This window comes from Nicotiana tabacum, chromosome 9, assembly GCF_000715075.1.
Source record: "Nicotiana tabacum cultivar K326 chromosome 9, ASM71507v2, whole genome shotgun sequence".
NCBI classification, from domain to species: domain Eukaryota; kingdom Viridiplantae; phylum Streptophyta; class Magnoliopsida; order Solanales; family Solanaceae; genus Nicotiana; species Nicotiana tabacum.
The window spans coordinates 3782011-3854099 of record NC_134088.1 but is presented as its reverse complement, the minus strand read 5'-3'; the positions used below and the strand labels follow the sequence as shown (position 1 = coordinate 3854099).

Genomic DNA, 72089 nt, shown 5'->3' with positions numbered 1-72089 from the left:
AAAATATCGAAAATCACGAAGTTGGCAAAACCCGAGCCTCGGGCCCACTTCTCGAAAAATCAGAATATTGACATCACCGAATTTCTTATCTCGCCACGAGTCTATACATATCAAGTTTACCGAAATCCGAGTTCAAATGCTCCCTCAAACCCCCAAATTTCTATTTCATAAGTCAAGCCCTAATCCTTCCCTTTTTAATCAAATTTCCATGAATTTAGATATTGAATCTACAATTAAATGATGTTTTTAGGTCATAAGACTCACCTCCAATCAATCCCAGTTGAAACCCTCTTTAATCCTCGTCCAAAAGCTCTCAAGGATGTTCAAAAATGGTGGAAATATACTTAGGCTCGCGGATAAAATGCAATTAAAACCCTTCTGTCCAGCCCAGATTTCTTCTATGCGATCGCATCCAAACCTCTGCGATCGCACAACACAAAATTCAAACTCTCAAAATTCCCTCTATGCGATCGCACTAAAATCCCTGTGATCCCAATGCATTAGCTCCTGAACCTACGCGATCGCATACCTTCACCCGCGTTCGCATTGAACAAAATACCATCCTGGACCCCAGGTCCATTTAATACTACGCGATCGCAATCCACCAAACGTGATCGCAATGAGTAAACTCCTCAACTCATGCGATCGCAAGCCCTACTCTGTGATCGCAATGAGCAACAGAACAGCTTTCCCCAAACCTTCTATGTGATCGCAATGGCACTCCTGCGATCGCAGAGAACAAATGTCTGCAACACTTCAACTGAAAAATCTACAACTTCCAAAGGTTAGAATCGGTCCATTTGACCATCCGAAATCATCCAGAAGCCCCCGGGACCTCAACCAAAAGTGACAACCCATCCTAAAACATCACCCAAACTCGTTCCAATCATCAAAACACATCAAACAACACTAAAACCATCAAATTACAATGGATTCAAGCCTAAATTTCTTTAAAAACTTCCGAAATACGCATTTGATCAAAAACCCGACCAAAACACCTCCGAATGATCTGAAAGTTTGCACACACATCCAAAATCACCTAACAAAGCTACTGTAACTCTTAGAATTCCATTCCGACCCCTGTATCAAAATCTCACCTACCAACCGGAATTCGCCAAAATACTAACTTCGCCAATTCAAGCCTAATTCTACTCCGGACCTCCAAAATCAATTCCAATCATACTTCTAAGCCACATATCAACCCCCGAAGCTAACTGAATCACCGGAAATCACATCCGAGCCCTCTAACTCAATAGTCAACATCCGTTTGACTTTTCCAAAACAAGCCTCCCTTAAAGAGACTAAGTGTCTCATTTCCTACCAATCCGATTTAACTCTGACACACCGAATACCGATAACGAAACATGAAGAAGCATAAAATTGGGGAAACGGGGCAGTAACTCACGTGACGACGGTCCGGGTCGTCACATCCTCCCCGACTAATACAAGCGCTCGTCCTCGAGCGGGTCAAGAAACATACATGGAGCCTCAAATAGGTGAGGATATTTGCGCCGCATCTCCCGCTCGGTATCCCAAGTAGCCTCCTCCATGGGCCGACCTCTCCGCTGCACCTTCACCGAAGCGATATCCTTTGATCTCAATCTCCGAACCTGACGACCCAAAATAGCCATTGGCTCTACATCGTAGGTCAAATCATCATCCAACTGGACCATGCTGAAGTCTAAAACATGAGACGGGTCCCCAACATACTTCCGGAGCATAGAAACATGGAATATCGGATGCACACTCAACAGGCTGGGTGGCAAAGCAAGCTCATAAGCCACCTCCCCAATCCTCCGAAGCACTTCAAAAAGCCCAATGAACCGCGGACTCAACTTGCCTTTCTTCCCAAACCTCATAACACCCTTCATGGGTGAAACCTTCAGCAAGACCTCCTCACCAACCATATAGGACACATCTCGAACCTTCCGGTCCGCATAACTCTTCTGACGTGACTGAGCTGTACGAAGTCTTTTCTGAACCACCTTCACTTTCTCTAAGGCATCCTGAACCAAGTCTGTTCCCAACATCCTAGCCTCGCCAGGCTCGAACCAACCAACTAGAGATCTATACCGTCTCCCATACAAGGCCTCATATGGTGCCATCTGAATGCTGGACTGATAGCTGTTGTTGTAGGCAAACTCTGTAAGTGGCAGAAACTCATCCCAAGAACCTCCGAAATAAATAACACAGGCGTGCAACATGTCCTCCAGTATCTGAATGGTGTGCTCGGATTGTCCGTCCGTCTGAGGATGAAACACTGTGCTCAACTCTACTTGAGTACCCAACTCTCTCTGCACGGCTCCCCAAAACTGTGAAGTAAACTAAGTACCCCTATCTGAGATAATAGACACTGGAACCCCATGCAATCGGACAATCTCCCGGATAAAGATCCCTGCCAGCCGCTCCGAAGAATAGGTAGTACATACTGGAATGAAGTGCGCGAACTTGGTCAGCCTGTCCACAATCACCCAAATCGAATCAAACTTCTTCAAAGTTCGAGGAAGACCACTCACAAAATCCATGGTGACCCTCTCCCACTTCCACTCGGGAATAACCATCTACTGAAGCAAGCCACCCGGTCTCTGATGCTCATATTTCACCTGCTGACAATTGAAACACCGAGCTACAAATCCCACGATATCTTTCTTCATTCTTCTCCACCAATAGTGCTGCCTCAAATCCTGATACATTTTCGCGGCACCCGGATGAATGGAATACCGGGAGCTATGGGCCTCTTCCAGAATCAACGCTCTAAGCCCATCCACATTGGGCATACAAATCCGGCTCTGCATCCTCATCACACCATCATCACCGATGGTCACATCTCTGGCATCACCATGCTGAACTCTGTCCTTAAGGACAAACAAATGCGGATCATCATACTGGTGAACTTTGATGTGATCATATAAGGAAGACCAAGAAACCACACAAGCCAACACCCGACTGGGCTCCGAAATATCCAATCTCACAAACCGATTGGCCAAGGCCTGAATATCAACTACAAGGGGTCTCTCCCCAACTGGAATATATGCCAAACTCCCCATACTCACTGCCTTTTGGCTCAATGATCGGCCACCACGTTGGCCTTTCCCGGATGGTACAAAATAGTGATATCATAATCCTTAAGCAACTCCAACCATCTCCGCTGCCTCAAATTAAGATCTTTTTGCTTGAACAAATGCTGAAGACTGCGATGATCCGTGAACACCTCACAAGATACACCATACAAGTAATGCCTCCAAATCTTCAATGCATGAACTATGGAAGCCAACTCCAAATCATGAATGGGGTAGTTCTTCTCATGGGGCTTCAACTAACGAGAAGCATAAGCAATAACTCTACCCTCCTACATCAACACACAACCAATCCCAACTCTCAAAGCATCATAATACATAGTATATGAACCTGAAACTGATGGCAAAACCAACACTAGAGCTGTGGTCAAGGCTGTCTTGAGCTTCTGAAAGCTCTCCTCACACTCGTCCGACCATACAAATGGAGCACACTTCTGAGTCAACTTGGTCAAGGGCGATGCAATGGATGAAAATCCCTGAACAAACCGGCGATAATAGCCTGCCAACCCAAGAAAGCTACGAATCTCTTTGGCTGAGGACGGTCTGGGCCAACTCTGAACCGCCTCTATCTTCTTCGGATTAACCTGTATACCCTTACTGGACACCACGTGCCCCAAGAAAGCCACTGAACTGAGCCAAAACTCACACTTGGAGAATTTTGCATAAAGTTTCTCCTCCCTCAATCTCTGCAACACAACACTCAAATGCTCCGCGTGCTCCTCCTTACTACGCGAGTATACCAGAATATCATCAATGAATACTATAACGAATGAATCAAGATAAGGCTAGAACACGCTATTCATCAAATGCATGAATGTTGTTGGGGCATTGGTTAGCCCGAATGACATAACAAGAAACTCATAATGACCATATCTGGTCCTGAAAGCAGTCTTAAGAATATCTGAATCCCTGATCTTCAATTGGTGATAACCCGAACGAAGATCAATCTTGGAGAACACTCTCGCTCCCTGAAGCTGATCAAATAAATCATCAATGCGAGGCAAATGATACTTGTTCTTAATTGTTACTTTGTTTAATTGCCTATAATCAATGCACATTCTCATCATGCCATCCTTCTTCTTCAAAAATAAAACCGGTGCACCCCAAGGGGACACACTAGGCCGAATGAACCCCTTATCTAGGAGTTCCTGAAGCTGTTCTTTCAATTCTTTCAACTCTGCTGGTGCCATACGATATGGCGGAATAGAAATGGGCTGAGTGCCCGGCACCAGGTCAATACCAAAATCAATGTCCCTATACGGTGGCATGCCCGACAAGTCTGCAGGAAACACATCGGGAAAATCCTTCACAACTGGGACAGAATCGATACTAGGAGTCTCAACTCTTACATCCCTTACAAATGCTAGATATGAAAGGCAACCCTTCCCCACCATACGCTGGGCCTTCAAGAAAGAGATCACTCTACTAGGGATATAATTAGTCACACCACGCCACTCGATCCGCGGTACACCCGGCATAGCCAAAGTGACTATCTTAACATGACAGTCTAGAATAGCACGACATGGAGATAGCCAATCCATGCCCAAAATGACATCAAAATCCACCATGCTCAATAGCAATAGATCCACTCGGGTCTCCAAACCCCCAATAGTCACCACACATGACCGGTACACACGGTCTACACCAACAGTATCACCCACTGGGGTAGATACATGAACAGGTAAAACAAGAAACTCATGGGGCGTACCCAAATAATGAGCAAGGTATGATGACACATAAGAAAAGGTGGAACCGGGATCAAATAATGCAAAGGCATCTCTGTGGCAGACTAAAACAATACTTGTAATGACAGCATCCGAAACAATGGCGTCGGGTCTGCTTGGGAGTGCATAGAAATGGGCCTGACCACCCCCTGATCGACCTCCCCTCTAGGACGACCCCTGGCTGCCTGACCTCCCCCTAGCTGGCTGGGCGGGTGGTGAAGTAACTGGAGTAGAAGTCGAGGGCTGACCCCTCTGCTGAGATGAGCTAGCAACATAGCGAGGACACTCCCTCCGCATATGCCCGAACTCTCCACACTCATAGCAACTCTCGGGTGCTAGGAACTGGGACTAAAGGGAACCCCTCGTGCCAGAGTGGCTAGCTGATGCACTCGGCCTGGAAGAACCCTGAGCAGATGGAGCACGAGACAAACTCTGTGCCGGAAGAGCGCTGAGAGATGGCTGACTCAGCTGAGAACCCTGATAACCATGACCACAAGATCCACCTCGGTACTCATGTCAAGCTGACTGAGCGAGCCTGAAAGAACGACCCCGACCCTACTGGAACTGGCCCCTTGAAAGAGCGCCACTGAAATTGCCAGAACCTCGAGGCCTCTTGGCCTCCCTCTCCTGACGGCGAGCCGTCTCAATATCACGAGCAATATCAACTGCATCCTCGAAGGAAATACCCAGAACTCTCTCTCGAGTCATCAGAATACGAAGGTGATAATTAAGACCATCCACGAACCTCTTAATCCTCTCCGATCAATCGGAACTATCCATGAGGCATAACGAGCCAACTCAAAAAATCTTGCCTCATACTGAGACACAGTCATATCTCCCTGGCGAAGCCACTCAAACTGTCTACACAACTCCTCCCTCTGATACTGCGGTATCCACTTCTCCAAGAAGAGAGTGGAGAACTCCTGCCAAGTCAAAGGTGCTTCACCTGTTGGCCTACGCCGCTCATACGCCTCCCACCAAGTGAAGGCCGCTCCAGTAAACTGAAATGTAGTAAAAGCCACACCGCTGGACTCAAGAATCCCTGCTGTTTGAAGCATACACTGACACTTGTCGAGAAAACCCTGGGCATCCTCGCCCTGAGCACCACTGAAAGAAGGAGGCTGAAGTCTACTAAACCTCTCGAGATGATGCTGCTCATCGTCTGGCATAACTAGAACCCTGTACTCCTGAACGGGTACCACTAGCTGCACTGGAGGTGCCTCTGGAGTTTGTAATCCCTGCACTACCTGCTCAGGTGTGCGAGCAGCAGAGGTCTGATTGCCTCCCCCGGCCTGCGAAGTAGCTGCTGCTACTGTGGTGGCTGAAACCACCTGAGCCAGGCCCGTACAAACTATCAATATCTAGGCCAGTGTCTCCTGGAGACCCGGTATCACAATGGGCACAGCTGGTGCCTGCACTGGTGCTGCTGGAGCCTGGTCCTGAGCTGGGGAAACTAAAGGATCCAAAGGTGCTGCCCCTGCTGCTCTGCCTCTACCACGACCATGACCGCGTCCACGGCCTCTAGTAGCCTCAGTAGGTGGTACTGATGGTCGTCCGACACGTCCGGTAGCTTGAGTCCTCACCATCTGTGAGAGAATGGAATAAAGAGAAATTTAGTATTCGGATCTACAAGTTCGCACGAAAAGAATTTCAAGAATGTGGAATTTTCCTAACAGGTTCTGCAGCCTCCCGAGGATAAGTACAGACGTCTCCGTACCGATCCGCGAGACTCTACTAAACCGGCTCAAGACTCGCGAGACCTAGTAACCTAGGCTCTGATACCAACTTGTCACGACCCCAATCCCCGGTCGTGATGGCGCCCAACACGATGCTAAGCAAGCCCGACCAATTCGTCACTCACAATCCCTTATGTAGAATTTATTACCAATTAATAGTATTTAATGCCAAATTAACATGATTATGACTCTGTAGTAATAGGTAAACAATACGGAAAATCCATAAAATATCAAGATAAATCCCACTGATCTGGTGTCACAAGCCAAGAGTCTCTAATACAAGTCTGTGTAGCAACCTATACATAGAGTTTGTCTAGAATGCGGGAAATAAAGAGGATAAGGGGGAGAAATCGGGTCCTGCGGACGCCATGCAGCTACCTCGATGACTCCGGAATAAGCTGAACAGCAGCAGAAAGCTCAAACTATGCCTCTGGGATACCTGTATCTGCACACATGGTGCAGGGAGTAAAGTGAGTACTCCAACTCAATGAGTAATCGCAATAAATAATGACTGACGGAAAGAAAACTCGTAAAACACTATGCAGTTCTATATTAAAACAGTGAGAATATAAAAAATAGCAACTGAATGAAGAAGTCAGTTAAAAGTCCTTTAAGCCAATATTCATTTCATTTACTCCTTATGATAACCGAATCCATATTTGTATTGCTGTGGCGTGCAGCCCAATCCATATAGTATACTGCTGCGACGCGCAGCCCGATCCATATATATATATATATACTGTTGCGACGTGCAGCCCGATTCAAGAATAGTCGACCGCGCTCACTGGGGGTGTGTTGACTCCGTAGGGGCTCCTTCAGCCCAAGCGCTATACTACTGCGGCGTGCAGTCCGACCCATATAATATACTACTGCGGCGTGTAGTCCGATCCATATAATATACTTCTGCGGCATGCAGTTCGATCCGCATAAATATATATACTGCTGCGGCGTGCAGCCCGATCCATAGCATATCAAATACCCTCACCATGGGGTTCTCGACCACTCTCAGTCAATATAAACTTGGCCTCTCGGGCACACTAAGATAAGACGGGGTTCTCGACCCACACGTTACTCTTATTAGGATTTAACAATTTCTAAAGCTGGTTCATATTATGTTTATCAGTTAAGAACATGACTGAGGGTATGATTTCGACAAGAAAAGTGAGGTCAACCAATATAAATGCCCCCTAAGGGTTCTACAGATCGGCACAAGGCCCCAAACATGACAACTAGCCTATAATATAATGATATTAATTAAGTCTCAGTCAAAAGTACAGTAGAGTCATCAAACGGGATGGACCGAGTCCAAATCCCCAGTAGTAACAGACCCCACGCTCATCATACAGCATATGTCTCATCTCAACATAGCACCACGTTGTGCAAATCCGGGGTTTCAAAACTTCAAAACATCATTTATAACCATTACTCACCTCAAGCAGGCCGAAATCCTAGCTCGCTACTCCCTTGCCTCGCAAATCAACCTCCTCGAGCGTCGAATCTGTTCAAAACTACAAGTAATACATTACAATAGTCTAAGGGAATACAACCCAATCGAAAAGACTAAAACAATATCGAAAATCACGAAGTTGGCAAAACCCGAGCCCCGGGCCCACTTCTCGAAAAATCAGAAAATTGACATCACCGGATTTCTTATCTCGCCACGAGTCTATACATATCAAGTTTACCGAAATCCGAGCTTAAATGCTCCCTCAAACCCCCAAATTTCTATTTCATAAGTCAAGCCCTAATCCTTCCTTTTTTAATCAAATTTCCATGAATTTAGATGTTGAATCTACAATTAAATGATGTTTTTAGGTCATAAGACTCACCTCCAATCAATCCCAGTCGAAACCCTCTTTAATCCTCGTCCAAAAGCTCTCAAGGATGTTCAAAAATGGTGGAAATAGACTTAGGCTCGCGGATAAAATGCAATTAAAACCCTTCTGTCCAGCCCAGATTTCTTCTATGCGATCGCATCCAAACCTCTGCGATCGCACAACACAAAATTCAAACTCTCAAAATTCCCTCTATGCGATCGCACTAAAATCCCTGTGATCGCAATGCATTAGCTCCTGAATCTATGCGATCGCATACCTTCACCCGCGTTCGCATTGAACAAAATACCATCCTGGACCCCAAGTCCATTTAATACTACGCGATCGCAATCCACCAAACGCGATCGCAATGAGTAAACTCCTCAACTCATGCGATCGCAAGCCCTACTCTGCGATCGCAATGAGCAACAGAACAGCTTTCCCCAAACCTTCTATGTGATCGCAATTGCACTCCTGCGATCGCAGAGAACAAATGTCTGCAACACTTCAACTGAAAAATCTACAACTTCCAAAGGTTAGAATTGGTCCATTTGACCATCCGAAATCACCCCGAAGCCCCTGGGACCTCAACCAAAAGTGACAACCCATCCTAAAATATCACCCAAACTCGTTCCAATCATCAAAACACATCAAAAAACACTAAAACCATCAAATTACAATGGATTCAAGCCTAAATTTCTTTAAAAACTTCCGAAATACGCATTTGATCAAAAACCCGACCAAAACACCTCCGAATGATCTGAAAGTTTGCATACACGTCCAAAATCACCTAACAAAGCTAATGCAACTCTCAGAATTCCATTCCGACCCCTGTATCAAAATCTCACCTACCAACCGGAATTCGCCAAAATACTAACTTCGCCAATTCAAGCCTAATTCTACTCCGGACCTCCAAAATCAATTCCAATCACACTCCTAAGCCACATATCAACCCCCGAAGCTAACCGAATCACCGGAAATCACATCCGAGCCCTCTAACTCAATAGTCAACATCCGGTTGACTTTTCCAAAACAAGCCTCCCTTAAAGAGACTAAGTGTCTCATTTCCTATCAAAACCAATCCGATTTAACTCTGACACACCGAATATCGATAACGAAACATGAAGAAGCATAAAATTGGGGAAACGGGGCAGTAACTCACGTGACGACGGTCCGGGTCGTCACATCCTCCCCGACTAATACATATAAGCTATATATATATATATATATATATATATATATATATATATATATATATAGTGCCTTATATATAGCTTATATGTTTTAGATATATACTATATATACTATATCAAATTTAACACAAAATAAATTGCAAAGAAATATTCAAGGGAATGTCTTATAATTTTTATTATTACGACATTAACAAAAAATGACAATATCTTTCTTAGTCTTCCTCCGCCCAATAGAATGAGCACAACAAGGTACTAATACCACCATTAAAAGGAAAAAAAACTAAGGAAGATGTGCCAAAATACAAGTTACACATTAGTCTATGTATTATCTCTAACAAATCTCATAAATCCTTCAAGGTCCGGAGGAATTTTCGTTGGTGGTGGTGGAAAAGAAGCTTGTTCATCACCACTTCCGGGCGAAGCAACATCCTGCGCAAGTTCCGCTAGCATTTTTTCATAAGCTTCGTCTATCTCCGGTTATGATTCTTCAAGTCCAAAATTTCTTCTTACCGACGGATCCAATCTCTGAAGAGTACTGATTTTTCCAAGCTCTCCCTCATAGATGCTCTATGATCACCTATTTGAAGTCTCGCTTGACTGAAAGCGCTTTCCGATGCCATTGTTGAAGCTTGAACACTGAAAATATCTCGAGCCATCCTTGAAAGAACCGGATAGTATTTTTGTTTGTCCTTCCACCATTTCAAAACATCGAAGGAGCCGTCGGGATTCTCTGATTCAAGTCCCTGCGACAAATAAACTTGAAGCTCATTTAGTTGTGAACTATCACCAATATTATACCTTGAGAACCCCGGAACTCCGTCCAAGAACTAAGAGCTTTTAGGCCCGCAGTTCTTTTAGACGATTGCAAACTAGACGAAGTAGGAGTTGGAACATTTGGTCTAGCATGATATAAGGCAAGTTGATAAGCATTATAAATTGTTTGAGTATTTATTTTAATTGAGGCTTTTGCATCTCCAAGTGTAGCAAATTCCTCAGCTGAAAGTAATAAAGCGTTATAAATGTTTGAGTACCAAAAGTGAGGACCTCCTAATTTCATTGTAGGATTTAACACTGCAGCAACACCAAAAATAGGGGGGATAGGAAAAAAATATTTTTTAAACTTAGCTTTCATAGAATTAATAGCTTGTTCATAAATTACCCCACCCTCTGAAAATTGAGTAAATAAATCTGCAAGTGCTGTAATATAAACTAAATAGTTAGAAATAATAGGATAATATTGCCCAGATAATTCATTTGTAGCAACATGAAATTGTTCTAAAAAGTCTACAAATATTTTAACATTAGTCCAATCTTGATTTGTAAGGTGCTCATCATTATCATAATCATCATCATCATCATCATCATCATCATCATCATCATCATCAACTACACGAGCATTATATGTTGCGTTCTATATTCATATGCAACAACTAAACTTTCATACATGTAATTCCATCTAGTCGGACAAGGTTTAGAAACCTTTCTTTCTCTAAAGCCAAATTCATCACATTTTTTAAAATAATCTCTAAGTCTACTTCTACGGTTTGAATAAAAAAGCCAATTAAGAGTCATTTTAACCATTTTAATTTCTACATTTAAAACTTTCATACCATCACCGACGATTAAATGGTAAATATGACAAATACATCTAACATGAAAAATATTTCTAAATGCAGGATTTAGTGTAGTTGTAAGCAAACCTATAACATTAGTGTTACTAGAAGCATTATCCATTGAAACCGACATAATTTTATCTCTAATGCAAAAATATCTACAAATATCTGCAACTGTGTTAGCAATAAACTTACCTGTGTGGCGTGAATTAATTATTCTATAAGCAATAATGCGTTTTTGCATTATCCACTCCTCATCTATCCAATGACTTGTAACAGTTAGATAATCACAGTCATTACCACTTCTACCAATATCAGTAGTAATAGCAATGCGACAATCTATATGAGTAAATAAATAACGCAAATATTATTCATATTCATGTTTATATTTATAAATATCACTCTTTACGGTTGCGCGAGACCATCCTTTATAAGTAGGATTAAAAACTCTTCTAATATAATGCACAAAATGAGGGTTAGAAGAAAAACTATAGGGTAAGCACATAACAGTAACCATTTTTGCCAATTCTTCACGATCTTTATTTGGATCATAATATAAAATGCCACCGGTAACAGTGTTAATTCCCGGTTGAACTAGATTTGAACCTGTACTAGGGTTAACCGTAGTATCTACACTTGTCCTCTCTTGCGCAGCTTTCATTTGTAAATATATAGCTTTATCTCTAAGGTGTTTCAGTATGCGTCTAGTCAAACTACCCGTACCGCTATGGTCTCCAGTATATTTATGAGCCATCAAAGACCCACAAGTTTTACACTTAGCCTTATTTTGTTCTCTTAGTTGAGTAAAAAAGTGCCAAACAAGAGATGTTTCGGGCCGTTTGGAAGGTTTTCTATTAAAAGTAGGGGTTACTACAGGAGGGTCAGGCGCGACATCGGTTGGGTTATTAACAGGACTAATAGGTGTATCATCTAAATCCGGTTGTGTTTCATCTAAATCATCATTTTCCTCATCATTTTCAAAGATAGTTTGATTAGGATAAAGAGGATTCATAACTTCTTCATTTAATTGTTGACCTGGTGCAACATTATGGCAAAATTGACTATCGGAAAATTGAAAACAAGGGTTATCACTATCAAGAATAATAGGTGGAGGAGGACGGGTAACAAGTCTGGGTCGGGGAGCCGGGGGAAGAGTAGTAGCTTGGCGACTAGATTCACCAATTTTAGATTTTTCCTTACCACCAAATATTTTTTTCAAAGAAAAGTCCATATTAATTATAATTATACTAAATAAAACAAACAAAACTATAATATTAAAACTTAAGAGTTGGAACGAGTTTACCGAATTGACGAACAACTTCTTGAAAATTGAATATCGTTGAAGACTTGAATACTTCAATTCACCAACTTCACAATTTTTCACGAAATTGCAATAATAAAGTAAGCAATTATAGAAGAAAATTAGAGAGAGATTGAGAGAGATTGATGAATTTGTGAGTAAAAATAAAAGAATGAGGGGATTCTATAGTTGAGAATAGAGAAAAAGTGTAATAAAAAGTTTGGGGGCCAAATGACTATTTTTTAAAGTTCCAAACGGCTGAAAATTGAAGGCCAAAGGCTAGATTTTAAAAATCTGACCGTTGGCCATTTTTAATTTTTTTTTTTTAAAAATAGCTGTTGGGGCCCAGTTGAACCGGCCCAGGCCCGCCTGCCGGTCTCGGGCTAAACGATTCGGGGCTCACGGGCTATTTGGTCAGGGCCGGCCCGCTATGGGCTTTTGCACCACTAGAGAGCGGCCCATTTAAACCGACCCATTTGGACCCTTTGGCCCGTTTGGCACGTGAACCCAAGCCGGTCCCGGACTAGGCCCGACCCACAATACACCCTTAGTGATTTAACCCCATTTTGGAAAGCAATATGCACGTGAATAAGAGGATTCCTACTTTACTGCTTTTTTTTGCAGAGAATTTTATGATTCGTACATTTGTGAAGTGCGAAATACACGAAACGGCAATTCGGTGCATAAAGCATTCCATATTCTGTATTCACGTAGTATTCAGAAAAATTGTCACACTCCAATGATGTGACATAAATAGCCTATTCTAAGATAAGTATTAATATCTGCTTTCACGGCTTAGACGCATGACTTATAAATCACACGGAAACAATTTTATTATCGCGCCAAAGCTCCCTTAATTGATATTTTTGTGTATTTATGTAAGTCTGGACAGACAGATTTAATCGATATTTGTGTGAATTAGAGATAGTAAAAATAGGATGAAATAATCGCAAGGTGCGCAAGTTTATCGGGACACTACCATTTACTTTTTCCGGTCCACAATAAGTGATCAATTTACTTTTGGCACATCCATTAAGAAAATACTAAATTTTAGACGAAAATAGTTAGTGTGACTAAACTACCCTTCATTAAATGTTGCACCATAGTTATAGTAATACTTTTTTCTCTTCTCAAATGTGAGAAGTAAATGACGTTTTACGGATACGTACATAAGGGTAATTTTGAAAAAATAAATTGAATTTTTTCTTGATTAAATAAATGGACACTTATTTTGAATTAAAATAAAAAAGTAAATTGGTCGCTTATTGTGAACCGGAGCGACTATTAAATTAAGATATAAATTGACACATGTATAAATTTAGTAGTTGTAGTACTTATAGTTAGAAATTTCCAGAAAAAAGACCCATACAGACTACAGTGACGTTCAGCTGACTCAGCTTCCATAATGCACTTTCCCCAAATACGTGTCAGTTTAGCATCTCAAAATACCACAATTACCCTCAACTAATACACATATTTACACCTAAACCAAGTCATTTTCCTAGTCAACTAAGGATAATTTTGTCATCATATACAGAAATCCAAAACCTGTCAAGATTAGAAAACGAAACAAGCTCAAAAAGTATTGAAGAATCCCAACCCCCCCTCTTACCCCACCTACCTATCCCCACCCCCTAGTAAAAAGTCCCATACCCTGCTACCCTTTTTGAAGTTTCTCTTAATATTCTCTCTCTTTTTCGTTATTTTTCTTTTGTTGTTTTTCCCTAGGAATTTCCAGAAAAACAGGGTCTTGAAAATTGAAACTCTCTAATTTCTTGGTTTTTGAATAAAAACTTAAGACACCCATATTAGAAAAATTAAATCTTTTTCTTCTTCTTCTTCTTTATCCTATTCTATCTCTAGAAATTACACACACAGAATTGTGTGTGTGTGTGTGTTTTTGTTGCTGTTAATTGTTTCAAGATCAGATTTTTATTTAACTTTTTCTTGAAGATTCAGCTCTTTGCCAATTCTGGGGTTTTTGGCTCAATTAGCTTAGAAGGTAAATTCATTTAATCTTTTCTTGAAATTTTAATTTTTTTGTTCTTGCCCTGTTAACTGTTTAATGCAGAGTTATTGATTTTTGTCTAAGATTAGATCTTTATTTATTCTTTTGGGATTTCTATAGATGCTATGATCAAGTTAAGTGAATTCTTCTCTAGAATTTAAGACAATTGAGTTGTTAATAGTTGCTTGAGCCGAGGGTCTACCGAAAACAAACTCTCCCCTTTCTCAAGGCAGGGGTAAGGTGTGCGTACACATTACCCTCCTACTACGCTTGTTTTTGTAGTTGTTAATAGTTGCTTGAGCCGAGGGACTACCGGAAACAACTTCTCCACCTTCTCAAGGTAAGAGTAAGTTGTGCGTACACATTACCCTCCCGACTCCACTTGTGGGATTATAGTGCGCTTATTGTTGTAGTTGTTAATAGTTGCTTGAGCGGAGGATCTACCCGAAACAGTCTCTCTACCTTCTCAAGGTTGGACTAAGTTATGCGTACACACCCCCACTTGTGGGATTATGCCGGACTTGTTGTTGTAGTTGTTAATAGTTGGCCTTAATAAAATTCTTGGAATAAAGTCATACTGTACTTTGTCTACCTTGGGTTCTTTTATTGGTTGGTTTATTTACTTTTCCAACTGTGTTTTAGATTTAAATTAAGTGTCAAAAGGTATACTTTTTTCCAACTCATAAGTACGGATGTAAGGATTAAATTTTTATCAATGGTTCAAATTTTTATGGTGGGAGAATTGTTTGTCTTGTCTTGTTAGAAGTGGGTATATATTCCACTAATTATTTATTGCTACTTGCTTGTTTTTCAGAAACTGGTGTTTTTGATAGTGAACTTGTTGATAGGGAGGAATAAAGTTGCAGTTTTTCCTTTGGAATCAACATGAGGAAAGTTCTGCAGTCTGTGAGGCAAATTAGATCGGCTGTCCGGTATAGAAAAGATAATGTGTTTAACAGTCTTGTAAGAAGACATCATTTTTCGACTGATTTAAGTCGTGGGTGTTTATTTAAACTATCCTACAATGGCGGTATCACTAGACATAGTCAACCATATTACTTGTCGTCGAGAGCCATGTTTGCCGGTGTTGCTACAGTTACTAATGGAGGTATGCGGTCTAATGATGAGTTCTTTTTGTGTATTTTCTGTGTATGTTTCAAGCATAAGTTCTTACTGTTGTTGGTTTTTGTTTTGATTGATTCGATTATAGTGGAGACCAGAGGAGGGCCTCTAGTGGAATATGAACGACGAATTGCTGAGGGTGAGCTATTGGATGGAGATGCTTGCCAGGTAAGCAGCAACACTCTAGTCCTGAAATATAACTCTGTTTTCTGTGATTAGATAACGGTATGTTTGTCAATCCATCCTGTAATTTGGGGATGGTGGTGGTGATGGTGGTGAGGGTGGGGATGAATGGAAAGGAAGGGAGAGATAATGCATATTCCTCCTTACTTCCTACTCTGGTTGGAAATTCCGTATGGAAGAATGACTCTACTTCAAGCTTGAAATGAGTGGACGGGTGTAGGCTTAATCGTGAATGCAGACTCCCCCTGCGTATAGGTATGAGATCAATGATTTAAAAGAAAAAAGGACTGTTGAATCAATGTGCTCACATGATCACATATTAGCTCAATTTTATGAATGGCTAGGAGTGGAGGCCGCCTATTACTTAGGTCAAAGACTGCTACAACTTCATAAGTCCTTAAAAAAGAATTGTAGTAATTCTCGTTTTACACTTTGTGATGACTCGCTCATATTGAGAAATTCTGTCTAGTTGCATCAGTCACAAAATCTATTGGAGGTATTGAAGTGGTAATGTGTTAAAATTTGAAGAATTTCTTGTATCCTAATATCAGTAATTTACTGTTGGTAAATATGGTTCCCAATGATCTGATAATTGACGGGGCTTGAAACTTTACAAAACTCACTTTCAGTTATATCAGAATGAAGCTGATTTGTTGATTAGTAAAATTTGATATGAAGTTTTATCTCATTATTGCTTGTTGAAAATAGATTCTGACGATGATTTTGTAGGTAGGCACATTGCAAGAACTCCAAAGACTTTATGATCAGCTTATCGAAAAAGCTGAAGACTGCCGGTTAGACAAATATGCCTCTTCTGATAAAGCCGGGAGGTACACACCAACTGAGTTTCCACAATTTGAATTGTGCATTTATATCTTGAAATTGGCAAAATGTACATTTGACTAGGAGCGTGATTGTTTCTGTTGCATTGTATTGATACATCACATCACTCTGGTAAATTTGCAGGAGTAGATGGTTATGGTCTCGTCTCATGCCACAGTCAACATATGCCCCCGTCAAAGGATTATATCTTTATGGGGGAGTTGGGACAGGCAAAACTATGTTAATGGACCTGTTCTTCGACCAGTTGTAAGTATCAAACTTATCTTACTGTTAGACGAGATGATTCATCGTGCCACATACAGATGTTTGTATCTGCATTTATACGAGAACCGAAAAAACAAATGTATTATCTTAATCTATGGACATTTTATGTCAGGCCTGCCAGTTGGAGGAAAAAGAGAATCCATTTCCATGACTTCATGCTGAATGTTCACAGCCGATTGCAGGTATGAACCTAATCTTTACTTTGTTTAATTTCAATCTGTTTATTATGCTGGGGTCTGTGAAATGAGGAATTTTAATGTTGTGCCATCTATTTAATTGCAGAAGCACAAAGGTGTGTCGGATCCCCTAGAAGTTGTGGCAGGAGAGATATCGGACGAGTCCATATTGTTGTGTCTTGATGAATTCATGGTATGTCCGTATAGTATGGAACTCGGAACATTTCTTTCTTCTATTCACTGTGTTTGACTGTTTTCAGCTTCTATGAGAAGATTTCAGGTCCGTGAAAGTTTTCTCTTGTTAATATAGGTGACTGATGTGGCTGATGCACTGATACTGAACCGCTTATTTAGACAGTTATTTAACAACGGCGTTGTGAGTAATTCATTGTTCCGTACACTGTGTCTTTTAGTCCTATAACTCCTATGTATTATTTCTATTGATCCTTCATCGATATTAATGCAGATTCTTGTTGCTACTTCAAACCGTGCTCCCGATAACCTTTACGAAGGTGGACTGCAGAGGGACCTTTTCCTTCCTTTTATAGCTACTTTAAAGGTATTTAAACATTCTCAACTTCGATTCCCAGCCCATGTTGATTGGCTTAATGACTTGGGAAACTATATTGATGCAGGAAAGATGTGTAGCACGTGAAATTGGTTCAGCGGTGGACTACAGGAAGTTGACTTCGGTATAGTATTCAACTTTGTACAAGTTTATCTGGCAGTTATTTCTACTGTTCTTGCTAATCTATGCTCATGTTTTAATTCTATTTCCTATTTAATTTAATTTTAGGCCGAACAAGGCTTCTACTTTATTGGAAAAGATCTGTCGAGCCTTATTAAAAAGCATTTCCAAATGCTAGTTGGGGATGCTCAACCGGTTCCACAAGAGGTTGAAGTTGTCATGGGAAGGAAATTACAGGTTTGTTGACTAAAGTTAGCCGTGCATTTGATTTGACGATGTAAAAAGGTCTTACGACTTACTGGACTTAAATTGTGTGTTTTTTTCTCTAAGCTTAGGTTCCATTGGGTGCTAATGGATGTGCATATTTTTCATTTGAGGAACTCTGCGACCGGCCTCTTGGTGCAGCAGACTATTTTGGACTATGTAGTAAGTGATTTGTGGCTGTTTTTTGGTCTTGTCGTTTCTTGTTTGTTTGCTTTAATTTAGCTGCTCTTTGCAATATATGGTTACAATCATGAGTTTGGAGTTTCGTGATAGCACACTTCGGTTGAACACAGTTAACCATTTCTCAGACTTTTTTTTTTACTGATCTTTTGTTTTATGTGTAACCAGAAAACTTTCATACGCTGGCTCTAGAAGGCGTACCGATTGTTGGGCTTCACAATAAAACTGCAGCATACCGTTTTGTGACCTTGGTCGATGTGCGTTCTCTTCTTCTTGATTAGTTTGATCACTTCTTAAATTATATAATTATAAGTACATGTAGTGTTTCGGGATCACATCTCATCTTTATGGATAAGTGATTGTTCCCTCTTTGATTTTCTTATCAGGTAATATATGAAAATAGAGCTCGACTTTTATGCACAGCCGAGGGAACTCCAGTTGAACTTTTCGAAAGAATTGTGACAATATCCGATGCCCAACACATGGCACCTAGAACATCTTCAAGGTCAAGGAAGAACGACGACTTTGACCTTTGTGTGGACAATGAATTGGGTTTTGCAAAAGATCGTACCATTAGTAGGTAAATTGCTTCACCTTATTTTTTCGGCTAAATAATGATTTTGCAAGTCAGAGTGCTTTTCTAATCTACCCACTCAATCCAACTTTACTGTTATAGTAGGCGCAGTTTTGTGAATTTACTGTAGTAGTTGGGTAAAGTACAATTATCTTAATATAATGTTATAGTAGGTAAATTCTCGTGCCGAGGGTCTACTGGAAACAACCTCTCTACATTCACTATAGAGATAAGGTCTACATACTATCTACCGTCCCCAGACCCTAGGGACTATATTGGGCTTCTTGTTGTTGTAATGTTATAGTAGGTAATGTTCAATGACCATATGTGAAATTAACTCGTGGTTTCAGCTTTCGTTCGCATTCACTTGTTACTTTCTACTAAATTGTTCAATAACCTGAAACAATGTCAAATATTTCCATGTAATGCAGGTTGACTGAGATAAACAGCAAAGAATACTTAGAACAACACGCTGAAATGTTGGCCAAGAAGCAGCTTCAAGCCGGAAATCGTGCAGAAAATGCAATGGCGGCATAATTGATAGGAATCCATACATTTTTCCCAACTCAGGGATCCATTCTTGCCTGTAAAATTGTGCAATAGCATATCATAAAAGTGAAGTTGATTCAAGTTTTGAGTGGAAATGAGATGCATAAGTGTGATATATGGTAGTAATTCTTTAGTTGGACTAGAGAATAATCTTGATTATTTGTAATTACTTAGCTTATTGAGCCAACATCTTGAAATAAGAATGGCATCTGAAAAACATTTCTGCTGTTGAAAAACACTGATGTACTTGAACAATGTTACTTTTATATAAAGCCAGAGGTGGCTCACCAGGTGAAACATAAAAAGGACAATCCGGTGCACAAAACATCCTGCATTCATGCAGGATTCAGGTCCTACCCTAGTGCAAGTATTAGTAGCTGATTCTACGCTCAAAATATCACGAGTTAATCTATACTATAAAGGGATCGTTTGGTACAACGGTGGAATATCCCATGATATCCCATGGGGTGAATATTTCATGGGATTACCATTTTAGTGTAAAAATTGTCCTGGGATTAGATAATACCTAAATTTTATCTCGGAATTACTATCTTTGTGGACCTTAACCTATGTACCAAACGACCTCGAAGCGTTCAGTTTTTACATCAAATACCTAATGATTTTGTTGGAGATCCATGTCCTATTTTGGAGACCATTATGGTTTGTAGTTGTGATATTTTTTTTTTATTATTCCAATTTCAAATATTAATCTATTTAGCAAACTTGATTTGTTTCAGAATATTTTTGATATTTTAGAATAACAAAGAAGTAATTTTTCAGATTTACCCTTACTGTTCCAACTAGTTCAGTATTAATTAAGTGAAACACCTAATAAATGAGGCCTAATGGCCTATAGCATTGGCCAAATATACTGAAATGGTCGGAAGATTGGCATGAGACACGAGTAAGTAAGTTTGGCGAATGTGAATAATTATAGTGGATATGTCGTACTACCTTACTTTCTAAATTTAAAAAGAAATTTTCACCCTAGTGCAGTTTATATTTTATGTGTGATTTGCGAGCTATTATACAACGAATAAGTTATTCAGTACGCGCCTGAAGGGTAGTGACTGCGGACTAGAATTGGAAATAAAGTTATTCGGGACAAGTTGGGCGTGGCCCATATGGAGGACAAGATGCGGAGATGAGACTTAGATAGTTCGGGCATGTGATGAGGAGAGACATAAATGCTTCGATGAGGTGGTGCGAGAGGTTGGCCTTGGGGGTCCCAAGGAGAGGTGGAGGCAGACCGAAGAAGTATAGGGGAGAGGTGATTAGGCAAGAGATATGCATTGCTACACCAACTTACTGAGAACATGACCATGGATAGGACGGTATAGAGGTTGAGAATAAAGGTAAAGGATTAGAATAGGTAGCCGAGCGTTATCCTGTCTGTGTATTGTCGTATCCCTTGACTTCTGCTATTACTTGTTGCTTACGTTTTGGCTTTCTGATTACAGTACCTACTGTTAGTTTTGTATTTTTGCTTCGATTTTTCAATTGGTATGCTTGTTGTTGTCCTTTTACCTTTCCTGAGCTGAGGTATACTGGAAACAGTGTCTCTACCTTTATGAAGGCAGGGGTAAAGTCTGCGTATACTCTACCCTCCCCACCCAGACGTCACTAGTGGAAATACACTATGTTGTTGTTGTATTTAAGATTAAAAAAAATTCTTAAATTTCGTGCTCAATTAAATTATAATGTATAAACTGAAATAGAAGAAATAATAAAATAAAAGACACATAAGGATATACTCCAAAGTTGAGTTTACTCCAAAATGCCATTTATCCTAATTCTTTTGCTGACATTTTCGAGATCTCCTACGTTATTTTCAAGATTATTTATCATATCTATGTTGTACACGTTAACATTCTTAAATCATATTAAAATTTTGCCGCCTGCTTAACTCAACCATTAGTCCTACATTTCTATTTGAACAATTCCTTGAGTAAAAAGTCATTAAATGTCTTTCCAACACAATTTATACACAAAACCAAAAAAAAAAAAAAAATCATATATGCAGCTAAAGAAGGATCTTGTGTTTTTTTTCTCAAGTGGGGTTGAGAAAAGAAAGGATTTTTAAGCTTACCCAGATAAGTTTCTTGATTTATTTCTGTGAATAAAGTTATGATTTTCTATTCTTTAAATCAAAGTTATAAACTTTTCAGATTTTGGGTTTTTCTTAGACCCTTTTCTGTAATGTTAATTGTAGTTATAATGGTAGGATTATTACTAATGGTACAAACAAAAATGAAAGATTTGACACATAAAAATGGAATTTTTGTTCAGTTTAATGGTCAAGAGGAAGTATTAGTAAAGAATCTTGAACTAAAAAAGCTGCAAAATTGGTCTAGTGAAGGTGAAAATGTGTTAATAAGTAATAGTTCTATACATAAAAATGGAAATTTTGTTCAGTTTAATGGTCAAGAGGAAGTATTAGTGAAGAATCTTGAACCAAAAAAGCAAAAAAATTGGTCTAGTGAAGGTCAAAATGTGTTAATTAATAATAGTCCTTATTATAATTGGGAGTTATTTGCTGCTGATTATGAAGAAATGGTGAAAACCCTTAAGATATTTGTGTATCCTGATGCTTTTATGAGTAACAAATCTTCACCTTTTTCAAGCATTTTTTTGCCCCTTACAAATCCCTTTGATCCTAAATTGGGAAATTACTTTAGTGAGCACATGTTCAAGATTGCACTTTTGGGTAGTTCTTTAGTTAATCAGAATCCAAAAGAGGCTCATTTTTACTATATGCCTTTTTCTATTAACGTTATGCGAAATCATCCTCGCGTGCATTCTGCAGCCGCGATTGAAGATTTTGTTGCTGGTTATACTGATAGAGTTAGATCAGAGTTCAGATTTTGGAATGCGTCTGGTGGTGCTGATCATTTTTATGTGTACTGTCATTCTATTGGTCGAGCCGCTGCTTCTAAGCATCAAGAACTGCATCATAACGCAATTCAGGTTACTTGCTCGTCAAACTACTTTCAAAGGCTATACGTTGCCCACAAAGACATTGGGTTGCCCCAAGTTTGGCCTCGCCAACACGAGGAAGTGTTGAACCCTCCAGATGCGAGGTATGGTGTCACTTAACTGCATTGTCTTGTAATTTCTGTTGATAAGTGATTTTTATACTGCTTGTTGTTGGTGTAAAGCTCTTTTGTAGACTGCTTTTATTAAGGTCTGCATTGGACATTTTATCTTTCATTAGTCTTTACTGAATTTGAGGTGGAGCCTTGAAGCGATGGTAAAGTTATTTCTGTGAGACCTATAGGTCACGAGTTCAAGCCGTGGAAGCAGCCACTAATGTTTGCATTAGGGTAGGTTGACTACATCACACCCCTTGGGGTGCGACCCTTCCCGGACCCTGCTTGAAGCCTTGAACGCAGGATGCTTTGTGCACCGGGCTGCCTTTTTAGCATATACTCGATTTGTGTGCCCTTTTTAGCCTATACTCAATTTGTGTGCCTAGTGGATTGATTTTCTCTGATACATTATATTTGCTTGAGAAGTATAGGTGAAGTATAGTCTGTGAAGGCGATGCTGCGTGCTTTATGGTTAGTGGGATGTTGAATCACGTCATCTTGTTTCGACTGGTAACTGATTAATCTATTCCTTTTAGCTGAATTGGTGCTGCCATTGCCTACAAGAACAAAACTTTGGCATTAGAAAATCTTTGTCTGGCTTTTCCAACTGTGTCCCCTGTAGCTGTTGGTAGACAAACGCAGAAACTTTGCTAATTCTTGCTGATATCAAACTATTAGTGTTAGGAGTAAACTGCAACTGCTTTCAGTAAGGACCTTGACATATATGCAAGTTGAGCTTGGCTTGTTGGAATAGTGGCGGCTTTATTGAGAATCCACTTAACCTAAATGACAAGATTTGCCGTCTTTATTGAGAATCCACCTAATCTTTAAAAACTAGTTGATCAAAGACACATACATTCATGCTTCATTAGAGGTTCTTTTTATGCCCTTTGTACTCGTTGCTGCATTTTGGATAGGATAATTTGGTCCTCCAAAACGCTTGGATTCTTTATTTAAAGAATATGAAAAGCTAAATATACCAGGAGATGCCAGCACCTGTTCTTAGAAATGGAGCTTAAAAGATGAGGTAGATCACAGATATTATGGGTTAGTCCAACTCAGTTAACACGAAAAGGATAAAAGAAGCTGTTCTAAAATGTATATACACATTACCTTCCCCTAGCCAATACCGTTTCTCCCCTATCCTCGGATTCTTCCATAGAGTTCAATGGTTTAGCAACAAGTACTTTTTCCTTGTTTAGCAACAAGAATTCTCCGCATAGTGTACCATTAGTATTTGGTTTTGTTCTTGTTTTAAATTACATTTTTTTATGTTTAAGCCTCACCTGATCTCTTAATTACGTTGTCACCAGCCTGCTGTCTAGCTACATTCAGCCGAACACTCTCTCTTCACTGGTTGAGCTGTCCGATTACTAAATTGTCCTTGTCAAATGCTGTTTATTATTGTATTCCACCCTCCGTATAATCAAAAACCTGTAGAAATGCAATGCAAATGGCTGAGATGATTCTTATCGGCAATATTTCCTAGTTTACGGGCCCATAGCCCAGATGTCTCACATGAGTTCAACTGTATCTGTTTTGGACATAAAGATCCAAGCTACGGAGTATATTGGAGTTCTGAATTTAGTGCTGTGAATACTGATTTTCTTTTAAGCTTGTGTTCTGCACCTTTGTGCTTATGACTTGTTTTATTCTTTTTGGCAGATACAAGCTTGTCTTCTTTGCTGGCCGTGTCCAAAATTCTCTTGCAAGACGAGATTTATTGGAGCTGTGGAAGAACGATAGCTCCTTCGATATATTCTCGGGGAGTTCATCTTTCCCTTACAAGGAAGGATTTCGGAGAAGTAGATACTGCCTACATGTCAAAGGTTACGAGGTGAATACAGCTAGAGTCAGTGATGCTATTCAGCACGGCTGCGTCCCTGTACTGATTTCAAACTACTATGATCTTCCATTAGCGAACATATTAGATTGGAGCAAGTTCTCAATTATCGTTAATGAAAAAGATATTCCGCACCTGAAGAAGATATTGCTCTCCGTGCCTAAACAGATGTACCTCAACATGTATAAGAACTTAGGCATTGTGAGAAAGCACTTTGCATGGTATAGTAGCCCTAAAAATTATGATTCCTTTCATATGACAGTTTACCAACTTTGGCTCAGAAGGGGATTACATCGAGTCGCTTGGTGATACTACTTATATGTAGCCAGTATCTGATCTCATTTATGTCGATGGGCGTGTTTTCTCATCTTATGATTACGTTAAGTGATTTTGGCAGATGTCATCTACGATGAGCTTAAATGGAGCGATATAGTCATGAAGAGTCATAAAGCCGACGCCAACTTTGTTGGAATTGTGGCGTAGTTGAAGTAGTTGTTATTGTTGTATTTTGCAAATGCAGCTATTTTAGAATTAGGGTCGGGGTGTGCTTATGGGGATGGCGTTTGTAATTTTTTATTCATGTTCCATGATCATATGTTGTTCGGACTCTTCAAAAACGCTGCCTCATCTGTGTCGGATCCTCCAAAAAAAAAAGTACTATTTCTGGAGGACCTGATACGCACCCGACAACATTTTTGAAGAGTCGGATGTGCCTTTAGCATAGATTGTGCATTTGTAACATGCAAAAGTATGCAACTAATCTTTAGAGTTCCAATGGCAGAAGAATGTATCATTGGCAAGGAATCTATGATGTATTTCTGCATTATTTTGAGTTCTCAAAAAGCTGTTATTGTTCATTTATATATCAAGATTATTGCAAAAGTGATCTTTTGAAAATGTAATGTAAGGGCTAGAAAGCTTTGATACCTTCACAAGATTATCTATTATCTTGATTACTATATTACTACTTGAAAAACAGGAATAAGGGCGGACAAATTTCGTAGCTAAACAGTAAAATTCCCTTGCTAATGGAATTAGCGAGTGATTATCACTAGCTAGGATGCTTTTAGCGATGAAGTTCCTAGCTAATTCCTGTTATCTAGTAGCTCTATTGATTTGGCTAGCAAAAAAATATTATGCTTCATCCATATATTTTTCAAGATATATATTGATAGTTCTTAAAAAAAAAAAAAAAGGATGAAATTGAAGTGATAAAATAATAGAAAATTCTTTGATGAAATCAAAGTGAAAAAATAGTAAAATTCTTTGGTGTGACAGGCATTAATTGACTGTCGGATTATGAAAGTTCTTTACCCCATATTAATTGTGCTCACCCTCTCTCACCACTTATTACTCCTTCTGTTCACTTTTACTTGACATGTATACTAAAAAAAGATTTTTATTTTTATCTGTCACTTTGCGTATATTAAGAGAAGACAAATATTTTTTTTCTTGTTATATCCACAGTATTTATTACTCATTTCAAATTATTTTCTCAAATCCAATAAAATATGAATCAATATGCGTATCATGATAAATTATGCACTTCATTTATTATTTCTTAAAAGACCTGAAAAGTCAAAACGTGCCAAGTAAAAGTGAACGGATGGAGTATTAAAATTTGCTACCAAATTAATATACTTCAGCAAGAGATAGTGAAGAAGTTTTATTTTGTGTCTCATACAACTTACCCTAGTTGTATGAGGCTCCTTTTGTCTCACAAATTTGTGGACTTCAATCTTACACTTCTGGGTCCACAAAAATTTGGGTCCACAAAACTGTAAAACATAAAAATTGCCCCATACAACTAGTGTCAGTTGTATGAGACACAAAATAAAATTTTCCGAGATAGTGGGGTTTTTTATCAATATCTCTTTCTTTGTCCATTTTGTGAGAAAGTAATTAACACCATTATTTTACAAGAAAAGTTTTGAGGAATATATATTTTTCACCACTCCCAAAAATAATAGCTGACATAATGTATATTTTTTGTTTATATGCTTATTATGTACAAAAATTATATTTTTTTTGGGTTTTTTGGATAGCAAATACAATTAATTTCAGTCGACCGATCAATTTTATATTTTGTCCAAAGATTTTCACCAATTTTTTCTTGAAACCACGTGCATGAGGTAACATGTACTTTTCAAACCCATAATTTTTTTCTTTGATCTCTTTCTTTTGCTTAGAATCTGTATTTGTATTACTAAACCCATTAAATATATAATATTTAATTATAAATATAATAACTAAAACGTGTTATGGGTCCGGATAGCCCTCCGCATGAAGGTTACCCTATAAGTTCTATTACTATTGAAATTTTCTAACTTATTGCGTGAAGTATTCTTTTAAATAAATAACAAACTAAAGTTTGCCGCCCAACTAACCAATCAAGATTTCCAAGTTTGATAGGTATTCAATAAGTAAAGGATTTTATTTTGTTAAATCATCAAAAGTATAGTTGGGGTAAGGAAATAACAAATCTTAGTTCAACTAGGTTTAGGTTAAATGAAAAAACTTATATATAAGGGCTAAATTAGATTATAACTTTGCAAATTAAGCTTGCCTTAAATAATATCTCCAATGGCATCAAAAACAACAATTACCAAATTATTAATTATTCTCTTCGTTTATAATTTCTTTAACCTTTCAACCTCAATTTCTTCATTTAATTCCATCCTTACAAATACATTATTCGAGAAAGACTATGTTTCAATGTCAATTATTCTTGAAAATACCTTAAATCATCTTATTTCTTCTTCTCCTAATACCACGACTTTCACTATCTTTTGCCCAACTGACGACGCTTTAATTAAAATATTCCCAAAATATTCCGACATGTTATAAAATAAAAGCAATGCAATAAAATGTAAACAAGAAGAGATAGAGAGAATGGAGAAGTGTTTTCTTCTTTCACTTTGGTGTAATTTTTCATTGCAATTACATGGCTTTTTATAGGCATAAAAAGTAAAGATGATGGACATAAAATAGGAAATTTAATCTTTAAGTTATTCACAACATGAGCATCCAATGTAGCATTCAATGTAGTATCCAATGTAGTATCCAAAGTAGTATCCAATGTACAGACTATTCATAACACTCCCCCTTGGATGTCCATGTAAGATAATGTGCCTCATTAAAAACTTACAAAAAAATATTGGGATGTACATAGTTATTTATAATATGCATTGCTTGCTGCCTCATTAAAAACCTTACCAGGAAAACCCAGTGGGACAAAACCTTGGTTAAGGAAAAGAGTGCAGCGTGTAGTTACTCCCCTGATGAAAAATCACTTAATGTCTCGAAGACGACGCATTCCAATCTTATATATCAGCTTTTCAAATATTGAGGTTGGTAATGCCTTAGTGAACAGATCAGCCAAATTATCACTTGAACGAACTTGTTGTACATCTATTTCACCATTCTTCTGAAGATCATGAGTGAAAAAGAATTTCGGTGAAATGTGTTTTGTTCTATCTCCTTTGATATATCCTCCTTTCAATTGAGCTATGCATGCAACATTGTCTTCATACAATATTGTTGGAATATTCTCTTTCGAAGAAAGACCACATGTTTGTTGAATGTGTTGAGTTATAGATCTTAACCAAACGCATTCTCGACTTGCTTCGTGAATGGCTATTATCTCTGCATGATTTGAAGAAGTAGCAACCATAGTTTGTTTTGTCGAACGCCATGATATGGCTGTACCTCCACTTGTAAATAAATAGCCTGTCTGAGATCGACCTTTGTGTGGATCAGACAAATATCCTGCATCTGCATAACCAATCAATGATGGCTTGGATTCATTTGAATAAAATAAACCCATATCAGTAGTCCGTTGGAGGTATCTGAATATATGTTTAATACCATTCCAGTGTCTTTGTGTTGGCGAAGTACTAAATCTTGCCAATAAGCTTACTAAGAAAGCTATATCTGGTCGGGAATTATTGGCAAGATACATTAATGCCCCAATTGCACTAAGATATGGTACTTTGGCACCAAGAAGCTCTTCATCATTTTCATGAGGCCGGAATGAATCTTTCTTTATATCAAGTGATCTCACAACCATCGGGGTACTCAATGGATGTGCTTTATCCATATAGAATCGCTTTAAAATCTTTTCGGTGCATGTCGATTGATGGACAAATATTCCATCTTTCATATACTCAATTTGTAGACCAAGACAAAATTTTGTCTTTCCAAGATCTTTCATTTCAAATTCTTTCTTCAAACAGTCTACTATTTTTGGAAGCTCCCCAGGAGTTCCAATGATATTTAAATCATCAACATACACGACGATTATAACAAATTCAGATCCAGACCTTTTTATAAAGACACAGGGACAAATTGGATCATTCTTGTACCTTTCTTTCAACAAGTATTCACTCAGGCGATTGTACCACATACGTCCTGATTGTTTCAATCCGTATAAAGATTTCTGAAGCTTTATTGAACAAGTTTCTCGAAAATTTTTATATGCTTCTGGCACTTTAAATCCCTCAGGTACTTTCATAAAAATTCCGTTGTCTAATGATCCATACAAATAGGCTGTAACAACATCCATTAGATGCATATCAAGTTTTTCTTGTACTGCCATATTTATGAGATACCTGAAGGTGATAGCATCCACTACAGGAGAATATGTCTCCATATAATCAATTCCAGGCCTTTGAGAAAACCCTTGTGCCACAAATCGTGCTTTATTTCTAACGACTTCATTTTTATCATTTCGTTTTCGCACAAAAACTCATTTATACCCTACTGACTTTATGCCTTCAGGTATTCGAACTATGGGTTCGAAGACTTCACGTTTTCCAAGTGAAGTTAACTCTGCCTGGATAGCGTCTTTTCATTTTGGCCAATCATTTCTCTGTCTACATTCATTGACAGATTTGGGTTCAAGATCATCATCTTGTTGCATTATTTCAACAGCAACATTATAAGCAAAAATGTTATCGATAACAATATTATTTCGGTTCCATCTTTTCCCGGTTGAGACGTAACTTATTGATATCTCTTCATTTTCATTATTTTTAGATACCTGGACCTCCCCTAAAGTCTTATCATTTGTTACGTCTTAGGGCTCTTCTTGAGCCACTACCTCTGTGTTATGTTCACTTTGATCACTTGCTCCTTTTCTTCTTCGAGGATTTTTATCTTTAGAACCGATTGGTCTACCACGTTTCAAGCATGGCTTAGACTCATTTGCTTTAATTAATTGTTCTGTCGGGATATCAACTCGAATTGGAGCATTAGCAGCTGGAATATGTGACTTAGTCACCCTTGGTAGGTTAGTGAATGCATCTGGCAATTGATTTGAAATATTTTGTAAATAAATAATCTTTTGAACCTCTTGTTCACATTGATTTGTTCGAGGATTTAAATGAGACAGTGATAATGCATTCCAATCTATCTTCTTTTTCAACTGCTTATTTTCTCCCCCTAATGTTGGATATACTGATTCATTAAAATGGCAATCAGAAAATCTTGCCGTAAATAAATCTCCAGTCATCGGCTCTAGATATTTTATAATAGAAGGAGATTCATATCCAACATATATTCCCAACCTTCTTTTAGGACCCATCTTTGTGCGTTGTGGTGGAGCAATTGGAACATATATCGCACAACCAAAGATCCTAAGATGGGAAATATTTGGCTCCTGACCAAAAGCCAATTGCAATGGGGAGACTTTATGATAATTTGTGGGCCTTATCCGCACAAGTGCTGCTGCGTGCAAAATAGCATGACCCCATACTGAAATGGGAAGTTTTGTTCTCATAAGCATTGGTCTAGAAATTAATTGGAGGCGTTTGTTCAATGATTCTACTAGACCATTTTGTGTATGAACATGAGCAACCAGATGCTCAATTGTTATCCCAGCTGAAATACAATAATCATTAAAGGCTTGGGATGTAAATTCACCGGCATTATCAAGACGAATTGTCTTAATTGCATAATCTGGAAATTGTGTTCTTAGCTTTATTATTTGAGCCAACAATCTCGCAAATGCCATATTACGAGTTGATAGTAAGCACACATGTGACCATCTTGTAAATGCATCTACCAAAACCATATAATATTTGAATGGTCCACATGGAGGGTGAATGGGCCCACATATATCACCCTGTATACGTTCCAGAAATGCAGGGGATTCCATCCTAACTTTAATAGTTGATGGTCTAATAATTAATTTTCCTTGAGAACACGCAGCACAAGAGAATTCCTTAAATTGAAGAATCTTCTGATTCTTCATTGCATGTTCATGTGAATTCTCAATTATTTTACGCATCATATTAGAACCAGGATGACCTAACCGGTCATGCCAAATAATAAAATTATCTTGATTAGTAAACTTCTCGTTTACTACGCATGTGTTTCAATCCTATTAATACTTGTGTAGTTAAGCCGGAGGAAAGAGCAGGTAATATTTCAAGCACATATTTCTTACCGGACATTATTGTAGTAATATAAAGATATTCAATCTTTTGATCATTTGTAGTCTCAATATGATAGCCATTTTGGCGAATATCTTTGAAACTTAATAAGTTTCTTTGAGATTTACTACAATATAGTGCTTCATCAATAGCCAAATTTGTTCCTCCTGGTAGTAATAAATTGGCTCTTCCAGAACCTTCAATTAATCTTGTACTACCGGATATTGTATTAACATTCGCTTCTTTCATTACCAAATGAGAGAAATATCTCTTATCTTTTAAAATAGTGTATGTTGTAGCACTATCCAGAAGACATATATTATCTTTATTAATCTTGAGTCCAACTGAAGACTGAGGAATTTTCATATTCTTAATAAAATATGGCTCAACTTAGCGGGAGTTAAGAATAAAATTAGAGCTTCGTGCTGATAACGTGTTATAAAATAAAAGCAATGCAGTAAAATGTAAACAAGAAGAGATAGAGAGAATGGAGAAGTGTTTTCTTCTTTCACTTTGGTGTAATTTTTCATTGCAATTACATGGCCTTTTATAGGCATAAAAAGTAAAGATGATGGACATAAAATAGGAAATTTAATCTTTAAGTTATTTACAACATGGACATCCAATGTAGCATCCAATGTAGTATCCAATGTAGTATCCAAAGTAGTATCCAATGTACAAACTATTCATAACACGACCCTCCTTATAAATTAATTCAATATCATATTGTGCCTTCAAAAATTGATAGAATAATTCTTGAAACTACTCTTCCTTTAGGCTAAAAAAATTGACACTCTACTATCTGGCTATCCTGTTGTTGTTACTACGTTGCCTCTCCACGAAAACGCTTCTATTAACAACGTTAATATCGTCGAATGGGATGTTTATAACGATGAACGTGTGATCGTGCATGGTATCGATGATTTTTTTGATCCTGCATTCGAAATTTTACGTTACTCTGGCGATGCTATATATTGATAATACTTCAATTGTGGAGAAAGATAGTAAGAGGAGCTATGGTTATATCGAAAGGAGTTTTTTCCTAATTGGATTGACTATTGGATTGGTTATCTTCTCATTGATTCTGATATCGGAGTTGTGGTTTTTTCTTATGTTCATGTTCAGTAGTACGCAGGAAGACGGTTGTGAAAGAAGAGGATGAAAAGGTTTCATTAATGTAGGATCGACGTGCAACTTGGCTCGGACACCGTTGATGTAGTTAAAATAAAAGTTTCATTGCCATAGGATTAGGGTTTCATTGGTATCGGCAGAGTTAGAGCTATAATTGAAGCTTATGGGTTCGAAAATTTCCTTTTTTCTAAATAAATAATTTGTATATCTTCAATAGATTTCTTATAATAAGTACAAGATTCGGACCAAAGCCATCAGATTTCCGAAACAGTAAGCTAAAGGCTAGCTCTACCCCCGAGTATAGGATTATGGTTTCCTGAGGTTTCCTCCTCTAGACTATGTTCAGTTTTTGTGTAGTGAGTTTTTTTTAAAAGTTTATTGTATTCTTCTAGGAGTAGCTTTTATTCATTAATTAATGGAATTTCATATGTTCAACTTACTAAGGTAAACGAAGAGAGAAAATATGTACTTTTTCTTTATATGTTATGTACAGTTGATATCATGGTTAACTCGTAAAGGATTTTTTTTGGAAGAATTATGTAACGTTTATTTACATTTCAAGACAAAGAAGGTCATTAACTAGTACTAATTTTAGTGATATTCGTCAAGTATATACTGATAAGTAGTTATATTTATCAAAAGAAAATACTGATTTTGTGATTTGAAGTGCAGTCAAGTCTGTTTTAGTTAATCTTTTTCTTTTATAGTATTTCAATTTAAGAGAAGGTATACACTCGACCATGAACTCCACGAGAAGTTTTTCTTTTAAATGATTTACTAGCTACCTCATTCATCCTTTCATTCATTCTATTTTTCAAGTGTCCGACGGATTACTTATTATCTCCAAAGATATTTTAGTTGTTTCAGAGATGAGGAAACAATATAATTGCAATCACGATTATCAAACTGACTGCAATATTTTTTTGTCCGTGAAAATCCCACCAGAGTGCCTCTACTTCTAACTAGATTAGAATCATTCTTAACGAGTCCATAAGTAGTAAAAATGGCAGCCCGATGCACTAAGCTCCCGCTATGTGCGAGGTTCGGAAAAAAGCCGGACCACAAAGATCTATCGTACGCATCCTTACTTTCTGCAAGAAGCTGTTTTCACGGCTCGAACCTGTCACCTTATCACTTGCCTTCTTCTTATTCTTGCTCTTGTCTTTCTAAAACCTTGTCGTTCTATCATACTTTAGCTTGCGATCGATTTCCTTATGTTTTTTTTCTTTTTTTTCTTTTTGGAACCTCAAGCGAGACATTGTATCGTCTCTAACACTTCTTTTACTATCTAATTAGACCTTTTGATACTTAGAAGTCATAGGCTGGAAAATATGCCACTGACGACACTGGTATCATTTCTGGATACTGAATCCTAGTGCTTCTAGTCTTTTACCTGAAATATGGACCACTTTCATCCTTCTATACTTGAGTATTGAGTATTTCGTACGTTGTTCACTTTAACCTTACTTACCTTAAAATATCACCTCACATTCTTCTATCTCTTTCATAACCTCTCTCCCACATAGGTATAAATCACATCCACCATTTGAAGCTCTATTATAATACTTTCACCTCTAGTGCCTATACAATCCGGTAGGAGCTCCAAACTGAATTCTTATGAGGCTGGTATTTTTCTATCTGGCTTTATCGTAGAGCCGTTATATGGTTGTTGTTCTATCCATCTTGCACCTCTAATACTAAGAGTGATTCTGTTATGTTCTCAATCATGATTCCTATAACTTCTGGGTCCAATAATCAAATTCCTAATTTACTTCATTGATATAACTTTTAGTTTTCTCCTTCTTCTGATCGGCCTTTATATCAGCTTAAGTTATATCCTGATCTGTGGCCCATGGCCAGAGTATGACATTACATGTTCAGAATCTCTTAGTCGCAAGTGGTACGCAAGGATAGGTAAGGCACCGAGTGCCGGTCTCGCCTCCCAGGCTCAAGGCGTGACAGAACCCTTGACCTCCTGGTCACATGGAGGCAACTTTACAAGTTACGCCAAGCCTTCGAGTCCATAAGAAGTAATTTCATTATTTTCATCGGATCCGAATAAAGACCAAAGATCTTGAGCAACAGATCCAGCAGAACCCTCCCCTAAATATGGCCTAACCAAAAACTTAGTAGCACAGAAATTATAGCTGGATTTCACCAAATATAAGGTCTACAGTCCACTGGTCATGCAAAATAGAAACATCAAGGCTACGAGCCATGTGCTTTCACCTTCAGAGACATCAAAATTCAAATTTATGGCCAAAACTTATATACTTGAAAGCAATAATGTCAAGCATTGTTCAAAACCAGTATGCTCGAATGTTCTGCTTAATCTTTCATTCAAGAAAATTGAAATTTATATATGTCAACATGGCTAACCCACATCACTTCTGAAACGAAACCGAGTAGGAACCAGTATTTGGATCTTTAACTGCTTTGAAGTTGTCGACACTCATACCAAATCGACCCAAAATGGAATTTCCCATTTCTTTGAGCTTGCCTGTAATAAATACAAATCATTAACATCAAAAGAACCACAAAATAAGTGCCTACACTGCTTGAAAGCAAACTGAGGTATCGCGATAAACTGAATACCATACTTTGTCTCGGATCACACAGTAACAAAGGTGTTAATACACAAACCAAAACTCCCTTTACAAAAACTTAAGATGATACAATCAGTCGAAGAGAGATCAAATAATCAGGGACCTACGAGCTAAAAGGGAATTTCATGGAGTCCTGAACAGTAGCTATAGTACATTTTGGCACGGAAGTGCATTAGTCAGCATCACGAGATTAAAGCAGTAAAGCATATGGTCTTCCTTGTTCTTTTAGTTTCTTGATGAGTCATACTAAGTTAACTGTAGCAGCAGCATTGCTCAGCTGATGAGTCATACTGGGTTAGCTTTCGCACAAGCTTTGCCAAATATTTACTTAAATGAGACTCTTTTTTTATAAGGAAAAAAAGAGAGACACATTTAAGTAAAAATTTGGGCAAAGTTCTATGAGACTTATGGAATCCAGAGTTCAAGATTTACTATCACATGTTTCTCCAGTGTCAGGAAATGTGTAATTGCACTTATATATGATATTTTTTTGATAAGGACACTTATGTATGATGTTAGCTAATGCATTACTATGCTTTTTGATAGGTTAGTGCAGCATGACCTTATGAAATCTAAGATGTGCATGGTAAATGTCACAGTTAATTGTCTCAAGTTAAAAACTACTGAAAGTCTATACTATAGTACAGACTAACGTCACAGCCAATTTCCTGAGTTAAAAACTGCTGTCTGCAAGAGTCTATACACTTTATATTTTTGATACAAAACAAAGTCCATACAATAGCAGATTACTCCAGGCCTATAGAACATTACTGGCTGATCAGTCCACTAATAAGAAAGCCATTGTGCTCAGCGACTTTGTCTATTTATGGGTTTAATGGGAGCTGACATTCTCAAAAACAATGATTTTTTATTTCTCAAAAAGACGATTTTCTTTAATCACTATGAGGCCAATTGCTAAAGAATCCAAGAACATTATGAGGCCTTCCACACAAAGAATACAGACAAATGAATGATGTGAAAAGTTAGGAGACTAATTGCTAAAGCATGTAAGTCATGTTCAATCTTCGCCAAACAACTAGCCTGAGAAGCAACACGGAATCTCTGAGTGCAAAAACATAGTAGTCCCCAACCATGTGAATGACACACTTCTCTATTTAGCTTTTTGCTGTTTGTTTCCATAATTGGCCAGGAGTTAGTTAGATACGAACTAGATATCCTTCTCACTGACTAACATAAATAAGTGGGAAGAAATGTCAAACCATTAACAATTCTATAGGAAAGAATCTCTACTATAAAGAGTTAAATAAGAAAAGAAAATAGAGAATTAGTCCATGTCAAGACAGGAGATTGTTAAGCTCACCAATCATCTCTTCTTTCATCTTTTCTCGCTTCTCATCCGCTAATGGCTTTAAACGCATCACACTTCTCCTGGCTTGGTCATTTGAGGGTTCCAATTCCAAGATCTTTGTCATGTCTGCAAGATTTTAAAAAAAAAAAAGACAAAGGGAATAAATAAGAACAGAAGAAAAGAGCCAAAGTAGAACTCCAATTTTTCAATTATTCACCAATAGGCAATAACATGAACCGTTTGAGTGGTGTGCAATTATTACCAGAGGCACATGAGTAACATACAGGGACTCTTTTTGTTTATTCTTTTTGTCAGAGAGTGGGGAAGAGAGAATACGGAAAAGACATAGAAGAACCTGATGGAAAAACACAAGATCTCCACCAGATATCCCAGTAAATGCGAGTATGAATGTTAGTTATTTAGTTATGTAGTGATGCAGCTAAGAAAAACCAACTACAATGACATTATACTGAACAATCATACTACAATTTCAGAATCCAATGTTTACCAGTAATAGCCTCATCATAGTGTTCAAGCTTTTCATGTGCCTCTGCTCTTCTAACCAGAGCCTTCATATATGTAGGATTTAGTTCTAATGCTTTTGTGCATTCCTTGATTGTCTCACCATGTTTTCCCTGTAAATGAAAAAGAATAATAATATCATTAGTAGATGCAACAAAAACTCACACAGATAAACACATTCATATCTTACAAACTACACTCGGAAAAGTAAAAAAACAAAGATATGGGGAAAGCAGAGAGAACATTATGGAAATTTGTCTAATATAAAGGGAAACAAAAATGTGGAAAAAGCAGACCTTAAAAAATATGCACATACCCTCTTTAAGATTATGGACTATAAAGAGCAAATGTTTGATTTCCTGTCCAACACAACGACAGGTGACCTTTTTCCGATAAGGTAAGCTATTTTATTAAGATAGCAAGTTCACATATAAAATTAAAACATCATCTCCTCCTCCAAAAATTGAAAAAGAAAAGCTGGGTTTTCCATCATATTGCTGCTACACCATAAGCACAAAGACCGTAAACACCCTATACTTTACACAGGTAGACTGAAGTTTCTTTCCATCAAAACATCTATTGTTTCTTGATGACAAATGACTTTCACATTGGTAAAATGAGAGTCATATCGTGTCTACTTCTAGTTTACCTCCAAAATCAACAAATTTTGGACCAAAATAATTGTCTCTGCTGTTAACAGTGTTAGCAGTATAAGGTATGAAATTCAAACATTTTATGTCAGATATAGGGGTATGACATGATTTTTCCATTGTATGTTTGCTCAGAGATTATTTCCCTTGAAATATGTTACACTTACATCAGATCCCATGATGTTTATCATGGGTTCTTTTAGTTTGGTTAAAGATTTGTATATTAGCGATAAGTGAGAAACCCTTTATTTTAAGAACCATTACTATTCGTTTTTTACTTTTTTATAAGTACAAGTTCATTGATGTGAACGTGAACTCTGCATACGAGATGTATAAAAGGGGTAAAGAATCCTATAAAGGTATAGAACCCCTATTTCAAGAACCAAACAAGTTTGGGATTGGGGAGTTTATTGATGATTGATATGTTAGAAATTTTGAAACAAATGTTCCAAGAAGTCTTATACGTACGTAGCATTACGTTTTTCATATATACTTGGACAAAAAAAAGGGGCAAAGATCCTCCCAAGAATTTCCAGTAAATTTATCTTTACATCAACCATATGTCTCATTCAAACATGTTATATATAAGGATGATAAAATGTTTTTAATTCATACACCTAATTTATAAAGAGAAGCGTTGAGAATAATTATCACAATGTACCAAAGAATCTAAACCACACCAAATTTATAAGGAGAAAGAGCTGATATTACTTTCTCAAAAGATTCTAGGCAATTGTCACGAATGGAAAATTACAATATTACAACTAAATGTAGTGATCTAGGTATTGTACTTCCACATTAGAAAGTATTAAATCTTAAACAAGAAATCTGATCAGGTTGGAAGTCAATAATTCATCAAGTCGGACCAACTAACATTATAAATATATAAAATATTAAGTAAGATGGTTTTACCTTTCCGGAAAAAAAGAAGAAGAAGGAGATACTATGCAATATAGTACACAACAGATTGTCCAACACAAAATAATTTATAAAAGATGAGAATAGAAAAGAAGTTTTGTCTCCTTCAATGGACGGTATACTTCCTCTGTCCTACATAACAGCTAATATTTATTTTTTCATCCCAATTTCATCAAAGGTACAGGAAAGAGGATCAGACAGAAGTTAGCAATCGCTTGCTCACACTAATGACCAGTTTAACAAGACCGAAGAACACTACTTCCATCTCATCATCCGTGGCTTGTTGTGGCATGGTGTCACTTAGACGTACTAGTTATCCTGGTCCTTAACATGTCTTTTATATGTCTTGGCTTATCACATATCACTGCATAAAGTACCTAAACAACAAGGAAGTGAAGTCTGCAGCCAACGCCTCCCTAGACCATCCTTATTCCACCCCTGCGCAAACTACAAACACCTTTCTTAGCCCCAGAGTCAGCCAGCCTCCACTACCCGCCCCCGTGACAACACCCTCCCCAGCCTCGACTTGTGACACGACCTTCTTCCTCAAATTTACCTAATTTCCCCCTCCGCACCATTCCCACTGCCCCTCCAAATATTAAATTAGAATAGCCTCCGAATCAAAGTTTACAAGCCACTGCAAGTACAGATGAAATACTATCATCTCAACTCAGACTTGCCATTCAGCAAGACACAAGAACGAAGGTGGAAAGGAAAGAGAATACAATTTACTGAATAGAGACAACAAAATTGATAAGGTTGTTATAGATTTGAGTAGATTGAGTTTGAGGGGTAAATCCTACAGTTTTTCTCGTCAAGTTTAGATGCTAAGTTCAGATAATGTAGACAAAATCTGCTGTGACTGAAATCGAATATCTGCAGAAATAGTTAATGATGAAACAGCACAAGCAGAAATTATATGCTATCACCTATGAGGAATACTAGCTACCTGAAAAGATAAGGGAACAAAAAACCAAACCTAAGATAACCACAATGAAACAGTATGGTTCACAGATGAGAACACATCAGAGCTAAAGGCACTGGTAAAGTCTTTATTTTATAACAATACAGCACTAGTTATCATACAAGGGAATCTCGTAGTCTGCCTATCAGTTGATGTAGTTCCATCATATGCTATCTCAGAAGGATGAACTCTTTCTACATACTGTAGGATTTAACAGTTCCACGCGAATGGTATTGCATAAAGCCATAATAGCATCGAATATGATGTGACATCTTTCTCATAGTTACACCCCTCTCCATATATTTCAGCTTCAAGATTTGCTTTAAGCATATCCCAGACCAGATATGACAGTCTCAAACTTAGTTATCAGGCCCAATCAAATCAGGTTTGAAGGGGTTTAGAAGACAAGACTATTAATAGTTTTTTCCTTAGCTGGTCAGAATTTCTGTTTATCAGGTAAAGGTAATCACATTGATATCCAGCAACAAGAGTATGTCGGGAAACCTATTTGGAATAGCTCTTTTACAGGTTGCGTAAAGAGCTCAAAAATCAGACATCGCTTCTATTAGCCAGTCAGAATTGTTTATGTCCAGTATATATAGGGTGACAGGTCTCTTTCGAATGCTCAAATCCACAAGTTCAAATGATCAGCAAAAGCTGCAACGTTGATTTCAATATTTATTAGTCACCAACTAAATTGCTATACCAAAAGCAGTAGGAATCCAAGTGGGACAATACAAATCAATGAAAAGCTAGTAACAAACAGATGCCAAATGTAAAAGCTCCTGACAAGTTTGGCAAACTATTCTGTAGACAAAACTAACCTATCAGCACTTCCAACCCATGGCAGAATTTTGACAAAATAAAATCTGATGCAGAGTGCACACAATGCATATGCTGAGCTTACCAGTTTGGAGAAACAAGCTGCACGATTAGCATGGCATATTGAACGAATTTCAGTACTTGAAGGAATATCTGCTGCAACTTGTAATGCTAGCTCATATTTTGACAATGCCTCTTCATAAAGCCCATCCTTAAACAATGTATTGCCTTCAACTTTTGCATCATTTGCTTGAGCCAAGGCTTTCTGCTTCTCAAAATGAAAGAATCATATTAATAATTGTTAAGAGTGATTATCTTAGTACAGTTTCACCAACTAACAAGAGGAAGAACATTTCCAAAAAAAAAAAGGGGCAGGCGTAATAGCTGAAATGGCAATGATCAAACACCCTAAAACACATTAACAAGAGAAAGAAGGTCAGGCAGATCAGAGTCACGAAAGTACATTTATGATGAAATTCCTCAATGTCGAATAGGAAAAATCAAATGGGGAAAAAATATAGTTGTTAAATTTGCATGACCCACAAGAAAAGGTTCATTTATTTCAGTGCCACTTTTACCCCAAGACCCAGGGTTGAAAACAATGTCAGCTAGATTTTCTACACAAGTTTCACATTTTCTAATCTTCGATTTGGGATGGAGGCACTTCTTCGCAGCAACTTATCTAATCTTGGACCACATTCTTTCCTTTTTCTTTTTATCAAGATGGAGTTCGTGATTTATAGAATGTAGGACAAGAACGGTCAGAATAGTGGTATTAAAATGCTAGTAAATGGTTGCTTCGCGATCATTAAACTTCTTAACGTACTAATATTCTCGTCTTAATGTTGATGTTAAGGTGATGGCAAGAAAAAATCAACACACACATACAGAAAGTTCATCTGGAAAGAGATACACCCTCTTCCTAAAATGTTACAAACCCCATTAGCACAATTAATGAAAGCATATAGCATAGAAAATTCAGAATACTAAAGTATTTTTTAGGGTATAGGGAAGCTATGCGCTATAAATGGGTATATTCCATATATTTAGAATTTTCTTATTTTTATTATTACAGAAGGTAGCAAATCCATTTTATATAGTCCCTAATCTCATTTCTCTCATGACCTTTGATTTTCATCATTTCCTCTTTCCATTTCTTTCTTATTTATGAGATCATTTCTTTTTTATGAGTCAAACCAAGCCACTCCGCCTGTAACCCAATAAAGATATAAGGAACAGAAAAAATCGATTCCAATCGCATTAGCTAATCGATTTGATTGATCATTTCAATAGACTAGTAACTTGATTACATTGCACTAATGCTTTCAACGCTATCTGGTGCATTTCATTGATGCACTTAACATAACTCACTAGAGAGTAAAATTGCAGGTATACAACACAACATTCCAATATTTGACTCTCTTAGCTGGAACTGACTTGGGTGAGGACAGGGACAGCCTTAGAGACAATCACCAGCTGGAAGTTACAAGAATTAGCAAAGAGAAGAAAGCAAATTGGAAGACCATACTATTGATTATTTCTTGAAAGATTTGGAATGTAAGGAATACACGACTTCCCATAGCTGCAAAAAAGATATGTTTTTCAATAATCGAAATTTCATAAATATACATCATGAAGGTGTCAAGTACACAATAGTAACATGTTACAGTATCGCAAGACATCCCTAGTTGCAAAAAAATATGGGATATATCAAAAGACTCTGTATTTCATATAACTTTTTGGTGTACGGAGAAGATACTATTATGTACAGAGAATTCGGGCTAATTAATTGTTTGTGTTTGCTGTAGAGCCATTCAATCATCACAAAAACATCTGCTATTTTCTGACACCGCTCGCCATGGAGTAACATAAATAAATGAAATTTAACTTACCAAAACAAACAAACAAACAAAAGGAATAACTAGAGAGAATTCAACAAACTGAGAAATGAATTCCTCAATTCTAATCTCGAATTCACAGGCTTTAAATTCTAATCACTGATTTTTTTTTCCAATGCACATTGCACCATTTAATCAAAAAAATTAAAAAAATCAATAACTAAGGAACTCAAAACATTAGTATACACAATATACTAAATTAAACTTACCTAAACTAGTTGCAATCACTCTACAAATACCTAACAGCACCGGAAAACAGCAACGCGAATTTGTCAATTAAAAAAATGTAAGAGAAGAAAACCTACCTCATTGAGCTGTTCTAGATTTGTTTCAGGCTGCTGCGTCTTCTCCTTCAAATCGCCATCAGAAGAAGACGACGGCGCATTGACTGTTTTTTCAGATTCTCTATTACTTCCATTTTCGGTCTCGTTCAGTTCGGTATCGCTCGCTGTTTCGTATCCATCGGAGGCGTTACCAGACGGCGCTTTCTCCGCCGCCGTCGCCGTCGAAGAACTGTCGGCGGGCGGCGAAACCTCTGTGGTCGTTGATTCAGAGGTTTGTCTAGGTTTGGAGTTTGATTTTGCTTGTTCAGAAGGTACTTGTTCGATTAACACCATTTTTTTAGCTTCTGACTTCTTCTGGAAGTTTCTTCAGTGCGAAATGGTATTTGAAGAGGAAGGAGAACCGATTTGCTTGTTAATCGAGAAACCTGTGTTTTAAGCAGGGTACCCAACGACGCCGTTTCAAAGTCATTAATGCTGATTTCATATGAGGCGTAGCCACTTTTGGGCCTGCTTTTAAAGTTTAGCCAGTATTTGAAATTTAATAATAGTCACTTTTAATGAAGAAGCAAAATTGGACAAAAATATCATGAATTTATTCATGTATCAAAGTGTGCATTAACACCTTTCTTTCGGGATTGCCCAGTTACTTTGGAGGGTGGTAATCTATATGAATGGCCTGTGATCAAATTCTCCCTTAATGACTTTGGGTAGAGCCTGTCGCACAGGACTTGGGCGGTTTATATTTCATGTGTGGTCTGCAGGCTATTACACAAGGGGGTTTACCCAGTGCGCACAAAGTGTTCACCATAGAGTGCTCACCGGAAGGCCAATGCGTACAAAGTGCTCACCACAAAGTGTTCACCCGAAGGGCAAAGGTTGTGGCAGAGATTGTAGTGACTGCGGATTTTCCCTCTTACAAAAAAAAAAAAAAATGCATTAACCGTGTGCTGGAGTTTGAAACCTATATTCGTACGGTAGAATTAATGAAAACTCCATGAATTATTCTTGAAATTCGAAAATTTCCTACGAGTGTAACTCTAACATAGCATTCTGAATGCTATTAATTGTGAAACTCTAATACACTATAAATTAAAATTGTGAATTAAAGAGGAAAAATCCGACCTCATCTTATTGTGCAACGCTTAAGTGGAGGAAAAAACAAGCATATCATAAACCAGATCAACTTTTTATTCATAAATCTGCAAAGTGATGGTTAGACCGACTATATTGTATTGGTTAGTGTGTTGATCAGTCAAGAACTTCTATATCTAGAAGATGAACATAGCTAAAATGAGAATGCTGAGATGAATGCATGGGCACACTAGGTTGGATAGGATTAGGGATGAATATATTCGGGAGAAGGTGAGTGTGGTCCCCATGGAGGACAAGATGCGAGAAGCAAGGGTTAGATGGTTCGGACATGTGAGAAGGATAAGCCTAGATGCCCTAGTGATGAGTTGTGAACAATTGGCTTTGACGGGTATGAGAAGAGGTAAAGGGCGACCGAATAAGTATTGGAGAGAGTTGATCAGGCAGTACATGGCGCGACTTCAACTTACCGAAGACATGACACTAGATAGGAGTGTATCGAGGTCGTCGAGATTATGATAGAAGGATAGTAAGTAGGCGAGTGTCTTTCTGATCCGGTCCAGATGTATTAGGACTAGTCTATTAGTATCCTGTCATTGTTCTTAAATTGCTAGTATTATGGTTGTTTTCTTACGCCTCAGTTTTCTAGTACCTTGTCATTGTTAGTGTTTGTTGCTATTGCTTTCTTCCATCTATTTTTCCGATTCATACATTGTTGGTATTATTTTTCTGGCCGTTTTGGTTGACATTTGCTTGTTCCTATTCTTTCTCTCTAAGCGAGGGTCTTTCAGAAACAATCTCTCTAACTCCCTAAGTATGGATAAGGTCTACCTACACACTATCCTCCCCAATTCCCACTTGTAGAATTTTATTGTGTTTATAGTTGTTGTATTCTTTTCTTTTTCTATTATGTTTTCCGTAGAGCACAATTATAGGATAAAATTATAAGTACCAAAAGAAGCTTAAGAGAATTCGAGTTCATGTAGGAAAAGGGCAACAAAGAAATCCCACTTCCCAAAGGTTTATATTAAACAAAAAATATCTATAAATAGACAAACTTAGGTAAAATAACTCAATTAATTTTATCATTCAAATATTTCTACAGCTCCTCTAAAAGTTAAAAGTTAAACGATCATGGCAACAATTACCAGGTTTTTACTTCTTCTCGTTATTTTTTCCCTTAGTCTTTCAACCTTAGTAATTTCATCATCTTCTAATTTAATTACACACAATAATCTCCCAAATACATTATTCAACAAAGGTTACGTTTCTATGTCAATTATTCTTAAAAATACCCTAAACCATCTTATTTCTTCTTCTCCTAATACCACAAATTTTACCATATTTTGCCCTACTGAAAAAGCTTTTCTCAAAATATTCCCAAAATATCCCAGCCCTCCTTATAGATTAATTCAATATCAAATTGTCCCCTTGAAACTCAACAAAGAAAATCTCGAATTTTCTCGTCACAAAAACTCCAATAAACTAAAAACCCTACTCCTCGGCCACCATATTATTATTACTACATTGTCTCACGACGAGAATGTTTCTATTAATAACGTTAATATCGTCGAATGGGACGTTTACAACAATGGACGTGTGATAGTACATGGGGTCGATGATTTTTTTGATCCAGCATTAGAAATACTAGTTTATCTTGATCGCGATATTGATAGTTCATCGAACGTGGAGAAAAATATTGAAAAGAAGAAGTATGGTTTTAAATTTGAAGATTATATTGAATATTGGATTAAAAATCCTGAGTATATATTTCAACTAACTTTGCTTCTAATGGAAGTTGGTGTTGCAATATTTTTTATTTGTTATATTATGCATTATTGTATTTTGGAGAATGAGGATTATTTAGATGATGACGTGGAAGATGTCAAGGTTATCAAATCTGATGAAGAAAAGGAAGATGTCAAAGTTCCCTTATTTAGGCCTCTGCTTGATTAAGTTATTTAGTTTTGTAATAATATTATCTTTTTTAAACTCTCTTTCTTTATTTATATGTTGAGTTTTATTATTGGCACGCTATTTTTCATTCATCATAAATTAAGTAATTTGTACTTAGGGTTTATAGGGCTATCACAAAGAAGTTAAATGATATTATTGTTGCTCAATAGTGCTTTTTAAATTGCTTAGTCAAATATCAAACGTACCTATTATATAAGTTAATATTGTAAAATTGCTTAGTCAATATTATTGCTTTTAAAAATAAGTTAGTTTTAGAGGATTGTTATACAAATAGCCGATCATATTCAATTTTTATTTTTTTAACCGATATATATAGATTATACATTAATTTTATATAATTATACATATTTTATACATGAATTATATATGCATATATTATACATTCGTCGGCTACTTTTAATTTAAGTTAAGTGGACGACTATATTCTTCGAAATATAAAAATATTATACCAATTGCTCGGACTCCATCAGCCCAGAGAAATTCCCATTCTAAACCGAATAGGAGTCTTACTCTAAAAGGAACTGAATTTTTTTTCTTTATCCCCGAATAGAAATTTAGATATATTAGGACTTCTCTTTTACTTTTTGTTCTCCTCTAATATAAATTTGGAAAAATAATCTTTAATTAATACGTGACCTCCTAATCAATTTGCTTGTGAAAACGCTACACAATTTATTTTTTTGGGAAAATTTCCTGAAAAATCTGCCGCCGCTATCCTCCGGGCAGTGGCGGAGGCAGGATTACCACCAAGGGGGTTCAAAAAAAGGAAAAAAAGAAGTTAAAATGTCCTAGTGGGTATAGAACCACTAATCTTACAAAGGTTTTGAACTCCTTGACCACTAACTATGCTTTTGGGTTATGTCAAGGGAATTCAAAACATAATATATAGAGAGGTAAAAAATAAATTTTGCCTTACATATACTATGTAATTTTTCGACGGGGGTTCGGGTGAACATCCTTCTGCCCCCTAAATCTGCCCCTGCCTCCGGGAGAGTAACTTGCTCATTGTGCAAACTGAGTAACTTGCTCATTGTGCAAAGCTCGCAAACCATACAAGAGATGTAAATCGCACTAGAAAGCCTGGTACAACGAGCTCTGACTGAGGAAGATGCTAGTAAGGTGAAAATGCTAAACAAATTACACGACATAAAAACAATACGTTTTATGCCACAAGATATCTATCTATCTATCTATCTATCTATCTATCTATCTATCTATCTATCTATCTATCTATCTATCTATCTATCTATCTATCTATCTATCTATCTATCTATCTATCTATCTATCTATCTATCTATATATATATATATATATATATATATATATATATATATATATATATCAAAGAAAAGAAAGTTACCATATATAATTGACATTATGGTTAAGCCAAGTGGCAAGCTAATAAATGTCAATAGTATATGGTAATTTTATTCTATATTTGACTATTTTAGTTAAATACAAATATTATATATATATATATACAAAATTTGAATTAAAAGATAATTTTGAATTTATAGATAAAGTTCTAAAATTCGAATTTAAATTAAAAATAAAATTTATCTTTTTTTATCATGTTATCATACTTAATTCGGTTAATGATCATATGCAATTATGTTAGGAACTTTTATTATTTTTTATAATTATTTAAATACTACTTCGCCTCTAGCAAAAAAAAAAACTACTCCATATAACTATAAAACTCTTTCACATTTAAAATCCTATAAGTATAGTTCTTTGAAACACTGTAGCTAGATTTGAATAAAATGAATTTTTTTAAAAATAAATGTAATATATATGGTACACGTATATGTTTATCTAAATAACAAAAAAGAGTTTACAAAACCAAATGAAAGTTTACTTACATATATAATAAAGTAAACATACATGCTGGAGAAAGAAACATCACAAAATCACAATCAATATTAAAAATAAAAAAATTGTTTCTTTTTTCTTCTTGAGAAATATTTGTTTAAAGAGTCAATTTGCATAAATGGACATCAAACAAATAACAAAACTTTGGTTATACAATTGCTATCATTAATTTCAATTTGGCACATTCAAGGAATTGAAGGGTATAAGCTGAAACCCCTTCATTTAGTTGTAGACAAGCCAATATTGCAAGGGTATAATATTTTTTTTGTTGAAGAATATTAGTTTTGAATCATTAGATTATGTGAAAGGTTTTTTTTTTCAAACTCAACAAGAGATAAACTGGTTTCTAATTGATAGTTTCTATAGCGACTTTTAAGTGTAACAAAAAGTATATATAAAGAAAAAATTGGTATGAAGTGAAATATATTTTTTTAAATTTAAACAAATTATTTCGAAAAAACTCTTTAATTTTTTTAATTCAAAGATAATAAAAAGATAAGATATTTTTGAACATTAGTAGAAAGTTTTAAAATTATTTTAATAGAAATTATATCATGGATAGACTCAAACAAACCGAAATCTTATGGAGTATTTACACAATATCCGGCCATCTTTATTATTTACTTTTTATAGCTAATATAAATAGATGATATACCGACAACACACGATTATACACATATTATATATGGATTATATATGGATTATATATAAATTACACATCATTTAATTTTTTAATTTAAGTGGTTGGGCGAGCACCTATTTAGGCTGATTAGATAAAACCAAAAGAAAAATATGAAATAATTTCAACCAAAGACTAAAAATATAATTAAAATTCATATGTAGGCAATTTTTATTAAACTCATCCTTTTATAGTGAAATAAATTATTTTTTTGTAACAAAATAAATAATGACATAAAAAATAAGATAAAAGAAAATAAATATTGAAAAAAATATTAGAAAGATCTAAAAACGAGAAATAAAATATGACAACAAATTTCTTATTATGTTTCATCTTTGTTGAGTATAAAAAATTTGAAAGTTAATCTCATCGATTTCAAATATATTTTTTTCAACTCAAATACATAGATTATAAGATAATGATATCTTTGAATATTTTTTTTAATTTACATTATGTGTCGTTTTTAACAAATCACTATTACTAACAAACTAATATGATATACGAATTTGAATTGGAATACAATTTGAGTAGTTTGCATTGAGCTTAAGCCAAGTATGGTGTCGAAAAATAAACTACTTGACAACTTTAAGACAACTAATTTAACAATGATTCAAAGAACAAAATTTTTGTATATATAGGGTATTAAAAATTCAAATTCTGGGGCTAGAGATATCGATAAACTTAAAGTGGAGTCATACTAAAATAAATCCGGCCAAAGAAGCATTTAAATTTTTAGATAGCCGATTAAAGTAAATTTTAAATTAAGGATAATATATTCACTTGCATCATTATAAAGATAATCATTATTATAATATATATATAAAAAGTATTAGAAGTTGAAATTTCAAAATAGAAATATTTTTTGAAAGATAAAATCATACCAAATAAGAGTTCAAGTCAAATCAAAAAATCGTTTATATCGTGTCAACCTTTGTGCTTTGCCATAAAATGAGTTATTATTTCACTATGTGGCTATTTTTAGGTTCCAATGACACCTATGAGAATATTGCAAAAATAAAATTATCACTATGAGAATTGAGAAAATGTTAAGTCTTTTGTCATATAGTGTTTCTTAATTAATATCTAATGATTATCTATAATTATTTAGAAGGTTTAAATGTTAAGGTTATTTACATATAATTCAAATAACTCAGATATTTAACATGGTTAATGTCAAATATCAAAACGGAGTAAAAAAATTCACTAGCTAAAGAATTTTTTATATTTTTAGATAGCCAACTAAAATGAGTTTTGAATTAAGAATAATATTTTCAATTACATTATTATAAAAATAATATTTTAGAAACTAAAATTTTAAGAAAGAAATATTTTTCAAGAGATATTAATATACCAAATAAGATTTCAAGTAGTAGTAAAAGAGTTAAGTCTTATCCAAAGAGTCATTCATTGCCTCAATATTTGATTGTTTTGCTATAAATATGAGTTAGTATTATTTTGCTTCCCGACTATTTTTAGGATCCAATGACACCGGCAAGAATGATATCAAAAAAAATAAATAGAAGAAATGGTTAATTTTTTTCATTTAATATCCAATGATTATCTATATTTACTGAGAAAATATAAATTTTAAGATTATTTACCTACAATCCAAATAGCTTCAATATTTGACATAATTAGTGTCTGCGCATCCGCGCGGGTACTAATACTAGTGTTATAAAACAATAAAAGAAGAAGAATATTGCAGAGAAAAGTAGAGAGACAATATTCTTATTGATTTGGCATGATTTAAAATGTATGTATACATACATACATACATGTTTGTGCATGTTATATACAAAAAAAAACATATAAATACACTTTTGCGGCTATTGACGGTAAATAGTTTTTGCCGCGAGCTAAACTGATCTTTGCCCAGGAAAGTATCTATAAATAGACAACCTTAGGTTTATAACTCCACTAATTCTATCATTAATCAAAGATTAAATTCAAAAACTTCTCTAAATTTCTCCATCATGACAACAATTACTAGGTTTTTCCTAATTCTCTTTATTTCTTTCGTTAGCCTTTCAACCCTAGTAATTTCTTCGTCTTCTAAATTAATTTTCAGCAATAACCTTCCAAATATATTATTCAAGAAAGACTATGTTTCAATTTCATTTATTCTTGAAAATACCCTAAATCATCTTATTCTTCTTCTCCTGATACCACAAATTTCACCATATTTTGCCCTACTGAAAAAGCTTTTCTCAAAATATTCCCAAAATATCCCAGCCCTCCTTATAGATTAATTCAATGTCAAATTGTCCCCTTGTAACTTAATAAAGAAAATCTCGAATTTTCTCTTCATAATAAAACCCTACTTCGTGGCCACCATATTATTATTACTACATTGCCTCATGAAGAGAATGTTTCTATTAATAACGTTAATGTCATCGAATGGGACGTTTACAATAATGGACGTGTGATAGTGTGTATTTATGATATATTCTACTCGAGGAAGGTATCATGGTTCCATTAATTACTTAGGCCTTAGTATGCTTGACTAGCTAGATCTGATTTCTCATTCGGTGTCTAGTACCTATGTTGGATTGATTATTTAGATCTAATTTATCATTCGGTGTCTAGTACCTATATTGGATTGATTACTTAGATCTGATTTCTTATTCGGTATCTGATCACACCCAACTATGCCTTATAAAAAGGACTAAGCGGACGCTACAAATATAAACTGAGTCTTTAGCCCAGAGTCGAACCCACAAGGAATTAACCTATCAATTACTCGTGTTAGACTCACTAAATTCTACGCAATCAACTTCCCAAACGTTTTGAATAACAATTGAGGATATTTTTACTAACTATAACTGACTGCAATTAAGTAACTAAAGACTAACTATGATTAAATTGTAAACAATTAAGAGAAAGATATAAGGTTGTGATTTCCCCTATTTATGGAATCCCTTCCTGTTATGTTTCATACAGATTTGTATAATCATCTCTATCGATCATGATCACTCTTACTACCGTAAATCTCTCCCGAGTAATTATGATAATTTACTAGACGCATTCTCCCGAGTTACGCTAGCTGGCCTTGATTACAACTCACTTTAGATCACACCCAAGGCTTCGTTATCCCTAATCCCGCCTTTAAACCCTTGGTTATTGATCCCTCATATACTTTGGAAGTGGTGATGTTCAACAATTACCTAAATATGTACTCTCTCCCGAATAATACATACTAAATAGGCACAGCTAATTGAGGATCCTATCAATTAACTACAACAAGAACGTAGTTGAACAAATAGAGATTAAACCGGGCAAACTACATTAGTATAACACGAAGTTCATCCTTCAATAGGTTCTATCAAAACCCTAGGCTAAATATTTAGCTACTCATAGTAAAGCAAGATAAAACTACAAAAGTATTCATAATGTGCACTTGAAATAACAAAGAGAAGATTGAAAAACTCTAATGGTTGATTGCTCTTCTCACACTTATTCTTGCCTCCAATTCAGTCTAAAAACAAGCTTAACCTTTGCTTGGGCGAGTTTGTTGAGTTTATAATGGGTTAGGTAAGTTTTCCCCGATTTACACTTTAGTCCCAAAAATTTTGGTTTAATTCCCCCTTGGCCGCGCCCCATGGCGGCCTAGCAAGCCTCACAATGCCTAGCGCCATGGTCGGCCCCGTGGTCTTGGCTGCGCCAAGTGACAAGCGCGCATGTGCCTCTGTCTCCCCACCGATGCCTCTCGCCAGCGCCCAAGGGCTGGCCAATGACAACAGCGTCGCACACCCTGACAATGCCGCGCGCGCAGATCCTGATGCCTCGCCAGCGCCCAGCTGCAGGCCCATTCCAGCAGCGCCTCGCGCACAGACCCTGATGCCAAGCACCAGCGCCCAGCCTCAGGCCAACACATCAAGTGTCGCGCGCGCCCACAGCAACGCGCGCGCAGACCCTGACCCGCAAGACAAAGTTGCTGCCATCAGACTTAGTTTTACCTTGTAATAATCTAAGTCCTTTTTCATTGTAATCATAGACTAGTTTTCATCATTTTCATTTCAGTGTGCTTCTACAGCTTTATTAGGGCTAGTCTTGTAATGTTGGTTTATTTTTTCTAAGCATTATTAAGGGGGACCAAACAATCAAACATTTTCAAGCAAGCATTTTCTGGTGTCTCTCCCCTCGACACCGCATCATTGTAATCAGCATTTTCATTCATCAATAAAATCATCATCATCATTCAAAACCCAATTCTCTCTCAGCTTCTGCAATTGCTCACGACATTGGTTTTCCCGCACGGCACTGACAATCTAGTCTAGCGTGCGGCGAGGACCTCATTGGCGGACAGCAACCGCACTGACATCGGTTGCTTAGCCTTACGTTGCCCTTCCAAAGAACATCAGGAAGGCGTTGCGTAACAGTTGGTATCAGAGCCTAGGCTCGACATCGGACGAGGGAACACATTTGCCATCATCACCATTTCTGACCATGGTGAATCATGGGGAGCGTCTAGCATCCCTAGAAGAGACGGTTGACCGATTACGACCCATCGTGGATACGGTGCCTGATCAAAACAACAACCTAGTGCAAAGGTTGGACGACCTGGACCGCCGAATGCGGCAGGCGGAAAATGACATTGCAAACATCAGTCGTGACTCCGACGAGGACCGACAAACGGCAGCCATCGAAACTGCCAATATTCATGGCAAATTTGAGGACCTCCGACAGGAGCGTGCCGACGATTTAGCCCATCAGCAACATGAGGCAGACAGATTAACTGCCATGCAGCAAACCATAAACGACTTGACAGACAAGCTCAATGTTGTCAATACTGCCTTACAGAGCCTACTTCGGGAAGGCGACAACCACATCAGGGGTGCAGCAAACCTCACCCCCATTCCATTAAAGCTTAAGATACCGGAGCCAAAGCCATACGACGGATCCCGGGATGCTAAAGAAGTGGAAAACTTCATCTTCGACATCGAACAATACTTCGATACCGTGGGCCATTTGGAGGAATCCAAAAAGGTAGCGACTGCTGCCATGTATCTTCAGGGCGATGCCAAACTTTGGTGGCGAGTCAAATACGAAGCCATCAAGGCCGGTGAAGATACTCTTCAGACATGGGATGAATTGAAGGTAGCCATACGCCTGCAGTTCTTCCCCGAAAATGTGGAATACAATGCAAGGAGAAAGCTACGAGAACTCCGCCACACCAGATCAGTGCGCGAGTACGTGCGCGAATTCTCCGCACTCATGCTAAATATACGCGACATGGGGGACAAAGACAAACTCTTCGCATTCATAGAAGGTTTGAAACCTCATGCCCGTATGGAACTACAGCGACAACGGGTAGACACCCTGCCCAAGGCCATTCAAGCTGCAGAATGCCTTGGCGATTATCATTTGGGAACTCAGAACGACAGGCCCCAGCCGTCTGTCCGAGGGGGATTCAACGGGCACCATCCCAGCAATGGTGGCCCAAGCAAAAGTGGGGGAGATCGGAGTGCATCCAAAACTAAGACTCCTTCCTCCAACAGCAACAGTGCTGCATCCATCAACAACAATCAGGGGAGAAAGCCTCCCTCAGAATGCCGTCATTGCGGCGGGGCACATTGGAACAATGAATGCCCAAACATCAAGGTCAATGCTCATCAGACTGTCGAGGATGAGACAGATGCATCAGACACATCCGAAGACGACCAGGTAGGCGCCTTCAATGCAATTGTTGGCTCTATCCCACATGCCTTAGCGGGTACCAGTGCATGTCCTCCTAAGAAAACATCAGTCCCAATCACCAAGAAAGGGAAGGAAAAGATGGACGAGAAGCCTCCTAAACAAGCGAGGACCCTAATTTTCGTCGAACTGAAAGTGAACGGCAAGCCCCTTCACGCATTGATAGACACGGGTGCCACCCACAACTACTTGTCATCAACGCAAGTAGAGCGCCTAGGTCTTGTTGTACAAAAGAGCAAAGGCCGCGTCAAGGCCATCAACTCACCACCTCAGACATTGGGTGGAATAGCTACAAATGTCCCAGTGAAACTTGGCCCATACAAAGGAAGCATCGACCTGCGCATCGCAATCATAGATGACTTCGACATCATAGTGGGTTTGGAGTTCATGAGGCAAACCAACACCATACCGGTACCATATGCCAACATGCTCCTGATGATGGGAGAAAAAGGGGCCAAGCCCTGCACCATACCATGTTTTCCCGTAAAGATGGCCGCTGAAAACATCTCGGCCATGCAGTTGGAGAAGGTAGTCGACAGACATGAACCCCTGGTTCCGACTACCCTTCGCAGCAACAATCAACCATCATGTCATCAGCCTCAAAAGACTGGTGACGCTCATCATCGTGTGAAGACTTGTCAGCCATGCCACAAGGACAAGTCGGATCACTCATCACAGACGGGACCCTCGCAGCCATTACATGTCCCTCAGAGACCATGGGAAAGTGTTTCCCTCAGATTCATCACGGGATTGCCCCAAGTCGGCAATCTTGCATCCATCATGGTTGTCATAGATCAGTTCTCAGACTATGAAACTTTCATAGCAGCCCCGCAAAACATCTCAGCAGAAGATACAACTCGACTCTTCTTCTCGCTCATTGTCAAACATTGGGGCCTGCCCAAAAACATTGTTAGTAGGCGCGACTCACGCTTCACTAGCAACTTTTGGACCTATCTCTTCAGGTGTTTTGGGTCAACATTGAGTCACAACACAGACATCCATCCACCATTGGATGGCCAGACAGACCGGTTCGATGACATGCTGGAGGAATATCTCCGCAACTTCGCAACCGGATCACAGAAGCATTGGGTGAAGCTCCTGGATGCTGCTCAACTGTGTTTCAATTCTCAAAAGAGCCATCATACAAACAAAAGCCCTTTTGAAATTGTTACCGGACAGCAACCGCTTCTCCCGCAAACGGTGAATGCATCAACCATGCCGAAATCTCCTTGAGCTGCCAACTTCTCGAGCGAATGGGAGCGCAACATGGAGATAGTGCGGAGCTATCTCATCAGGGCCCAAGAGCGGGCAAAAAGGTTCACCGAACAAAAGCTTTGCTTTGCCCAATATCAACCAGGGGACAAAGTAATGCTATGCATCCCAAAGCGGTACTTGTTTTCAGAAAGGACCCATGACCCTCGCCTGCAACAAAAATACATCGGGCCCCTGGCCATTGAAAAACGCATTGGGAAGTCCACATACCAGGTAAAAACTCCATCCTGGTGGAAGATCCATCCAGTCTTCCAATGCCGCATGAAATCATTGCTTCGCTACAACAGCAAGCTCACAGAGCAGAGGGGTGCAGACCTCCCATCCAACAACCATCAGAAACATCATCATCATCATAAGGCTCCGAGGACGGCGCCAACTCAGGTGGGGGAGAATGTCATGGGCTGCTTTCCAGACACGCCCCATGACCCCTTGGTCGCGCCCCATGGCGGCCTAGCAAGCCTCACAATGCCTAGCGCCATGGTCGGCCCCGTGGTCTTGGCTGCGCCAAGTGACAAGCGCGCATGCGCCTCTGTCGCCCCACCGATGCCTCTCGCCAGCGCCCAAGGGCTGGCCAATGACAACAGCGCCGCGCGCCCTGACAATGCCGCGCGCGCAGATCCTGATGCCTCGCCAGCGCCCAGCTGCAGGCCCATTCCAGCAGCGACTCGCGCACAGACCCTGATGCCAAGCACCAGCGCCCAGCCTCAGGCCAACACATCAAGAGTCGCGCGCGCCCACAGCAACGCGCGCGCAGTCCCTGACCCGCAAGACAAAGTTGCTGCCATCAGACTTAGTTTTACCTTGTAATAATCTAAGTCCTTTTTCATTGTAATCATAGACTAGTTTTCATCATTTTCATTTCAGTGTGCTTCTACAGCTTTATTAGGGCTAGTCTTGTAATGTTGGTTTATTTTTTTTAAGCATTATTAAGGGGGACCAAACAATCAAACATTTTCAAGCAAGCATTTTCTGGTGTCTCTCCCCCTCGACACCGCATCATTGTAATCAGCATTTTCATTCATCAATAAAATCATCATCATCATTCAAAACCCAATTCTCTATCAGCTTCCGCAATTGCTCACGACATTGATTTTCCCGCACGGCACTGACAATTTAGTCTAGCGTGCGGCGAGGACCTCATTGGCGGACAGCAACCGCACTGACATCAGTTGCTTAGCTTTACGTTGCCCTTCCAAAGAACATCAGGAAGGCGTTGCGTAACAGATAGTGTGTATTTATGATATATTCTACTCGAGGAAGGTATCATGGTTCCATTAATTACTTAGGCCTTAGTATGCTTCACTAGCTAGATCTGATTTCTCATTCGGTGTCTAGTACCTATATTGGATTGATTATTTAGATCTAATTTATCATTCGGTGTCTAGTACCTATATTGTATTGATTACTTAGATCTGATTTCTTATTCGGTATCTGATCATACCCAACTATGCCTTATAAAAAGGACTAAGCGGACGCTACAAATATAAACTGAGTCTTTAGCCCAGAGTCGAACCCACAAGGAATTAACCTATCAATTACTCGTGTTAGACTCACTAAATTCTACGCAATCAACTTCCCAAACGTTTTGAATAACAATTGAGGATATTTTTACTAACTATAACTGACTGCAATTAAGTAACTAAAGACTAACTATGATTAAATTGTAAACAATTAAGAGAAAGATATAAGGTTGTGATTTCCCCTATTTATGGAATCCCTTCCTGTTATGTTTCATACAGATTTGTATAATCATCTCTATCGATCATGATCACTCTTACTACCGTAAATCTCTCCCGAGTAATTATGATAATTTACTAGACGCATTCTCCTGAGTTACACTAGCTGGCCTTGATTACATCTCACTTTAGATCACACCCAAGGCTTCGTTATCCCTAATCCCGCCTTTAAACCCTCGGTTATTGATCCCTCATATACTTTGGAAGTGGTGATGTTCAACAATTACCTAAATATGTACTCTCTCCCGAGTAATACATACTAAATAGGCACAGCTAATTGAGGATCCTATCAATTAACTACAACAAGAACGTAGTTGAACAAATAGAGATTAAACCGGGCAAACTCCATTAGTATAACACGAAGTTCATCCTTCAATAGGTTCTATCAAAACCCTAGGCTAAATATTTAGCTACTCATAGTAAAGCAAGATAAAACTACAAAAGTATTTATAATGTGCACTTGAAATAACAAAGAGAAGATTGAAAAACTCTAATGGTTGATTGCTCTTCTCACACTTATTCTTGCCTCCAATTCAGTCTAAAAACAAGCTTAACCTTTGCTTGGGCGAGTTTGTTGAGTTTATAATGGGTTAGGTAAGTTTTCCCCGATTTACACTTTAGTCCCAAAAATTTTGGGTAGTTACACAGTCGACCGCGACCGCGGTGAAACGCAACTATTCTGCCTCATTTGCTTGGCCTACCGTGGTCCAGCCGCGGTCATGGTGGCATCTTGCCCAGTCCTCCTTTGCCTCTTCTTGCTTATTTTCGTTTGGGTTCTTCTTGATTGGCCTTATATCCAAATTATTGACTCCAAAACACTCCATAGTCTCTTCCTAACTTGGATTAGTCCCTGCAAAGTAAAAGAACACCAATTAGAGTATTTTCTTATCATTTAGCCATTAAAATAACAATAAAGTATGGTATATTTAGAGTGTAAATAGGGTCTGTATAGCCTACTATAAACACCTCACACTTAAACCGTTGCTAGTCCTCTAGCAACAAACCACACTCTATAGGCCTAATCGTCATTGGGTCACCTCCCTACTCCTTATACCAAGAATAGTTCACATGGATAGACTACTTCAGTGCAACATCCCCGCCTCAAGAGTAGACTCTTTCTAGCCACGCAATACCCCTAAACAACTCTCCTACTCTCTGTCAGAGGTCCAGACTTACCTTCCCTTCATGAATCATGTGCCTACTCACTACAAAAGAGACTTATATCGTTTACACACCATACACTGAGGAATTCGAATACAACATTTCACTCACCCTCAAGAACAAATTCTTATGCCACAAACAACACACCATAGGCTTGCCCGTAGTGTAATACTCGACTAATCGAGCTCATTCGGTCTAGAATCAAATAGGACTTTATTTGGTTGTAATGTTGGCTGCGGGACGGGTAGGATACATCTGGTACAGTGACTATACCTCCCTAAGCACTCCACTATATTGTGTACTTTTAAGCTCTTCACTTTATCACACCTTCCTTCCACCATTACATTATTGTATTAACCCCTTATTATTATTTTTTCTTTAGTACACTTTTTCTTTTAATAGCTGCACCACTTTGAGGCTTCTTTTTTTTTCTAGTGGCCTCTAATATTGTTTATCAACCAGTGCATTTTTTTTCTTTTTTTGTCCCCTTAATTCCACTTAATAGCCCAACCAACCACCCCACACTTATATTTTTCCATATTTGTTACACTTTGAGTGCTTCTAAGAGGTGGTAGGGTTCAACAAGATAGGTTATTTAAGCTCGGGTTAGGTTTGTAATGTGGTTGCTAAGAAAAACAGGCTTACAGGCTCAACGAGGTTGACTAGGGTATACACAGTTAGGTGGGAACAAGCATACATAGAAGGGTTAAGCAAAGAAATGCTTATATCACTTTCCAGACCAAACAAGACTATCATTTCGATTTGCACACACACAGAAAAAGTTCTAGGCATTGAATGTTAATACAAAATACAAAAAGCCTCACTCACACACGGCACATGACTCAATTCAGTTAGGATCATCAGACACTCTGTTCTAAGTACTTGAGCCATTCAGGAACACACAATTTAAGGCCTTCTTTGAGTCAACTAAAGAGCCTAAGTGTCACACTAAAGCAGTCCTTATTCAAGGTACCATAGTTCCATTTTTTTTTCTCGCCCAAAACTTTCTAAACTAAAAAGAAAAACTAACTACACCCGGTTCAAATAGAAACCCTTGGAAAAGAACCGTGGTTTAACCAAGGGGGAGTTGATACACTACCTAGTCAAACGAAAATCTTTTTTTTTTGTTCGACTTATATCCTTCAAGAGACTCGTCAAGAGGTGTCCATCTTCGGGCCAAGTCGAAGTTAACTAACATAAACCAATAATACCAAACAAACAAAAAAAACACCAAACAATGTTATACAATTTTACAATAACAAACATCCCCCACCCCACACTTAAAGCTTTGGTATGTCCCCAAGTTAACGAATATAAAGCAGAGTAAGGTAAGGGGACTTCCCTGATGCTCAATCCTGATCAGATACGATGCTAGAATCGAGGTGACACGCTCGTCCTAGTGCCCGGAGCCAGCCCATGATATTTTTCTCCGACTTGGCATGTTGAGTAGTCAAATTGTCAACTCTAGTGCCCAGGTCAGTGACCGAAGTGCGGAGGCCAGCCATATCTTGCTCCAGGGCTATCATGCGGGTACTTCGGCGGGCTTATGATGGGCCCGCTTCATCAGCTCTCGGCAGTGGTAGGGCAGCAACGTCCTCAACATTCTCATCATCATCAACCATCACTACCGACTCCCTCTGAACTGTGATTTTGCTAGCCCGGAATGGGGCTTTCAATGGGAATTTCCCATCTACTCTGGGATTTTTAGGAACTCGTGCAACACGTCATAGTTTGGTAACCAGAGAGGGGAAGTAAAACCCTTTTGAGTACTTCGGGGGAACGAATGAGCATCTCATCATGAAGGAGCTTGTCGACATCAAAATCTTGGTGGGTCTTAAAACAGTAGATAGTTGTTGCTCGTGGCCCATTGTCATCAGTAGTGTTGCTGGAGGGCAGCAAACGGCTGTTGATAATTGTGAGCCAATACTTAGCCTCACAATTGAGAGACTGGGAGTTCAATGTGATCATGTGTTTTATCCATATATGCTCCATGTCAGGCACACATATTGCTTCAAGAATCGGTGCCCACCAGATAGTTGGGCGATGATAAGCAATGTAATGATCTTTATCCCTAGTGAATACTGGCAGCCGGTACACTCGGCGGATGGCCTCAAGGGACACATTTACCCGGGTATTTCGTACTGTGACCACCCCATTAACATGCTCCTGGCAGGTAGCGTAAAACTCCCTTACCATTAGTGTATTCGCCTCCTCCGATTCATCAAAGAAGATGTCCAGCTGACAGCTCCTCAACCCTACAAAGATATTTGGGCATTTCACTTTCAAGGCTTGCCAGTCAATATGAACTTCAGGTAACAATTTCTTGGACGCCTTGGCGTTATACCTGTCCTCAGCTAGTTTGGAGACAAACCTAGCGTGGTAAAATTGTTCCATACTAGCTTGACCCCGAGATCTAGAAGATTTGCCTGGTCCATTAGCGGAGGACCCTGTGGTAATTCTCTTCCTGGATTAATGCAATGTACCTGCCAAAAACAGAGTCTCCTATTAGTGAGGGTTGGAGTTGTGTGAACCCTGGGTGGTTACTCAGACTTCACCGCCACCATGGTCACATTAGCCATTACAACTCCGCTGGGAAATTTCTCAAACACCTTGTGAGCAAGGGCTCTATCCTAACATACCTAGCCCCATGGAAACATCAATTCTTCCCCCAAAACAACTATTCGTACTTCACTATTCCACCCTACCACAATTAATTTTACACACAAAATCACACTCTTCTGTACAACATTGTGCACATAACCCACTAACAAGCAGAAAAGAAAATCAAAAGAAAAAATCTACTATAAATACTACAACAATTAAGGCATTGAACTTGCAAATTACTAAAACAAAAATACAAGAGAAAAGAGAGGGAAGCTTGACATACCTAGTTGTAGTAGAGGGTGAGAAGGATGGAAGTTGGGGAAGAGAGAGTGGAAAGTTGGTGGGGTGTGTGTGGGAGTGTGAGAGAGGTGAAGAAGAAGAAGAAGAAGAGGGGAGAGAGACGTTGAGTTAGGGTTTAGAGAGAGAGGAGATGGGGGAAATTAAAGGGGGGTGTTCTAAGTTTATTAGGGGGGAAATTAGAAAATAAAATAAATAAAAATTAATTCTCACTTACCTGGGCGACAGTAAAGTCGCGACTTACCGCGGTCGACCGCGGTCCCACCGCGGCCGTAGTGAGTGAAGGGGCGAGAAATAGAATCATCGTGTTTCACTGCGGTCTCACCGCGGTCGCGGTGGATCAAGCATTCCTGAGATAGAATACTCCTCTTTTACCACGGTCATGCCGTGATCCCACCGCGGTCGTGGTGACGAGCATTTTTTCATAAGGAAGTTAGTCTAATATACATTTGGTACAACATCAAACAAAAGACAAGAAAACAACAACGTTCATGGGTTGCCTCCCATGCAGCGCCTCATTTAACGTCGCGACACGACGCAGATAAGCGCATTTAAGGCTCGCTCGACCTCTGAGGTTCAGTCAAATGGATCTCTGACACTTTCTTTGGTTCATCCATGCCCACATATGGTTTCAATCTCTGCCCATTAACTCTAAATATATGAGAGTCTTTTTTTGAGGCAATCTCTATATAGCACCTGAAGGGAATACTTCGACCACCCAGAATGGTCTAGACCATCGTGACTTGAGTTTACCCGAAAATAGCCTTAATCTTAAGTTATAAAGCAATACCATGTCTCCGGGATTAAAATTTTGCTCAACAATATTCTTGTCATGCAGCCTCTTCATTCTCTCCTTTTACAGCCTCGTGCTCTCGAAAGCAAGATATCATAACTCATCGAGCTTATGCAATTCTGTGACTCTAGTTGTGCCCGTAGCCTCAATGTCCAGATTCAGCTATTTCATTGCCTACCAAGCTTTATGTTCTAGTCCCACTAGCAAGTGACAGGCCTTCCTGAACACCAGCTTATATGGTGACTTGCCAATTGGTATTTTAAAAGCAGTTCTGTAGGCCCAGGGTGCATCATCTAGCTTTTTCGCCCAATCAATTCTCGTGGCGTTCACAGTCTTGGTCAGTACACTCTTTATCTCTCTATTAGACACTTTGACCTGTCCACTGGTCTGAGAATGATATGGTATTACCACCTTATGGCGCACATCGTACTTTGCTAGCAACTTCTCGAAAGCTCGATTGTAAAAGTGGGTGCCCCCATCACTGATAATAGCTCTCGGGGTCCCGAAATGGGTGAATATATTCTTCTTCAAGAACCCCACCACCACTCTTGCATCATTGGTGGGAAGTGCTGCAGATTCCACCCATTTGGACACGTAATCTACACCAACAAGTATGTACTTATTGCCAAATGAGCTGACAAAGGGGTCCATGAAGTCTATCCCCCAAACATCGAACACTTCAACCTCTTGAATTGGGTTCATGGGCATCTCATGGCGATGAGAAATGTTCCCGGTTCACTGACATTCATTACAACACTTCACCCATTGATATGCATCCTTAAACACTGTTGGCCAGTAGAACTCAGCTTCTAGCACTTTTGTTGTTGTTCTGAGTCCTCCAAAATGCCCGCCATAAGCCGATGTGTGACATGCCTGCAAAACAGAAGATTGTTCTATCTCGGGGACACACCTCCGGATCATATTGTCAATATTTATTCTAAACAGATAAGGTTCATCCCAGTAATACATGCGGCAGTCACGATAAAACTTTCTCTTTCGTACAGAGGAAAGGTCATAGCGAACTATACCACTTGCCAGGTAATTTGCAAAGTCTGCATACCATGGCACTTCCTCAAGTCTTGTAGCGAGTAGCTGCTCGTCTGGAAAGGTTTCTAGAATATCCTCAACCTCAACTGAGTTTTCAGCTCCCTCAAGTCGTGATAGATGAGCAGCGACTTGGTTTTCTGTGCCCTTATGGTCACGAATTTCAAGGTCGAGCTCTTGAAGTAACAGCACCCAACGAATCAGGCACGGTTTGGACTCCTTCTTCTCAATCAAGTACCTGAGAGCTGCATGATCAGTATATACAATTACCTTAAAGCCAATCAGATATGATCTGAACTTGTCAAATGTAAACACCACAACCAGCATCTCCTTTTCAGTCACAATGTAGTTTAGCTGGGATCCACTCAGCATTCTACTGACATAGTAGATTGGGTGCATTAGCTTGTCTTTCTGCTGTCCCATCACTGCGTAGTCACTGGCGTCACACATGAGTTTGAATAGTTGCTCCCAGTCGGGGGCGACAATGATGGGTGTTGTGACTAGCCTCTTTTTTAACTCCTCGAATGCTACCCTACAATCATCAGAAAACAAGAAAGGGTGATCTTTTTCTAACAACTTACAGAGAGGGTTGGCAATTTTTGAGAAGTCTCTTAAGAATCTCCGATAAAAACCGGCATGCCCGAGGAAGCTCCTGATTGCCTTGACTGAAATGGGAGGTGGCAGTTATGCTATCACGTCAACTTTAGCATGATCCACCTCGATTCCCTTACTTGATACCCGGTGACCCAAGACTATGCCCTCTTGTACTATGAAATGGCACTTCTCCCAATTAAGTACCAGGTTAGCCTCAATACAGCTTTTCAACACTCGGGTCAGATTTATAAGGCACTTGTCGAACGAGTTCCCCATCACTGAGAAATCATCCATGAACACCTCCATTATGTCTTCGACCATGTCAGTGAATATGGCCATCATGCACCTTTGGAATGTGGCGGGTGCATTGCATAGGCCAAAGAGCATCCTTCGAAAACCATAAATGTCATATGGGCAAGTGAATGAGGTCTTTTCTCTGTCCTATGGTGCAATGGAGATTTGATTGTACCTTGAGTACCCATCCAGAAAACAGAAGTGAGACCTCTTTGCCAATCTGTCAAGCATCTGATCAATGAAGGGAAGTGGGAAGTGGTCTTTCCGGGTGGCCAGATTCAATTTCCTGTAATCCATGCAAATTCTCCAGCCTATGATGGTTCTTGTAGAGATCAGCTCATTGTTATCATTTTTACTACCATCATGCCACCCTTTTTAGGAACATATTGCACTGGGCTAACCCAATTGCTGTCAGATATTGGGAAAATGATTCCCGTATCCAACCATTTGATCACCTCTTTCTTCACCACTTCCTTCATGTTGGGGTTCAGCCTTCTTTGGTGCTCCCTGGAAGGTTTGTGTCCCTCTTCCAGTAGAATTTTATGCATACAATATGCCGGGCTGATCCCCTTAGTGTCTGTCATGGTCCACTCAATGGCAGTTTTGCACTCCTTGAGTACCTGCAAAAGTTGGTGTGCCTGAACATCTAACAAACTAGATGAGATAATAACAGGTAATGTGGAGTTAGGTCCTAGGAACTCATACCTGAGATAGGCGGGCAGTGGCTTCAATTCCAGCTTTAATGGTTCTTCTATGGATGGTTTGGTAGGAGGAGTTTCTCTGTTTTCTTAGTGTAGGGGCTCGAATTCCAGAGTTCTATCCCAAAAACCTCTGCCCTCTAAAGCCAACGCCCATTCTGCCAATTCTTCCCCATTCACCTCATCTAAATTTACCAGACATGCAACAAGAGGGTCATCAATAGTTAACGTCTCATCATCAGCTTCTACGATTACATCTACGACATCAATAAGAGAGCAATTGGTGAATTCACTTGGCCGCCTCATAGATTTCTGCACATTGAATTTTATCTCCTCATCGTTCAACCTCATCTTGAGCTACCCAGTTTCACAATCAATGAGAGCTCTCCCCGTATCCAAGAACGGCCTTCCCAAAATTATGGAAATTTCTTCATCCACCTTGCAATCTAGAATCACAAAATATGTAGGGAACATAAATTTCCCTACCTGAATCAACACATCATCCAAGATACCAGAGGATCTTTTCGCGGTCCTATCAGCCAGTTGCAATAACATAGAAGTGGGTCTAGCTCTTCCAATCCCCAACCTCTTATAGATCGCCAGGGGCATAAGATTTATGCTAGCCCCCAAATCACATAGTGCCTTGGCAAAAGCAAAGTTACCAATGGTGCAGGGAATTGTGAAACTCCCTGGGTCAGACAGCTTCTCAGCTACTGGTCTAGTCGCCACAGCACTGCAGGTCTGAGTAAGAGTCACTGTGGCCAAGTCTTGGAAATCGAATTTTCAGGACATCAAGTCCTTCATCATTTTTGCATAACCAGGCATCTCCTTCAAAGCATCAATCAATGGAATATTTACCTGGATTTGTTTCAGCATCCCCGGCAACAGCGCCAAAATTTGATCGCGACCAACTATGCCTTATAAAAGGACTAAGCGGATGTTGCAAATATCATTTGAGTATTTAGCCCAGAGTCGAACCCACAAGGAATTAACCTATCAATTACTCTTGTTAGACTCACTAAATTTTACGTAATCAACATCCCAAACGTTTTGAATAACAATTGAGGTTATTTTTAGTAACTATAACTGACTGCAATTAAGTAACTAAAGACTAACTATGATTAAATTGTAAACAATTAAGAGAAGGATCTAAGGTTGTGATTTCCCCTATTGATGGAATCCCTTCCTGTTATGTTTCATACAGATTTGCATAATCACCTATATCAATCATGAGCACTCTTACTACCATAAATCTCTCCCGAGTAATTACGACAATTTACTAGACACACTCTCCCGAGTTACGCTAGCTGGCCTTGATTACAACTCACTTTAGATCACACCCAAGGCTTCGTTATCCCTAATCCCGCCTTTAAACCCTCGGTTATTGATCCCTCATATACTTTGGGAGTGGTGATGTTCAACAATTATCTAAATATGTACTCTCTCCCGAGTAATACATACTAAATAAGCACAGCTAATTGAGGATCCTATCAATTAACTACAACAAGAATGTAGTTGAACAAATAGAGATTAAACCAGGCAAACTATATTAACATAACGAAGTTCATCCTTCAATAGGTTCCATCAAAATCATAGACTAAATATTTAGATACTCATAGCAAAGCAAGATAAAACTACAAAAGTATTCATAATGTGCACTTGAAATAACAAAGAGAAGATTGAAAAACTCTAATGGTTGATTGCTCTCCTCACACTTGTTCTTGCCTCCAATTCAGTCTAAAAACAAGCTTTAACTTTGCTTGGGTGAGTTTGTTGAGTTTATAAAGGGTTAGGATAAATTTCCCCCGATTTACACTTTAGTCCCAAAATTTTTGGGCAGTTACACAGTCGACTGCGGCCGCGGCAGAACGCGGCGCGACCGCGGTGAAACGCAACTATTCTGCCTCATTTGCTTGGCCTACCGTGGTCCAACCGCGGTCGCGGTGGCATCTTGCCTAGTCCTCCTTTGCCTCTTTCTTGCTTATTTTCGTTTGGGTTCTTCTTGATTGGACTTATATTAAAATTATTGACTCCAAAACACTCCATAGTCTCTTCCTAACTTGGATTAGTCCTTGCAAAGCAAAAGAACATCAATTAGAGTATTTTGTTATTATTTAGCCATTAAAACAACAATAAAGTATGGTACATTTAGAGTGTAAATAGCGTCTATATTTAGCGTACTATCAGTGTCTAGTATCTATATTCAGTGGCGGAGCCATTCCGATAAAATGAACAACAACAATCCAGTATAATCCTGCAAGTGGGGTTTGGAGAGGGTAGGATGTACGCAACTTTACTCCTACCCTTGAAGGGCAGAGAGACTGTTTTCGATAGACCCTCGGCTAAAGAAGGTTAAAGAAGTCTCGATAGCAAGTAATAGCAAGATAAATAATTAGAAAACTAAACCGAAGATAGCAACAGAGAATATGAAAGAGGTATCGATAACACTTAATAGCAAGACAATATATTTAGAAAACTAAATCCAAGGCAGCAAATGAATACACCAAAAAAAAAATTAACATTGCCACTATGCAACAACAACAACAACAACAACAACAAAAACAACCCAGTATAACATTGCCACTATGCATTTTCCTAAAATTTATCATTCTTTCGACTTACAAAGTCATTCTTGACAAATTTTATTTCTGGAAGACTATATCAACGACCGCAATAGAAAATTGAACACTCTTGACCATTATATTACTTATAAAAAAAGACAGTTCGGTGTATTAAGTTTTTTTTATGTGCGGGGTTCGGGGAAGGGCCGGACCACAAGGATCATCGCGGCGGAATTCTCACATTAAGAGTGAAAGTGCTAACAAAGGCATTTCTATACTCATAACTCTAACACAAGATCTGGTTAAGGATGAAGGATAGTTACCACTCAACCACAATCTCTGTCAGTAGATTATTTAGTTTAATATTTAGTAACATAATTATCTTTTAATGTAAACTCTATTTCTTTTCTTATCCTTAATTCCTTTGAAGCCTCATAGATGATAATTAGCTTTATTTATCTGATGAGTTATATACTAGTATTATTTTTTATTAAAATTGATTAATTTATTTAATTTTGTATTTTATTCGGGCTAAAGATCATCAATGGAATTGCATACTAATATTACTTATCCTCACGTCTAGGAGATTCAAAAGATCTTATCTTTAATTATTGGCACTATCCTTAATTGGCTAAGTAACTAAAAGATAATGTTTATATGATTATGTCATTTAAAAGATAATGTCTATAATAAGTGAAATTAGTAAAAGAAAATAAGATTATTACTGCTCCAGTAGGTTAAAAACAACTTATTTCGAATTTAATATCGAAAATCTTTTATTAATTATACTGAGATGATATCGAAAATCAAATGTTATATTAATTATACTGAGATTTGTATATTACTTATGCAGGATTTTATAAATACTCAGGAATATAGAAATTAAATTTTCTTATACTTCATGTCAAATAACCCCCATAAGAATAACATTGACAATTACAGAAATCAAGACAACCTTTTCATCGGAAAATTACAGTGTATAGCTAACGTCAAATATTTTTTTATGTTATACATATTAGGTATTGAATGTTGGGCTTTAAAGACTTTAAACATTGGTCTTTAAAGTCTAAGAGTGTGAATTGGGAAATGGTGAGAAATAAAATGGAGGGAAATGAAAATTTGAATCAAGTGAGCTTTTGTCATTAACTTTCTACCACATTGGTGAAGACAACTACACTTGTGTGTATAAATATGGGATCACTTCTTAGAGCTCTTAAAAGGAGTTGAAGAGAATGAACTCTCGCGCCGTCGTCGCTCGCTCGGCTTCGGGTTCGGCTTCGGCTTCGGATTTGTCAAACGATCGATAAGATTATTTTTTGGACAAAATTTATTTAATAATTAATTAAATGTCAGATCACTGCTGAAGATTCAGAAGTATAGTCTGGTCGCGGTCCTGGCGTAACCGCGGTAGGACCGCGCCAGAACCCTTCTGTAGATTTAGAGGGCCACTCTGGCCGCGGTCCTAGCGTAACCGCAGTAGGACCGCGGCAGGCGGCGTAAACTTCTGAAAAGGCACTTTTTCCAGAACAAACATCACACCTCTTCCAATAATTGCCTATAAATTCTGAGGCATGGCTTCGGTTTTGATATACCAAAAAGATTACAGAACTTTCTTCTTTCTGAAAATACTGCATTCTAATTCGCAGTCTCTCTCTCTCAAATTCGTAAGTGTGATTTTGCTCCGTTCTTTGAGTTTGTTAGTATCCTGCAGTTTGTATTGTCACTGTTGCAGGAAGGTTTATTCCGTTTCATCCTGGGAGGATTTAATCCATTACTTTGGCAACGTGTGAGGGGGTTAAAATTCCTTAAGGATGCACAAGCAAATTGTGGACTCAGAATATTTCTTATCGTTTACTGTTTTTTTTTTCCAGTTTTTTCTTCTAACAGTTTTTCTTTATTTTCTTCCTAATCTTGTGTTTCCACACAGGACTATTAACAAGCTTAAGGAATTTTAGGGGAAAAAATCTAACGGTTCTGTGTTGAAATATATATATTAAACTGTTATCTATATTTTGTATACTGGTTTGGAGACTAAAGCCTTCGTGCTTTCTACTCCAATAATTGTTCTGTCCGGTTTAAAGTATAACAAAAGTTTACCGGAATAAGAAACGTACGGGTTTGAAGTATATAAAAACTTCACCATTGTTACGTGTTGTGTGTTTGGTTTGGTATTCAGTTTGAAGATAACAAAACTTCACTGATTTAACAAAGTTCTCTTTTGTTTCCAACTATACAGAAACATGTCGAATGAAAACCAAACTAATGGAAATGTTGCGGGAACGGGTGCTACTGTTACGAGTGTTGCTGCCTCGTCAAGCCGTTCAACTCCTGCTCATGCTATGGCACCAGCAGAAAAACCTGGAAAGTTTTCCGGTATTGACTTCAAACGTTGACAAATGAAGATGCTCTTCTATCTGACTACGTTGAGTTTGCAGCGATTCATCAAGAAGGATCCTCCGGTCCTGGCTGAAGGCACTCCGGATGACGAACGATTTGTGGTAACTGAAGCATGGAAACATTCTGATTTCTTGTGCAAAAACTACATTTTGAGTTGTTTGGAAGATAGCTTGTACAATGTCTATAGTGTCATGGAAACTTCAAAAGCATTATGGAATGCGCTTGAGAAGAAGTACAAGACTGAGGATGCCGGACTTAAGAAGTTCGTGGCTGCAAGGTTTTTGGATTTCAAGATGATTGACACTAGGTCGGTCATAACTCAAGTCCAAGAATTACAAGTCATTGTGCATGATCTCCTTGCTGAAGGTATGACCCGAATCAATAATTTTATTAATAAGATTTTTCGTGTTATTAATTGTGAATTTATTATTGAAGGTATGGTCATAAATGAGGCCTTTCAAGTCGTCGCTTTCATTGAGAAGTTACCTCCGTTGTGGAAGGATTTTAAGAACTATCTTAAACACAAGCGGAAGGAGATGACACTTGAAGACTTGATTGTTCGTTTGAGGATAGAAGAAGACAACAAAAATGCTGAAAAGAAGTCACGTGGAAACTCGAAAATAATAAGGGCTAACATTGTTGAGGAGGCGCCACAAAATAAGAAAAGAAAGAAGGCTTCTGGACCAAAGAATTACCCGAGCAAGAAAAAGTTCAAGGGTAGTTGCCACAACTGTGGAAAATCTGGGCATAAGGCCGTGGATTGTCGTGCACCAAAGAATAATAATAAGAAGAAGAATCAAGGTAACATGGTTGAAAATGCTGAAAAAATGGAGGACTTGTGTGCAATGTTATCTAAATGCAACTTGGTAGGAAATCCTAAAGAATGGTGGATTGATTCTGGAGCCACCCGCCATGTTTGTGCTGACAAGGAGTTATTTTCTTCCTATGCCCCCGCAGGACCCGACGAGACAATTTTCATGGGAAATTTGTCTACAACCAAAATTGAAGGAGTTGGCAAGATTGCGTTGAAGATGACATCGGGAAAAATTGTGGCTCTAAACCAAGTTCTCCACATTCCAGAAATTCACAAGAATCTTGTGTCTACCTCACTTCTTGTCAAGAATGGATTCAAATGTATTTTTATTTCTAATAGTGTTGTACTAAGTAAGAATGATGTGTATGTAGGAAAAGGTTACCTTAATGATGGCCTTTTTAAGCTAAATGTAATAGCAGTTCCTATAAATAAAGTTAATGCTTCTTCTTACTTACTTGAGTCAAACACTTTATGGCATGCACGCTTAGGTCACGTCAACTTTAAAACATTGCGAAAATGATAAATTTAGAAGTATTGCCAAAATTTGATTGCATTAATTTTAAATGTCAAATATATGTGGAATCAAAGTATGCTAAGCATCCTTATAAGTCCGTTGAAAGGAATTCAAGTCCTTTAGACTTAATTCACACAGATATTTGCGACATGAAGTCAACACCATCTCGCGGTGGGAAAAAGTATTTTATTACTTTTATTGACGATAGCACGAGATATTGCTATATTTATTTACTTAATAGTAAAGATGAGGCAATTGATGCTTTCAAGAGTGAAGTTGAAACACAACTAAACAAAAAGATCAAAATGATAAGAAGTGATAGGGGTGGCGAATATGAATCTCCTTTTGAAGAAATATGTTTGGAAAATGGCATTATTTACCAAACAACTGCCCCTTACTCCCCACAATCTAATGGAATTGCGGAGAGAAAGAATCGAACGTTGAAAGAGATGATGAATGCGTTGTTGATAAGCTCTGGTTTACCACAGAACTTGTGGGGGGAAGCAATACTTACAGCTAACCGAATAATCAACCGTGTACCTCATAGTAAAACACAGTCCATTCCTTATGAAAAATGGAAAGAAAGGAAGCCCAGCTTGAAATACTTCAAAGTGTGGGGGTGTTTAGCTAAGGTATAAGTTCCTAAACCTAAAAGGGTTAAGATAGGTCCAAAAATGGTTGATTGTGTATTTATTGGATATGTAACCAATAGCAAGGCATATTGTTTTCTGGTTCATAAATCAAAAAATCCTGAGATTCACGTTTATACGATAATAGAATCAGATAATGCTGAATTCTTTGAAACTATTTATCCGTATAAAAAGGAAAGTGAATTGAGCTATCAAAAGTCAAAACGACCTCGGGAGGAAATAATAAATAATATGCCCAATGAGGAAAATCCACGAAGAAGTAAACGTCAACGGACATCTACTTCATTCGGTCCAGATTTTCTGACTTTCCTGCTAGAAAATTAGCCTCGTACCTTCAAGGAAGCAATGTCTTCCTCAGAAGCACAATATTGGAAAGAAGCTGTCAATAGTGAAATAGAATCCATATTGAGTAACCATACCTGGGAATTGGTTGATCTTCCTCCAGGTAACAAAACATTGGGTTCTAAATGGATTTTTAAGAAGAAAATGAAAGACGATGGTACTATTGACAAATACAAGGCAAGACTTGTTGTCAAAGTATTTAGACAGCGAGAAGGTCTTGACTATTTTGACACATACTCGCCGGTAACAAGAATTACATCCATTCGGATGCTAATAACATTAGCCGCCTTGTATGGTCTTCAAATCCATCAAATGGATGTAAAAACAACCTTCTTAAATGGTGATCTAGAGGAAGAAATTTACAAGAACCAACATGAAGGGTTTGTGGTTCCGGAAAAAGAAAAGAAGGTGTGTCGACTTGTTAAGTCCCTTTATGGACTAAAACAAGCACCTAAGCAATGACATGCGAAATTTGACCAAACAATGTTGTCAAATGGCTTTAAGATTAATGAATGTGATAAGTGTGTTTACATTAAGAACATTCCAAATCATATAGTAATTGTTTACTTATATGTTGATGATATGCTAATAATGAGCAAAAACATTGCCGACATTCAAGCTTGCTTGCTAATACTTTCTAGTAAGTTTGATATGAAAGACTTAGGAGTTGCCGATGTAATTCTAGGAATTAAAATCGAGAGGACTCCTCAGGGTCTAGCTTTGTCTCAATCACATTACGTGAAAATGGTACTTGAAAAATTCAAACACTTGGAATTTAGAAGTGCAAGAACTCCAATTGACTTAAACCATCATCTTATAGAGAATAAAGGTGAAAGCACGTCTCAATTGGAGTATGCTCGTGTATTGGGAAGCTTAATGTATATCATAAACTGTACACGTCTTGATATAGCTTGTGCAATAAGTAAACTTAGTCGATTCACAAGTAATCCCAACAAATATCACTGGGTGGCAATGAAATGAGTTCTGGGATATTTGGAATATACTCAAGACTACGCTTTACATTACAATAAATATCTTGCAGTTATCGAAGGATATAGTGATGTGAATTGGATAACCGGCTCAACAGAAACAAAGTCCACAAGTGGATAGGTTTTTACTGTTGGTGGAGGAGAAGTATCTTGGAAGTCTTCCAAACAGGCGTGCATCGCTCGCTCTACAATGGAATCAGAGTTTATAGCTTTGGATAAGGCCGGCGAAGAAGCTGAATG

General features: G+C 38.1%; 3 protein-coding genes across 5 annotated transcripts; 2 read left to right on the top strand and 1 right to left on the bottom strand.

Moving 5' to 3' along the window:
- The first annotated feature begins 14124 nt into the window (after positions 1-14124).
- LOC107818301 (uncharacterized) lies at positions 14125-19613 on the top strand. 2 transcript variants are annotated; one of them, XM_016644293.2, is made up of 15 exons: positions 14125-14459; positions 15280-15573; positions 15676-15755; positions 16500-16600; positions 16737-16859; positions 16990-17059; positions 17160-17246; positions 17364-17429; positions 17520-17612; positions 17689-17745; positions 17850-17978; positions 18077-18167; positions 18354-18442; positions 18572-18765; positions 19191-19613. In XM_016644293.2, the coding sequence occupies exons 2-15, from the start codon at positions 15351-15353 to the stop codon at positions 19294-19296; spliced, it is 1509 nt and encodes a 502-aa protein (XP_016499779.1). In that variant the 5' UTR covers positions 14125-14459; positions 15280-15350; the 3' UTR covers positions 19297-19613. The 2 variants fall into 2 exon arrangements, with proteins under 2 accessions (XP_016499779.1, XP_016499786.1); XM_016644300.2 differs by having other exon boundaries at positions 14161-14459; positions 15314-15573.
- Positions 19614-21125: 1512 nt separating this feature from the next.
- Positions 21126-25044, top strand: LOC107818317 (putative glycosyltransferase At3g07620). Its single transcript, XM_016644311.2, has 2 exons — positions 21126-22388; positions 24063-25044. Exons 1-2 carry the CDS (start codon positions 21436-21438, stop codon positions 24547-24549), a joined length of 1440 nt encoding a protein of 479 aa, XP_016499797.1. The 5' UTR covers positions 21126-21435; the 3' UTR covers positions 24550-25044.
- A 9007-nt stretch (positions 25045-34051) lies between these two features.
- On the bottom strand, positions 34052-42246 carry LOC107818325 (uncharacterized). 2 transcript variants are annotated; one of them, XM_016644320.2, is made up of 5 exons: positions 41800-42246; positions 39682-39864; positions 36229-36355; positions 35733-35846; positions 34052-34305 (listed from the first exon to the last, which is right to left on the bottom strand). In XM_016644320.2, exons 1-5 carry the CDS (start codon positions 42109-42111, stop codon positions 34190-34192), a joined length of 852 nt encoding a protein of 283 aa, XP_016499806.1. In that variant the 5' UTR covers positions 42112-42246; the 3' UTR covers positions 34052-34189. The 2 variants fall into 2 exon arrangements, with proteins under 2 accessions (XP_016499806.1, XP_016499811.1); XM_016644325.2 differs by having other exon boundaries at positions 39682-39861.
- Positions 42247-72089: the final 29843 nt, after the last annotated feature.

Bases quoted from the DNA above. Each gene is read 5' to 3' on its own strand.
- LOC107818317 (XM_016644311.2), top strand. From the start codon at position 21,436: ATGATTTTCTATTCTTTAAATCAAAGTTATAAACTTTTCAGATTTTGG. The intron at 22,389-24,062 runs GTATGGTGTCAC...TCTTTTTGGCAG, and splicing joins TTGAACCCTCCAGATGCGAG to ATACAAGCTTGTCTTCTTTG.
- LOC107818301 (XM_016644293.2), top strand. From the start codon at position 15,351: ATGAGGAAAGTTCTGCAGTCTGTGAGGCAAATTAGATCGGCTGTCCGG. The intron at 17,430-17,519 runs GTGAGTAATTCA...ATATTAATGCAG, and splicing joins AGTTATTTAACAACGGCGTT to ATTCTTGTTGCTACTTCAAA. The intron at 17,613-17,688 runs GTATTTAAACAT...ATATTGATGCAG, and splicing joins CTTTTATAGCTACTTTAAAG to GAAAGATGTGTAGCACGTGA.
- LOC107818325 (XM_016644320.2), bottom strand. From the start codon at position 42,111: ATGGTGTTAATCGAACAAGTACCTTCTGAACAAGCAAAATCAAACTCC. The intron at 39,865-41,799 runs GTAGGTTTTCTT...CATTTTGAGAAG, and splicing joins ATCTAGAACAGCTCAATGAG to CAGAAAGCCTTGGCTCAAGC. The intron at 36,356-39,681 runs GTAAGCTCAGCA...TTTCATTTACAG, and splicing joins CAGCTTGTTTCTCCAAACTG to GGAAAACATGGTGAGACAAT.